The 72,089-nt window shown below is 35.9% G+C and overlaps 1 protein-coding gene across 1 annotated transcript; it reads right to left on the bottom strand.

Moving 5' to 3' along the window:
* Positions 1-28,296: 28,296 nt before the first annotated feature.
* LOC121429985 (NXPE family member 3-like) lies at positions 28,297-56,678 on the bottom strand. Its single transcript, XM_041627258.1, has 3 exons — positions 56,663-56,678; positions 33,429-33,518; positions 28,297-29,104 (listed from the first exon to the last, which is right to left on the bottom strand). The coding sequence occupies exons 1-3, from the start codon at positions 56,676-56,678 to the stop codon at positions 28,305-28,307; spliced, it is 906 nt and encodes a 301-aa protein (XP_041483192.1). The 3' UTR covers positions 28,297-28,304.
* Positions 56,679-72,089: the final 15,411 nt, after the last annotated feature.

Here is a 72,089-nt window from a genome sequence, read left to right as displayed (position 1 = left end):
TTCACTTGATTCACTTTGTGATTCTTAAATCATCTTATGCAGTGTTTCTCAGCAAAAACAATAATTAAACATTTACATAAGGAAAAAAGTTCTTTGAGCGCAAAGCAATCCATAAATTATATTCAATTTATCGCGAATGTTAAAATATCAAGAATTCACCAAGATAAGTTTATTTCAATGTACCAGATTTAGATCTATGGTAATATTGTGGCAATTAATCTTGATTTTAAAGACTTTCTCATGAAATAATTGTTTGCTGCAACTATTGTCTTACCTTAAATTATGAAATTCAGATTGCAAGAGATGATGCGTCAAGAATGAAAGGAAAATAATCTTCAACTTTTATCTCACTTTTCCCCTCCACACTCAATCAATTCAACGACATGAAAATTAAACAACATACTTCATCAGTCGTGATTTTTTTTTCAGTTAAAGGGGTGCATTGAAACAGTCTAGATATTGATTTTGTTGCTTATGTTGTATTCGGCAGACATTTAAAAAATGACACACTGCTGAATATAAACCTTGACTATCAAAATTGTGTCCTCTTAGAAATGAGACTTCATCACCTATTAACATCAATGCTTAATACAAAATGCCACGGGGGCAGTCAAATGTATTGTCAAAAGTGGCTGCAAATATAGCTTTGATTCATTAGCTTCTGCATAGATGATTCAAAATGAGATGAAAATAGGAATGTTTGTGGCATTTAAAGTTTCGCTTATTTTTCACAAAACAGTAATATGCACAGCTCAGTGACATGCAAATGGGTCAGTCGATGATGTCCATCACTAGCTATATCTTTGTTTTCTCTTGTTTGAATAAGCCAGTTCGTAGTTCCTTTCTGCGCATGATCAAAAGATTCTACGCATGATCAGAGGGAGGTCATTTGTACCAAAGTGACATAGTGGTTTAAAATCTAATGAGATAAGCACCAACTTTGATGTCTTGATTATTCATATATTTTTTTGAATTGAGGTTTTCATTTGAATCCACAAAACACAACAATGCTTGGTCGAATTCCTAATAATCTAACCATAAAAGGCTTAGCAGAAGCTAACAGTGGTGCTAATGTTAATGAAAAAATCACTAACAGTGCCAAGACAACAAAAAGTGATGATGTTAAGGCGCTGTCACACCTTGGCGTTTTAAGCCCCAGTCACATATAGACACGGATCCTCACGGATCAACACGGTAATACCGGCATGATCCGGGGAGGTCCGGGATAGTTTTGCCCCGGATGACTGTACACACGGCATCAACACGGCAGCTTCACATGGATCTACACGGACCATGCCGGCAGAGCACGTCGTCAACACGGACCGACACGTCAGCAACACGGACCTACACGTCAGCTACACGGACCAACACGTCAGCAACACGGACCAATACGTCAGCTACAAGGACCAACACGTCAGCTACACGAACCAACACGTCGGCAACACGGACCAACACGTCAGCTACAAGGACCAACACGGCAGCTATACTGACCAGCACGGCAAATAAAAATCTGTTCGTAACAATGAGCTGATATTTATGTAACTAATTATTTATTTATCTATTTATTCATTTTTTTCTCATCCTTGTCGCAACATTATCATGTTGTGTTTAAAAAAATATATAAAAACTTCCTTAACCAGTAAAAACGCTGTTTTTTATACAACACTGTTTTAACAGCGGTTAAGTACTTTAAATCTTGAACGACAAATGTAATTTCGATTTGATTTGATATCACTTTGAAATCACAGTAAAGGAAAGAAATTTACAAAGTCAATAGAAAACATGATAACAATTAAGATAGGCCCAGGTCATGACGCATAACTGTCGATGCAGGGCAGTAGTATAAAACTTAATGTACAATTTCGATGTAACAGGTACATAACGTATACATATAAAATATTTTTTTAATGAAATGTGAAATAATAATAACAGACAAAGTTGGGGTAAATATTAGAAAAAAAGAGAAAAAAATATATTCATACATGCACAAAGTTTACAAATATTAGGTTGGGGCCAATCTCCAAAGCGTATGAAAATATCCTGAATCATTTAATCATCCATTTAATCATAAATAAATTAAGCATGTTTGTGTCAACTGTTTAACAACTAGTGAAAAGTTCATGAAGTAAATAGCGTTGTAAAGAATTGATGATAAAAAAAACGGACTGCCAAGGATACTCCAGGTAGTCACACGGACCTACACGGCAGCTACACGGACCTACACGGCAGCCACACGGACCTACACGGCAGCTACACGGACCATCACGGATGGCTTTGCCAAGCCGGCAGTCCACGGATGACGCCGGATGTTTTTGACAGTCAAAAACTGCCGTGTTGGCCTCCCAGACGTTCAAGGACCAACACGGACCACCCCGGACCTCTAAGGATGTCCAAGGCGACAACACGGATCTCTCCCCGGACCACCCCGGATCAGATCCGGGATGGTCCGGGGTCTATATGTGACTGGGGCTTTAGACAGCGTATGCCCGACGTATGAGGAATTTGGCGAATACGCTGGCGTACGTCGAATACGTTACAGGTAAGTTTTGCATACGTTAAGAGTACGCTAAAACACGCTGGTATACGTCGTCATACGGCGAGGTCGTCGAAAAATTTTGTGCAAGCACAAAATTTTTCAACGTATGCCAGCGTATGGCTCATACGTCCCGCATACGCGGGCCATAAGTTGTAGGCAAGTTACGCGATCGTTGATACACGTTGACACACAGGGTGACCAGACGTCCCGTATTTCCCGGGATTGTCCCGTATTTTGCTTCTTTGTCCCGGCGTCCCGACAAACCCTTCCCGGGATGCCTATTTGTCCCGTATTTCAGAATATTGAATAAAATGTATTTAAAAGTGACGAATTTTCATCCAAATAACCAACATATGACGAAGCAGAGACAACAATGAAATTGATGAATAAACTTATGCAAGTTCTGCGGTGATTTTCTTGCTAATGGTGGTGTCACACCTTGGCGTTTTAGACAGCGTATGCCTTACGTATCAAAATTTCTCTAAAACTTCGGCATACGCTGAACTTTGATTTTTTTTTCCAACTCTGGGCGTATACTTAGCGTATTCATAACTAGTTGGACGTATACATAACGTATTAGTAACTTATATCGAAAGCTTCGTTAACTTATAAGTAACGTATTCCAACGAATGCTTAGCGTATTGCTGGCGTACACAACTTATGCCCTACGATAGCCTAACTTACGCATAGCGCGCGGCAGCGTATCGCTGACGAACACGTGTCGTAGCCTATAAGAAGACACAGTTTTGTCTTGATGTCCAAGAGGAGCAGCTCATGTGCGAATTCCTTCGAGAAAACGCCATGATCTGGGACATCAAGAAGACATGAGTTCCTCCTGTGAACCCCACCTTTATATACCGATTCCTATAAACGTTGTCAATACGCCATTATACGGTAGCTGTAAGTTATAAACACGTTCAGTAAGTTTTGTGGTCGTCCGGAGCACGTCTTCATACGTCAATATACGTTGGAGTTAAGTTACACATACGTTCAAAGCACGTTACTCATAGGTTAGATGTAAGTTTTAGGGTACGCTGGACATTATCTCGACGTACTTCAACTTATGAGTTACTTACGAGTAACGTGTGCCAACGTGTATCAACGATCGCGTAACTTGCATACAACTTATGGCCCGCGTATGCGGGACGTATGAGCCATACGCTGGCATACGTCGAAAAATTTTGTGCTTGCACAATTTTTTTTTTTTTTCTTAACGTATGCAAAACTTACCCGTAACGTATTCGACGTACGCCAGCGTATTCGCCAAATTCCTCATACGTCGGGCATTACGCTGTCTAAAACGCCAAGGTGTGACAGCGCCATAACCCCAATGCATCACAAACGAACTGGCCTCCTGCCATTGTGTGGCAGGCTACTATAGCTAGGCATGTAGGATCGGAGCAAATTCTCTCCACCAAACATGCGAAAATAATCACAAAATCGGCGGGAAATTTGTATAATGATATTATGGGTTCTCAGATTACTGATTTGGAGATGTGATCGGAAGAACAAGTTCTTGAGTTTATAGATCTAGTTGTTTAAGCCTTCGTTTTGAGTCTTGTTGTGTATGATGCCGCGATGCTTCATCTCATTTTTAAATAAAAAGAAAATCACTTTGAAATTTTATTCATTTCTAAAAAAAAAAAATTTAGTTTTAAAAATATATTTGAAAAAACACCAAATATCATTATGATTTTTTGTTAGATGATTGGATTTTTTTGTTTGCTTGAAGTCTGAACTTTTTTCTTCTTTCTTACTTTTCTATCCTTCTTTCTTCATCCTTCTACCCTTCCTGCTTGCCCGTTTTTGTTCCATCTATCTTTCTTTCCTGATCCTATCTCTCTCTCTCTGTTCATTGTTCTTTCTTTTCTCATTTTTCTTTCCTGTCTTTATCAAATTTCCTTTTTTATTTCCTTCATTCTCTCTTTCTTTAAACTTTTTTCTCCCCCTCCCTTCCTCTCCTTTTTCTTTTATTTCTTTCTCTTCTTCCATTATGTTTTCATTCCTCCTCACTTCATTCTTTCTCCCTCTCTTTCCTCCTTTCTTTCATTCTTTATTTTATTTTCACTTCTAATTCTTTCCCTTATTCTTTCTCTTCCTCCCTCCCTTAATTCCTTCCTTCCCTCCTCACTTACTGTTTTCATTCTTTCTTAATTGTTCGGAGGAAACCGTTTTCTTTCCTTCATTTTTTCTTTTCTCATCATTTTTCTTACTTTCTTTTTTTCTCTCCTTTATTTTGTCTTTCACACATGTATTCTTCTTCCATTTCTTTCTTTTTCTTTCTTTCGGTATTCAATTCAAAGAATGACAAAAACTTTTTTTCGCTTTTTATTCTTTCTTTCATCGTTTTATTCTAACTTTCTTTTATTTATTTTTTAAAATTTTTCCCTTCATTTTCCCCTTGATTTTTTCTTTCTTCTCAATTCACCTTTTTTTGTCTTTTCTTTCTCTCCTTCATTCTTTCGTTCACCCTCCCTTCCAATTCTTTATAATTTTTCACAGGTGTAACACTGTGTAGCCTTTTTTGTTGATCTTTGTTGTCGATTGTCCCGTAATTCATTTTGTGAAATCTGGTCACCCTGTTGACACACTTTACTCGTAAGTTACTCATAAGTCGATGTACGTCGAGATAATGTCCAGCGTACCCTAAAACTTACTTCTAACCTATGAGTAACGTGCTTTGAACGTATGTGTAACTTAACTCCAACGTATAGTGACGTATGAAGACGTATGAAGACGTGCTCCGACGACCACAAAACTTACTGAACGTGTTTATAACTTACAGCTACTGTATAATGGCGTATTGACAACGTTTATAGGAATTGGCATAAAAAGGTGGGGTTCACAGAAGTTTTCTTCGGCATGGCGGTGGAGTTGATACGGTGATGTATCGTGCGGTTATGATTTGGATAGTCGAGCGACAGCCTTTTTATAGGCTACGACACGTGTTCCTCAGCGATACGCTGCCGCGCGCTTTGCGTAAGTTAGGCTATCGTAGGGCTAGGTTGTGTACGCCAGCAATACGCTAAGCATTCGTTGGAATACGTTACTTATACGGCCGTGATCTGGCAAAACTACGTATCTATCAGTATATATAGGCTATTGGCACCAAAAACTAGTTGATTTACTCATTTAATCTTCTAATTTTCCACTTTTTTTAAAACACATAGGCGGATCCAGGGTGGCCCGAGGGGCCTGGCCCCCCCCCCCCCCCTTTTGGCGGAGCAAAAAAAGAAAAAAAAAGGGAAAAAGAAAGCAAAAAAGAAAAGGAAGGGAAAAGAGAGGAGAAAAGAAGAAAGGCAAACATAAGAGGAGGAACATGATTGAATAAAATAACATGAGGGTAAGACTTTGAAAATAATTTTTTGAAAAATCTATTTGTTTAGGGTATAAAATTCTCGCTCGCGCCTCGCGCTCGAAATATCTTTTAGGGGATTTGCATATCTTGCTCAATATGGAGCTTGAAATATCAAACTTTGAAGTCAATATACAACATATTTCAGCTGGGAAATTGACCTTTCATTACTTTGTTTGATTTACAAATTTATTTTTAAATAGTGCTCTGTAAAAATGTCTCTATTATGGTCTAAATATTATAATTTTCTGCTTGTGCTGCGCGCTCGCAAAATTTGATTTGTCAGGTACCTATTATTTTCCTGTATTCCATAAGGTTCTCAAAATATCCCTATTCAGGTCAGATTGTCGAAACGTATCAGCTAGCGCTGCACGCTAGCATTTTGATTAGTGAGTAATGATGTATATCCCAATATTAATTCTAAATCAAACTACTTTGATGACAGTTTATCAAAAATTTCGGCTCGCGATTTCTGCTCGCATTGATTATTGTCATGCATCTTATGCAGAATTTGTGCTCGCTTTATTAATTTTCATGATAAGAAAGGGACTTAGAATACCCAAATTCTAGGTGGAAATCTAAAACACACGTTTATTCAGATACGCAGATTGTTCTCTATTTAAATCATTATCCAGCTTTAGATCACAATATCAAAAAGTGTCTGCTCGTGCTTTGCGCTCGCATTATTAATGTATGAAAATTGATAATAACTTATCCTTTTCATGATTTACAAAACATGAATATAGAGTGTCCAGAATTTTCCGCTCGCGCTTCGCGCTCGCATCAATAAAGTTTAGTTTATATACTTAGAGTCAATCCAAGATTACAAAAAGTGCTTAGAATTTCCATAATTCAGGTAAAAAAGGTCAAAATATTTCAGCTCGCAACTTTTGAATGTTGAAATATGAAACGTCTTCATGGCTAAATACAAGCAGTCCATAACAGGTACAATTTCGAGCAGTTCAAAACGTATACAAAAAATTTCTGCTCGCGCTCTGCGCTCGCATTATTAATGTAAGGAAGATCCCCATTTATCCTTTTCATGATTTACAAAACCAATTGAATAGAGTGTCTTGTTCAGTAGGTCTAAATATCGATATTTTTGCTCAAGCTTTGTGCTCGCATGTTTAATAATATGCATATTCTGTTAAGTTACAACAAGTGCTAAGAATTTCTATTCCTAAGGTAAAAATGTCAAAAAAATTTCGGCTCGCGCTTTGCGCTCGCTTTATTGATTTTCATGATACGAAAGGTACTTAGAATACCCAAATTCTAGGTGGAAATCTTAAACACACGTTTGTTCAGATACGCAGATTGTTCTCTATTTAAATCATTATCCAGTTTCAGATCACAATATCAAAAAGTGTTTGCTCGCGCTTTGCACTCGCATTATTAATGTATGAAAATTGACAATAACTTATCCTTTTCATGAGTTACAAAACATGAATAGAGTGCCAGAATTGTTCCGCTCGCGCTTCGCGCTCGCATCAATAAAGTTCAGTTTATATAGAGCCCTTCCAAGATTACAAAAAGTGCTTAGAATTTCCACTATTCAGGTAAAAAAAAGGTCAAAAATCTTCAGCTCGCGCTTCGCACTCGCAATATTTGAATGTTAAAATATGTAACGTCTTCATGGCTAAATGCAAGCAGTCCATAATAGGTACAATTTCGAGCAGTTCAAAACGTATACAAAAAAATTCTGCTCGCGCTCTGCGCACGCATTATTAATGTAAGGAAGATCCGCACTTACTCAGTAGGTCTAAATATCGACATGTTTTGCTCACACTTATTTTGGAAGAATAGTATATCTGTGTGTGATCTGAATTGTGTTTGAAAAATTATTCTAAGAGCATGTTTTATATATATATAGTTGTATATATAGTTTGTTTATAATTAGTATTGAAACTAAGTTTAGGGGCTTGCCTTCTCTACAAGCTTTTGCTTTTCTCGGCAAGTCCCTCCGTTCATTTCTTGTTTCTTTTCATTGATAAAATTACTGCAACAAATTGTAGTTTTGTTTAATTCATATTCAACATTTGTTACGAAATGTCATTTTCATTTCATTTCATTTATTTATTTAATCACGGCATACCCACTTCAGCCTACTGGCTGTTCTTCTGTGAGTCCGTGCAAAGGTAAAAATCATATGAAACAGCATATATAAACAAATTATTTGATGATAAACAAAAGTAGAGAAAATGCATTAAAATAACATAACAATAAAAAACAACAATAACAATGGAGATTCAGTTTCAATATGAATAGCACAAAAATAAGGCAAATGACTTATAAAATCAAAGAAGTACGATAAACGAAATTTTGCAATGAAAATAAATCACATAGAGGTGAAGTAATAACGAAATTATACATATGAAAAAAAAATAATAATAACCGGGGTTACGAACCTACGGAAACCTCCCCCCCCCCCCCCCCGAGATCCAGGATACTTAAAAAGAAAAGGGATGTGCAGGTGATCTGAAATGTGCAATTATGCTTTTCTTAAATATATTTATGTTATCTATATTTTTTATATTTTCTGGAAGTGAGTTCCACAGTTTTGATCCGCTAAAGGTAAGGCTCCTTAATTTATAATTTGTATGACTTTTGGGAATTGAAAAATTGTGAGAAGAATTCCATATGGTGGATTATATCTTTCAAACATACACAACAAAGAATTTGGGGCATCATTATAATAAATTGTGTGCATCATTGTTAATTCTCTCTTGCTTCTTCTGACTGCAAGATTATCTAGTTTTAAAATGGATAACAGTTGATCTGAAGAAAATCTTGGTTCTTTCCTAAGTACTGTTCTAAGAGCTTTGTTTTGTAATATCTGTAATTTCCGTAAGTTCGTAACTCCTGTGTTAGAGTAAATTATGTCGCAGTAATCAAAGTGGCATTGAATCATCGATTTAAAGAATATTTCTGCTTGATGTTGTGTAACTATTGGACGAATTCGCTTCAGTAAGAATAATTTATACATAACCTTTCTTCTTACTTCGTTAACATGCAAATTCCAACTTAAATTTTCGTCAATTATCATGCCAAGGTATTTACATGATGAAGTCCTACGGATAGGTTTGCCTTCTACTAATAAATGTGCATTTTGATCACTTTTACTAAGCTTGTTCCTGGTACCTATCAAAAGAAATTCACTCATTTTGCCGCATACATTCGTAATTCCGAAGCTTCGTAATTCCGAAGGTTCGGTTATTCCGAAGGTTCGTATTTCCGAAGGTTCGTAATTCCGAAGGTTCGTAATTCCGAAGGTTCGTCAATCCGAAAACGAAATAAGGTTCGTAATTCCGAAGGTTCGTCAATCCGAAAACGAAATAAGGTTCGTAATTCCGAAGGTTCGTTAATCCGAAAACAAAATGAGGTTCGTAATTCCGAAGGTTCGTTAATCCGAAAACGAAATAAGGTTCGTTAATCCGAAAACGAAATAAGGTTCGTAATTCCGAAGGTTCGTTAATCCGAAAACGAAATAAGGTTCGTAATTCCGAAGGTTCGTTAATCCGAAAACGAAATAAGGTTCGTTAATCCGAAAATTAAATAAGGTTCGTATTTCCGAAAATGAAAATTATTCAGTTTGGTAACAAAAACGGTGTTGTCATTACAAGATTACACGATATTCTGCAATGATAGTAATAACGATCGATGATACATGCGTGTGTTGTGGCCAAAAGCATGTATTTCATTAAGAATAGGCCCCCTGATCAAGCATAGGCTAATTTCGATTTTATCTGAGCAATTGCTGCCTAAGCAAATGGTTTAAAGATGCAGGGATCAAGTGTGTTGGTCGCGTGCGAGTAACCATAGATAATAGAATTTGTATTGGAGGGGATGTCATTTTTGATAACAGCTTCTGCTGGCAATAAAAATAATACTAATAATGATCCTTGTGAGATGTTGAAAGCGCGAATCGTAAGCTCAAACTAGTAGACATTTCATGTAACAAGACGTGAACTTAATCATTCTGAGCATATTTTGTAATCGTGAGAAAAATGTGTATCTTTCTAAAAAATTAACTCGAGGGCGAGCTGTAATTTGTTCATATACTGACCTGGGGCCCGTTGCATAAAACTTTTTACCTGAGAAAACTCAGGTTGTTTTTACCGGAGTTTTTGCTCTGTGCTACAGGCATAATGGCGGAAATCAGACTAACCTTAGTTTTCAGTTTTTACCAGTTTTCTCAGGTAAAATGTTTTATGCAACAGGCTTCTAAGTAATCTTTTAAGGACTGCATTTAGTGACTCATGAATAGAGTATATATCTCACGAACTAAATAATGAGAGCGCGAACCGCAAGCTTAAAATTTGTGATATTCCACCTGAAAACTGGACATTTTTATACTTTTTTGTAACCAGGAATAGAATGAGTTCCTCAATAAACAATATTTGATACGAGCGAGAAACGTGAGCCAAAATTTTCCGATTTTCCAACCTGAAAACTGGACATTCCAAAGTATTCTTGTAAAAAAGAAATAATAGCTGGGAGAACAGTTTTCAGAACTGAAGTGGCTTCCCAGGGTAAATAATATCTATATCATTATTATCATTCTAGGCCTACATGAAATTTCCAAAAGTTTGAGCACGTGATTCGCTCGCAACATCTCACAAGGATGCCCTTTTAACAGTAATTGACCATAAAGGCGAATTATACATCTTCAGATTTGATTTCTTTCCCCAAACCACTTGCTCGCTACGCTCGCAAAAATGACACATAGATATATAATTTATCAATCAGTTATCACTTAAAATATTTTGCTCAATGCAATTACTACAAAACACACAACCTCTTTACACAGATGATAATCTCATGGTGAAAATATACGTTTGCCCCAAATTGCCCCTATTGGCCCCTTTTTTGGGCTTTGCTCCCCCCCCCCCCCCCCAGGAAAATATGTTCCGCCGCCACTGGTTGAAACACGCATCAAAAATTTCTTAAAATGTCCCCTTTAGATCAGGTCAGAGCTTATATATTCAAAATGTCTGTTTGCGCTTCTTGCTCGCAGTTATTATCTAAATTTAGTTACATAGGCATCTCGTTTTGAAGATCACAAACATATTGCCCATCATATTAAAAAAAATATATAGCTCGCGCTCGCATTATTTAAAAAGGGTTTATCATGTTATTACATATTTACTTTATTTTATAAGTATAAAGCTAATTATTGACTGTGAGGAATACCCTTTCAAAGAAACAATCAAAAATCAACTTTAAGCTGCCGATAGAGGAAAATATGGCTGGAAAAAATTGCCCCCCCCCCCCCCTATTTGACGATAGTTGGATCCGCCGGGAGGGAGGCAGGGGGCACTTCCCCCCAAATGAAATAATAAAAAAAACAGGGAAATTAATATTTTCCAAAATGGGAAAGTTCCTTTTTCAAAAATAAATATGCCGTTTTTCGTGTTTTTCGAAATAAAATACTCTTTTTAAAATATACAAGTTAAGTTTTCAGGCTGGAATATTGCAAATTTTCACTAAATGTTTTCTTTAACAGGTTCCTTTTCTGGTCAGTATGTTTAAGCTCGCGTTTTGCGCTCGTGTTAATTTTTTAGTTAGATGCACATCTGTTTAATGACAGCAGAAATCTGCTCGGATTTTTAAAAACTTATTTTCATTTTTTATTGAAATACCCTAAAGTTTTAGCTTGTGATTCACGCTCGCAACACCTCACAATAATGCCATTTTAAGAATAATTGACCCCAAAAAAGTTTTACAACTTCACCTTTGAATTTGTTTTACCAAGCCGCTCGCTCATTATACTCTCTCCCGAAAAATAAAGCCTAAATATACGTTTTGCCTTAATAAGAAATCACTTCAAAAAAAGGTTTTTCTCTACTTAATCACTATCAAACACACAATGACTTCAAGCAGATGATAATCTTAAGGTGAAAATGTCAATTTTGACGTATGAGTTTCATTTTTTTGGCTTTACCCCCCAAACGAAAATTCGTTCGGCCGCCCTTGCCTTCCCATCCTCATAACAATTGAACGGCAACAGTGTCCCCCGCCCCCTCCTCCTTGCCTCTGCTTTCCCGGTTTTCATTTTTCGGATTAACGAACCTTATTTTGTTTTCGGATTAACGAACCTTTTTTCGTTTTCGGATTAACGAACCTTATTTCGTTTTCGGATTAACGAACCTTATTTCGTTTTCGGATTAACGAACCTTCGGATTAACGAACCTTATTTTGTTTTCGGATTAACGAACCTTATTTCGTTTTCGGATTAACGAACCTTCGGAAAAACGAACCTTATTTCGTTTTCGGATTAACGAACCTTCGGAACAACGAACCTTATTTCGTTTTCGGATTAACGAACCTTCGGAACAACGAACCTTATTTCGTTTTCGGAATAACGAACCTTCGGAACAACGAACCTTATTACGTTTTCGGATTATCGAACCTTCGGAATAACGAACCGTCGGAATTACGCCACAAATGTTCGGATTAACGAACCCTTTTTCGTTTTCGGATTAACGAACATCGAGGTATAGGCAATTTACGTGTTTCGGAATTACGAACCTTCGGAATAAAGAACCTTCGGAATTACGAAGCTTCGGAATTACGAAGTGTAACCCATTTTGCGACATTTAGTTTCAGTTTGTTGCAGTTCAAATATTCATATAAACTCTGAAGATCTTTGTTCAATGTTGATATGATATCCAGTATATTATCGTTATTAAAATACATACAGGTGTCATCAGAATACATTAACACCTTACTTTCCTTAATTGAATTCGGTAGGTCATTCACATATATTGAAAAGAGCATAGGCCCCAATATGGAGCCCTGTGGAATTCCACAGGTGAGTTCTTTTGTATCTGAACTTATACCATTCATTGTAACAAACTGTTTCCTTCCTGTAAGGTAATCTTTAAACCATTTTATAACTCTGGAGGACATGCCTATGAAACTTAATTTCTTTAGTAGAATTCCATAATCTATGCAATCAAATGCTTTTCGTAAATCAAGCATGACAATTCCAGTGATGCAACCGTTATCTATATTATGCAGTATATCTTCAGTAAGGTTTAATAAAGTAGTAGTCGTGGAATATTTTGGTCGGAAATCTGATGGATTATTGCACAGTAAATTGTAAGTATTCAAAAACTCATACATTTGTTTAAAGACAATCTTTTCGATCACTTTTGCAAGAATGGGCATCACTGATATCGGTCTGTAATTATTTTTTTCTTGTTTATCTCCCTTTTTCTTAAAAATTGGGGTTACAAGAGAAATTTTCCATTGATGGGGTACAATTCCTTGAATCAATGACATGTTAATGATTTGACTCAGAGGTTTTGCAATGAATGGTGCTATCGTTCGGATAAACACAGCCGGTATCTCATCTGGACCTGTTGCTTTTTTATCAGAGATGCATTTTAACTCCTTTAAAACAGTGCTTTCAGAGACCTGAGTAAAATTAAATTCGTCGTCATATGTATTAGGCCAATATTTTTCATATGTCATATCCTGAGTTTGTTCATTTATTTCAGCCTGTATCTTTTTACCGACTGAAATGAAATAATCATTCAATTCATTTGTGACTTGCTTATGGTCATGAAATACGTCGTCATTTAAACGAATTCGTGGAATACTATTACATGTCTTCTTCTTGTCTGGTAGAAATTGCTGCATAGATGACCAAATAGCATTTTTGTCAGATTTGTTTGCTATGCAATTATCTATAAATGAGCGCTTTGCTCTTCTGATAGCACCAGTGACTTTATTTCTTAACTGTGTAATTTCGCCAGTCAGTTTCATTTTTAGATCTCTTGGCTGTTTCTTTGGCATTATTTTTCTCATTAATCAGATCTAAAATATGTTGAGTAATCCAATTTTATGTCTTATTTTTCTTTCGCATTCGTTTAATAGGTGCTATAGAATCCAATATTGTATTCAATTTGTTCTCAAATAATCCATATACTACTTCAGGACAATCAAATTCTCCCAATGATTCAAAATCTACACTTCGCATAATCTCAAGAACCGTATCAGGGTTTAATTTTCTTACATTCCTCATGACTCTATATATTTATGCATCTGTTTCACATTACGAAGTTTCCCTTTCACACAGTATACCATATAATGATCACTCAGTGTGACGTTCAATACTCCACTTGCCTGTATTTGATGAGGGCTATTAGTTACAATAAGATCAATCAGTGAACTTGAATTACTCGTTACACGAGTTGGTTCTACTATTACTTGTTTACATCTAAAATTATGAAAAATTTCTAAAAGTTGTTTTGATTGCCATTGGCAGTTTGTTTTATTCATATCACAATTCATATCACCTAAGATTATAAAGTCTCTGCCAGTCCCATCGATCATTTCAAGGTTGTCTTCAAATTTTGAAAATAAGTCAGATTTAGACGATGGTGGTCTATACCAGGTGACAATATTATATGGTTTTTGTTTGTCTTCATGTATTTCTTTAACAATTATTTCGAGTTCTGCTTGCATAAATTCAGGTTTAAGAATATAATCCAATCCTTCGCGAACATACACGACGATACCTCCACCTGATCGGATTCGATCACGACGTTCACATGTGTATCCATTTATTGCAATCTCTTCATCACTGATATATTCGTCCAGATGGGTTTCACTTAGCGTGATCACATCAGAACAACATTTACCAATTGTTATTTTCAATTCATCAAAGTGCTTTGTTAAAGAGGCTATGTTTAGATGAACAATTTTGCGACTTTTTGAGAGGCTAACGATGCAAGTTGGAAATCAATATCACGTGTCTGAATAGTTTCATTTTCCTTATTTTCTTGAGTAAGTTTGTCGTTTTCGTCGCAAAGGATATAATCATTATTCTCTGAAAAGAAAGGTAATTCCCGCAGAATACAAATCTCACAAATCCAATCACAAGGTAGGTAAAAGACTTCCTCGCTCGAGGGCCAACATTTCAGGTGACACCATAAACCACATTCAGCACACAAGAGGGCGTTTTGATTTTTCTTAACCGGTTTGGAGCATTTTAGGCACGGATAGAGTGTAGGCATAAATGAAGTGTTTCCATTATGTAATCCCTTACCTCAATCACTCATACGTCTCCTCCTTCCTCTAGTTTCTCTAGATCATTTTCACTGAAGATGCGGATTTTCTTCATCTGTTTTGTCAAAGCAGTTATTTTTCCATCTTGGGAGTATGTCCTCAGGACATTCCTGTTTTGCTGGGCACGGTACATGAGACTCTGTTTGACTGCGGTCAGCGACTCCATGATGTAAAGGGGTTTCCCTCTGAGTTTTGTTTTGGCATTGAATATTTGCTGTCTAACATTGTACCTTGAAAATTTCACTACGATGCCCCTTGGTTTAGCCTCTCCTGCTTGTTGTTGCTGGTTATCTCTTCTAGCTATTCTATGGCTTCTATCAATGTCTGTAGGTTTCAACTCGATTCCTAGTTCATCTTTCACTGTCTTAATGATCAAATCATCGGTATTCTCATTTGTCTTTTCCCTGATTCCGTAGAAACGTAGACTATTCCTTCTACTATATTGTTCCTGGTTGTCCATCTCCCTAGTGAAATACTCACACCTCTTCTTTACTTCTTTCAGTTGCTTTGAAAGTGTATCTATATCCTTCTTATATTTCTTGATGTCCAGTGAGATCGAGGAATATACTCGCTGTGTCAAGTCTTCTATTACTGCTTCTTTCAGTGCGGTTACTAAAGCCGCCATCACGGCTTTAGATAGCAGTGCTTCCTTTATTCGTGTTTCTATAGCACGTTCAAGGTGTTGGTCAAGTTCTATTGTTCCCTTTTCAGACAACTGACCAGCCGATTCAGCTTAGGTCAACATTCTGGCTGCCCCTTGCTTTGGCTACGAGTTCGAATAGATGTCTGTACTTCACCTACTTTCATGCCGAGATGAGGAAGGTGGCAGGTTTTGAGTCCAAAATCAGCTAAAATATCATCACAAAGTATCCCTTACGGTGGTCAATACCTTCCAGATGATAAGATGATGTCTTACTTGATGTTTTTGATGGTTTTATAGGCAGATAATAGTCGAAAATCAAGAGCTGCTTTTGATGAAGGTTTTTAATTGATTTGTCGGTATTATCTATTATATTGAATATGTATTGTTACTTTGATTGTATTTTGAAAAAAAAAATTGTTGAACGGAAATAAATAAATCTAATGATGCTACATCATGAATGGAATGAAATCTTATGATGGTCGCAGATTTAATTATATACCTATTCTGTTAAGTTACAAAAAGTGCTAAGAATTTCCATTCCTTAGGTAAAAATGTCAAAAAATTTCGGCTCGCACTTTGCGCTCGCATTATTTGATTTTTAAAAATATGTAACGTCTTCATGGCTAATTGCAGGCAAGTATTTAACAGTACCTTTTCCATCACTTCATTTCTGCTCACTCTTTACGTTCGTATAAACTTGCATACGCATTTTTTTTTCAGGAAAACAAACATTTCCCAGAATGTTCAAAATTTTATGAAAAAGTCCATAAGATTTCCCAAAAAATTTAGCTCGCGCTTTGCGCTCGCATTATATAAATAAGGGTAATGGTATTACACATTCATGTTTCATAAGAATAAAGCTAAAAAATGACCATTAGGACTACCCCTTCAAAGAAACAAAAATTCCCGGGCAAAAATCATATTCGAGCGGCCGATTGGGGAAAATATGGCTGAAAAAATTCCGGCCCCCCCCCCCCATTGGCGAAGGCTGGATCCGCCCCTGAAAACATACGCACTTTTGCCTGATAAAATCGATGACACACTCCGAGCTTTTTATCAGGCAAAACTACGTATGTCACAAGGTACGCGGCCGCGTGGCAAATGTTTATCAGGCCTACGTATGTCCTCCGCATGGCAAAGTTAGACATGTTAGAGATACGTAGTTTTGCCTGATAAAACTTTGCCATGCGGAGGACATACGTAGGCCTGATAAACATTTGCCACGCGGCCGCGTACCTTGTGACATACGTAGTTTTGCCTGATAAGTTAGAACATACGTAGTTTTGCCTGATAAAAAGCTCGGAGTGTGTCATCGATTTTATCAGGCAAAAGTGCGTATGTTTTAAAAAGCGACCGGTAAAATGCAGAATTTGGGAGATACGTAGTTTTGCCCGATAAATCACCTTCTTCTTTTGCGGCTATTGTTCTGGCAAAACTACGTAAATAGACTTACATAGTTTTGCCTTTTAATTCTCGTCAAAGCTTAAAAAACTACTTTTGTAAGTCGACTTACGTAGTTCTGCCTTTTAATTTTAGTGATTTTTTAGAGAATTTTACAAAAAACTGGGTTTCGAAACTCCCAAAATAATTGGAGTTAGAATTTGAAATTTTGACAGATGAAAGAGCGTATTCAATATTATAAGAAACACTAAAAAAATGAAAAACGCCAAAAAATGACTTACGTAGTTTTGCCAGATCACGGCCGTATAAGTTAACGAAGCGTTCGATATAAGTAACTGATACGTTATGTATACGTCCAACTCGTTATGAATACGCCAAGTATACGCCCAGAGTTGAAAAAAAATCAAAGTTCAGCGTATGCTGACGTTTTAGAGAAATTTTGATACGTCGGGCATACGCTGTCTAAAACGCCAAGGTGTGACACCACCATAAGTGAAAAATGTCTCTCTTTAAAACTTGTCTCCCTTCCTTATACACTGTAAAAACTGTGGTGTTAAAACTGACACAAATTGGTGTTAATAGAGGACCACACCCTGAGGTGTTAAAATAACACCCTAGAGATTGAACATAAAACATAAGAGTGTAAATGTACCAACCAAAGGTGTTGCAATAACACCTATAGGTGTAAAACTAACACCACCAATTTAACACCGGTGTAAAATAACTAGTGTGGTCCTCTTTGTACACCGGTTAACACCACAGTTCTTGCTGTGTACCAAGTAATTCATAATATACCTCGACCGAATTAAAGGGGTATTTTGCGCCCAACAATATATGAATAAATTGAGTAATATAAAATTATATTAGCAAATTGCTCAAAATCTGTTAAAAATAACATAATTCTTGAATATTGACAATTGAACACAGTATTTTGCAACTGATATTACTGAGCAGCAAATATGACCATGAATGTGCAACAAATGGAACGATAATGCCATATCATCTAGCTCTTTCCCCTTTTTCTGATTTTATATTCTGTGTGGACAAAATTTAAATAAACATACATGTAATTCTGTATGACACAACAGACACTCTTTGCATATTCCTGGAGACATGAATATAAATTTCACCGAAATAGGGCCTGATGCAAAATGTTAAGAAACTATATTTTTTTCTACTCATTTCCAATTTTTATCAATTTTTCAGTGTTTTGTTTGTCTCACTTTACTGTTCGAACCGTATTATTTTCTTCAGCCTGGAGTACCCCTTTGAAAATAGGTATATAGCGGGGGATGTTGATTAGTGCCAAGATATATGATCTTTTCCAAAGTTTTTTTTCTTCCAAGATATATCATTTATTTAGGTGTTTGAAGATATTTTTATGAATAAACCTTATATTAGAAAGAAAAATAGCTGGTGACATTTATCGAAAGATAACCATCATTAGTAAATATTCTATCATTATAAGTGAAGTCTGTGAAGAGCATTTTCAAACAAAACAAACTGATGAAAAGTGGGATTCATTTTTTATATACAGAATCTCCATCTAAACCTCATGCGCATACATTCGTAATTCCGAAGGTTCGGTTATTCCGAAGGTTCGTATTTCCGAAGGTTCGTAATTCCGAAGGTTCGTTAATCCGAAAACGAAAAACGGTTCGTAATTCCGAAGGTTCGTCAATCCGAAAACGAAATAAGGTTCGTAATTCTGATGGTTCGTTAGTCCGAAAACGAAATGAGGTTCGTAATTCCGAAGGTTCGTCAGTCCGAAAACGAAATAAGGTTCGTTAATACGAAAATTAAATAAGGTTCGTATTTCCGAAAATGAAAATAATTCATTTTGGTAACAAAAACGATGATGTCATTACAAGATTACACGATATTATGCAATGATAGTAATAACGATCGATGATACATGCGTGTGTTGTGGCCAACATGTATTTCATTAAGAATAGGCGCCCTGATCAAGCATAGGCTAATTTCGATTTTATCTGTGCAATTGCTGCCTAAGCAAATGGTTTAAAGATGCAGGGGATCACGTGCGTTGAACACGTGCGAGTAACCTCTAGATAATAGGATTTGTATTGGAGGGGTTGTCATTTTTAATAACAGCTTCTGTTGGTAATAAAAATAAAAATAATACTAATAATGATCATTGTGAGATGTTGAAAGCGCGAATCGCAAGCTCAAACTAGTAGACATTTCTTGTAACAAGACGTGTAGTGAGCATTCGGAGCATTTTTTGTAATCGTGAGAAAGATGTGTATCTTTCTCAAGATTTAATGCGAGGGCGAGCTGTAATTTGTTTATATACTGACCTGGGGCCCGTTGCATAAAACTTTTACCTGAGAAAACTCAGGTTGTTTTTATAGGAGTTTTTGCCCTGTGCTAAAGTTAATGGCGGAAATCAGACTAACCTTAGTTTTCAGTTTTTACCAGATTTTTCTCAGGTAAAAAAAATTATGCAACAGGCTTCAAAAAGTAATCTTTTAAGGACTGCATTTAGTGACTCATGAATAGAATATCTCACGAACTAAATAATGAGAGCGCGAACCGCAAGCTTAAAATTTGTGATATTCCAACCTGAAAACTGGACATTTAATACTTTTTTTGTAATCAGTGTTACGATACTGCAACAAATAACAATCAGAAATTGAGATATAAAGTTTAATTTCCTCTTTTTTTATTACAGGAAATAATTATACATAAATAAAACAAATAATGATCTTACATAAATCTCTTGAAGTGTCCGATGTAAAATCCCGAAGTGATGATACTATATCCAAGTAATAATCCAAATGATAAAATCCCAGTTGACTGGCGAAAATTCACAATGATGGCGATGATGAAACTGATGTTGAAGTCCGATGAATAATAAGAGTCACTGTAACGAGTTGAAATGTCCGTGAAGACGATGTTGATGATGATTAACAGTCAATTTCAGCAATCCATGGGTTGAAGCGTGTTCATTGAACAGGTTGATGATGTTGATGATCTCGATGAGAACTGATAATTTCTCTCTCAAAATAACTGCAAACAGTTCATTGATGGTGGGCAAATAATTCCACACAATATAGATATTCCAGGTGGAAATAAACTGCTTTGATCTGATCTGGTGAAGTGATCTCATATGATGTGATGTGATCTCCTGCTCTCATATGATGTGATGATGATCTTGAAGAATCTGCCAGCTTTATATACTCATTACAGCTATCCTTCTAGAATTCACTATAATGGAAAGTTCTAGCATTGTCTTCCAAAAGAATATTCTTCCTCTTTCAGGAGCCTTCTTCATTTCTAAAACATTCTTGAATGACCTCATTGAAATCAACATGTGTAAACAAAATACCTAAGCCTATTCATTTCCACTTCCAATACAATTCTATTGTTTGGCTTTTCCCTATTCAACAATAAAAACTCCTTGGCCTTTAAATAGGCAAGGCCTGCATAATAAAAGACATTCTGGAACGTTCTTTACAAATCTTGGCTATCCTTAAAGGGAAATAACTAATAGATGAATGTAATTGCTTTTAAAATTCTTCTTACAATTATTCTTATATATAACACCAGGAATAGAATGAGTTCCTCAATAAACAATACTTGATGCGAGCAAGAAACGTGAGCCAAATTTTTCCGATTTTCCAACCTGAAAACTGGACATGCTAAGTATTATTGTAAAAAAATAATAATAATAGCTGGGAGAACAGTTTTCAGAACTGGAGTGGCATCCCTGGGTATAATATCTATATCAATATTATCATTATTATCATTCTCGGCCTACATGAAATTTCCAAATATTTGAACACGTGATTCGCTCGCAACATCTCACAAGGATGCCCTTTTAACAGTAATGTTAAAGGCGAATTTTACATCTTCAGATTTGATTTTTTTCCCCCAAACCGCTTGCTCGCTATGCTCGCAGAAATGAAACGTAAATATAAAACTTATCAATCAGTGATCACTTAAAAAAATTTGCTCAATTTAATAACTACAAAACACACAACCTCTTAACACAGATGATAATCTCATGGTGAAAATATCCGTTTGCACAAAATTGCCCCTATTGGCCCCCTTTTTTTTGCTTTGCCCCCCCCCCCCCAAAAAAAAGGAAAATACATTCCGCCGCCACTGGTTGAAACACGCATCGTCTTCATGGCTAACCGCGAAAAGTTCTTAAAATGTCCCCTTTAGATCAGGTCGTAGCTTATATATTTAAAATTTCTGTTCGCGCTTCTTGCTCGCAGTTATTATCTAAATTTAGTTACATAGGCATCTCGTTTTGAAGATCACAAACATATTGCCCATCATATCAAAAAAATATATAGCTCGCGCTCGCATTATTTAAAAAGGGTTTACTATGTTATTACATATATACTTTATTTTATAAGTATAAAGCTAATTATTGACTGTTAGGACTACCCTTTCAAAGAAACAAACAAAAATCAACTTTAAGCTGCCGATCGAGGAAAATATGGCTGAAAAAAATTACCCCCCCCCCCCTATTTGACGAAAGTTGGATTCGCCGGGAGGGAGGCAGGGGGCACTTGCACCCCAAAAATGAAATAAAAAAACAGGGAAATTAATATTTTCAAAAATGGGAAAGTTCCCTTTTCAAAAATAAATATGCCGTTTTTCATGTTTTTTCGAAATAAAATATTCTTTTTAAAGTATACAAGTTAAGTTAAGTTTTCAGGCTGGAATATTGCAAATTTTCAGCTTGCGCTTCGCACTCTCATTCGATTGGTGAAATATGCATCCTAAAGAGTTCACTAAATGCTTTCTTTAACAGGTTCCTTTTCTGGTCAGTATGTTTAAGCTCGCGTTTTGCGCTCGTGTTAATTCTTTCGTTAGATGCACATCTTTTTAATGACAGAAGAAATCTGCTCAGATTTTTAAAAACTTATTTCATTTTTTTATTGAAATACCCTAAAGTTTCAGCTTGTAATTCACGCTCGCAACACCTCTCAATAATGCAATTTTAAGAATAATTGACCCAAAAAAACGTTTTACAACTTCACCTTTGAATTTGTTTTACCAAGCCGCTCGCTCATTATACTCTCTCCCGAAAATTAAAGCCTAAATATAAATTTTGCCATAATAAGAAGTCACTTTAAAAAGTTTTTCTCTACTTAATCACTATCAAACACACAATGACTTCAAGCAGATGATAATCTTAAGGTGAAAATATCACCAAAGTGCCCATTTTGACGTATGAGTTTCATTTTTTGGCTTTACCCCCCAACGAAAATTCTCATTTCGGCCGCCCTTTCCTTCCCATCCTCATAATATTTGAACGGCAACAGTGTCCCCCGCCCCCTCCCCTTGCCTCTGCCTCTGCTTTCCCGGTTTTCGTTTTTCGGATTAACGAACCTTATTTTGTTTTCGGATTAACGAACCTTATTTCGTTTTCGGATTAACGAACCTTCGGAACAACGAACCTTATTTCGTTTTCGGATTAACGAACCTTCGGAACAACGAACCTTATTTTGGTTTCGGATTATCGAACCTTTGGAACAACGAACCTTATTTCGTTTTCGGATTAACGAACCTTCGGAACAACGAACCTTATTTCGTTTTCGGATTATCGAACCTTCAGAATAACGAACCGTCGGAATTACGCCACAAATGTTCGGATTAACGAACCCTTTTTCGTTTTCGGATTAACGAACATCGATGTATAGGCAATTTACGTGTTTCGGAATTACGAACCTTCGGAATAAAGAACCTTCGGAATTACGAAGTGTAACCATATCATGATAGGCATTTTAAAAAATCTTTTTTAAGCTTATTTGATATTTCTTTATAATTAAATTAGTAATACTACCTGCTGCCATTTCATGTTTGAAATTAATAATAATTCAATTGTGTAGGCCTATATGATAATGAATTGCATCTCTTTACCCTTTCCTAGACAAGATTTTAAACTTGTAGGATGTGCAAATAATCATAACTAAAAATCTAGATCACTTCCAAGACTACGCACAAATTATAGATTTTGCCTAACTCTAATTATTTATTTATTAATCTATTTATTTATTCAAATATATTTATTCAGGATGACAAAATCAGTTAAAAACTGTTTTACATCATGGTCCTGACATTAAAAACATAAATACATGTAAATCAATAATATATTATAGATGAGATAAAAATCAAAGTAATATCTAAAAGATTGTGTTTAAAGTGATACAATGCAATACAAGAACATTTACAATATGTTATACAAAGAAATAAAGTAAATGTAATTAAATTTAAGTATTCAACAACCAAAAAAGTACACGATTCATGGACGAATGTATGAATTAATGGTTAAAGAACTCTATAAAAATCGGTAAAACTCAGGATAATAAAACATATTCATAAGTTGAACACTGATATGTAATAGGAATAAAAAAAAACGTGGTATAATTTACATTTATGAAGTATTTATGAAGCAAATTGAATTATAAGATATTAAAAATATGATACATAATAAATTGTAACGAATTACGACAAAGATATAGGTATAAAAAAAGAAATCAATGTTTGGATCGAAGTGTATTTGAACAAAATGGTAGGTTAAATGTACATAAAACTGCATATCGGGTTTTGGGCTACAATTCCATTCCTTAAATAATTAAAGCTCTCAGGTAATGTAGTACATATGAATTGCACATCAGGGTTTTGGAATTAATTTCTTGTATTTAAATTTAAAATTATCGAATGATGTTGCAGTTTGGAGACTGGGTGGAAGCTCGTTCCATATTTTAGCACCAGCATATTTAAATGATTGTTTGAATAATTCTAGCTTAGGTTTAGGTATTATTACATTTAAAGAATCTGCGTTTCTTGTGTTAAAACCATGGCGGTCACAATTCATTTCAATTTCATTACATAATCTTCCAGGAGCTGTGCCATTAATGCATTTGTACATTAGTGTTACAAGAAAGTAGTTGCGTCTTTGTTCAATTTTTGGCCACGACAAGTCAGTCATTAACTTAGTTCCATTGTATTTATCATAATCAAAGTTTTTCGTTACAATTCGTGCTGCTCTTTTTTGTATTCTCAACAATTTCTTTTTGTAAACTTCTGGGCAATTACCCCATACAGAACATGCGTAATCATAGCATGATTGAATTGTGGATTTATACAATATATTCAATAAGTTAGAGTTAACAAATTTACTAAGTTTGGCAAAAATAGATGTGCGACAGATTTACATAGAACATTAGTGTGAGCATTCCATTTCAACTTATCATCAATCATGAGTCCAAGATATTCACGTTATTGACTTGCTCAATCTTGTGCCCTTCAATATAAATGTTAAGTTCATTTAAGGATTTTGATTTTAATAGCATCACCTTAGTTTTATCTTTATTAATTCGAAGTCTGTTATTAACATACCATTTATTGATTTCAACCATGTTTGCCTGTAATTTTGCATGTGCATCGGTATTATCTTTTCCACTAACATAAACAACCACATCATCAGCGAATATATTGCATGAACCATTTGTAACATATTCCGAAATATCATTAATAAAGATAAGGAAAAGGGTGGGGCCAAGGGCACTACCCTGAGGAATACCTATAGTGAGGTTCCTCATCTGTGATCGTTTACCTTGATGTTGTACAGTTTGCCCGGGGGCCACTTCCATTCACGAGTGGATACCAAGCGCGACCATGGGGTTTCGAAAAGAACCCTAAATCTAAACACGTAATTTTGATATTCTGAAAATGCACCCCTTAACAAGTATTGGCGTGTGAAACCCTACCCTTAACAAGTATTGGAAACAACTCTTGGCAAATATTCCTTGAAATGAACCCCTAAACAAGTACAGGAATGTTTTATTGTTACGGGTCCTTTGGTCGTCGGCTTTACCTTATTTGGTTTAGTACCACCCTACCTTCTACACCTCGCGCAAATCGGACTCTAAACACGGAGTGTTGGCGCAAAAAGGACATCCTTTATAAAACATTTTAATTTTGTTTTATCATTCCCGCAAATTTGACCCTAAACACGTAATTTTTCTAGCGAAATAGATAACCCTTTTGTCATTATTTTTGTGTTTTTGACACCCTTATCACGTTACGTATGTAACGTGTCCTATGTCCTGAAAAAGACATCCTTTTACGTGTTTTTTGGTCGCGCATGGTATCCACTGGTCAATGTAAGTGGCCCCTCCGGGACAGTTTGCTTTCTATTAGCAATATAACTCTGAAACCATTGAAGCTGATTGCTACGTATTCCATACTTTTCTAATTTATAAATCAGTAAATCATAATCGATGCAATCAAAGCATTTGGAAATATCTAAGAAGAAAGCAGCTACCTTTTCACTCTCATTTATGGCTTCATTAAAATCATCAAGTATACGATGTAGACTAGTAGAGGTAGAGTGATCAGGTAAAAAGGCTGACAGGTCGACATTGATCATGTCATTTTCATTTAAGTATTTCAATAGTTGGGATTGAACCTCTTTTTCGGCGATCTTAGCAACATGGCTCACAACACAAATAGGTCTGTACTTATTTTTATCTTTCTTTGATCCCTTGCCTTTATAAACCGGGGTTGTTCGTGCTATTTTCCAGTCGTCGGGTATTTCGCCAGAAGATAAACTTTTATTGTAGATTAGGGTTAGAGAATCACATTTGTATAGTGCTGCGATATTTAATAATTTTGTATCTAGGCCTAAAACATCCACCTTACTGTTTTTGTCAAGGTCAGTAAGATGTTTTAAAATTTTGTTTATCTCAACATTTCTAAATTCAAAAGAATAAACACATTTAGGATGTTTCCATTCAACATTTTATTCAGGAAAAGTGTTTGCTATCATTTTACAAATGTTTGCAAAATGATTGTTCATTTCATCACAGTCAACCTCACATGTGTTATTCTCATATTTATTGTTGCCTGTGACAGCTTGTAACTCATTCCATAGTTTTTATAGGATCATTATTGTGTTCATGAGATATATTATTGTAGTACTCTTTTTTCTTTTCCCTTATCACACAAGTAATTTTGTTTCTTATTCTCCGATATTCATTTAGAGTTTCTTGACATCTAGAAGTATCAAATTTACGTTTTAAATAATCTCTCCTATAAATAAGATTAAAGATGTCTGGGGTTACCCAGGGATTATATCTCTTTTTCATTCTTGCTTCTTTCATTGGAGCAAATTCATTACTTATTTCTAGAAAAGCATCCTTCCATTTTATCCATGCTGTCTGAACACACAAGTCCTTTAATACATTATTACCGATAACATCGAAACACTTGGTATTTTTCAACCTTTCGATAAAATCATATTCATTAAAATGTTTATAATCTCTAAACGCCTGACGGTATGATCCTTTGTTTGTTTCTTGAAATTAATCCATGTATATATCAAGTAATGGTCACGTAGTGAAATGTTTGCTACATCACACATACTATGCTTATTTGGAATCGAACTCGGAATATGATCAATGCATTTTGATGACGTAAGAGTAACCCTTGTTGGTTTATCAACCAGTTGGGTGAGGAGAAATAAGTTTTCAATATTAGCGATAAGTTTATTGGGTTGTAAATCATTATTTCTATAATCAATATTTGTATCACCAAGGAGAATCAGTTCTTCATTCACGTTTCCTATTTTTCTATTGTATCTAGTATTTTTTCTGAGTATACGTCGTCGGCATCAGGAGGCCTAGATAGACAACCGACAATTAATTTATTATCCTTGTCAGGAGAAAATTCGATCCAAGTTGCTTCTAATGAGTTATCAATAAGATCACTCCTTAGAGTATACTCAATGTTACGGTTTATATACATGCAAACACCACCTCCTCTTCTCCCATCTGGTCTATCATGTCTTGTAAGATCGTAACCTGGTACTGAGACAAGACTATTCGATATGGATCCTTTCAACCAAGTCTCACTTATGAACAATATGTCAAATTCAAGTGTTTGAAGCATAAAACGAATTTCTTTAATTTTATATAATATACTTCTCACATTTAAATGACCAATCTTTAGTCCTTGATGTTTTTTTTAAGTTTGCAAACAAATATCATATTCATTGTTTGATTCAGTGTTAAGAGATGGAAGTTGATCCGAATACATGGAAGAGAAGACCCGTTTGTACATCGGCTGAGTCATCATTGCCGAGATCTTAATACCTACTTTCCTGTGTAGGTTGAGAACTATAGTGGCAGAATTTTGATTTATGTCCGTATTGGTGACAGGAGTAACACTGTAATTTCTCATAATATCGGCAGTTTATTCTTTTGTGATTTCGTTCGCCACAGTTAATAATCCCCTAACAACAGCTTTCTCTGCCTCTTGTGTGGTAATTCTACCCATGTTGTTAAGAGCTGATTTGTTAATGGATAATACTATACAAATTGTGATGTCAAGCATTGATCTCAGATGTAAATAATGCATTATAGCCATCGCGGCGAAATTACCAGTTGTAACAGGGCCGTTTGTTAGCGCAGTGTTAGTGAAATGTTACGCTAACAGCGTTTCTGTGCGGTCGATACTGGGCTATTCAATTTCTTCATGTGGAGCGTTGTGGCCCAGTAGATAAATACTGACTTTGAAACAGAAGGTGGTGGGTTCGAATCTCAACTATGGCGATTTTCCGTCAGCAAGAAATTTATCCACATTGTGCTACACTCGACCCAGGTGAGGTGAATGGGTAAACGGCGGGATTAATTCCTTGAATGCACGAGCGCTGAAAGGCAGCTCGAGCTAAAGCCGGGTTAATAATAATAACGACCCGCCTCGGAATAGAATATTTCTAGATAGATGGCGCTATACAAATGCCTATAATTGTTATTATCATGCTGTGTAAGGCAAGCTTGCGTAATATCTTGTTTTGAAATCTGCCTATCATAATTAAAGAAATGAAAGGTCATTTGACCAAAAATTGTCCATGAAGTAACTCCGAACTGGTCTGTTATACAATGTTTCATTTTTTTTACAAATTTGGCAATACGGACCAACTTGACTTAACCATGTAGTATTAAACAATGCTTATTCCACGTGTTCAGGGAGAAATTAATCAATGTTTCACTTGACAATGAGGAGAAATCAGAACATTTCACGTTTCATATAATAAAATACAAAATACAAAAATAGAGAGTGGATGACGTCATCAGTCTCCTCAATTGCATACCAACCAGGATATGCATTGAACTGTTTTGTAAAATTAAGCGAAAATTTAAAATGTCAACTTTCTTATTTTGCATCCGACTTTCTTTTCAGTGTTATGCTTGTTGGATTTTTCTATTTCTATTAGAATCAACTATTTGTTGAGGTGGACTTGTCCTTTAAGGACAAATATATGAGAGCAGTATACGCATTCCACTTTTAATAATTCCTTCACCTGGGTGAACAGCGTCTTTATTTGAGCATCCAACCACCATCGACCACTGATCTATGAACCCTATTTTCTTATCGTAGCCTTTGAATATTTCTCTGAGTTTCAAATCCAATTCTCTTGCGTACCAATCACTCGCTGTCAAGGACGACGTGCCCGAGTGCTTGCGGGTATTCGCACTTTTAATGACGACAAGCGTTCCCGGGCTCCGGCGGTGTAATCTTTCCACCGCGGCTTTTATCCTTTTCACTCTATGCTCATAGAAAGACATGTCTACTGTGGTTAGATGCGCCCATATTGTAAACATGTAGATTGTATCAGAAGTTGCTTCTAGCGTATCGAGAGCTTCTTCAATATACTGCACTTCGGAGGCATCGGTCCAGTTATTCCGGATCGGGTATCCGTGATGGCGATAATGAACTGTAAAATTATTGACTTTGTCTTCAGCCAGTGAAGGGCCAACTTTCCAATTTGATTGTTTGGTTGGTGGATTAGGTTTAAGAGTACTCTTCAGAACTTTCAAGAGATATTCATAATACTGTCTGGCAGTCGAGTCACCATGGAAGTAAAGGTTTTTATTGGAGAGACACTTCAAGGTTTCAGGGATGGCAAAGTTACCAAGACGACAGAAGTTTGAATACCACTGGGCTTTCAGGAAAAAGCCCGCAGCCAAAGGAGCAGAAAGATTATGAGACCCAATACTGCATGGAGGAAGTTCATCGTTATAACAGTGACCCGGAGTCGTTAGATCTGAAAGGCACAATTTAAAAATATTAATTCCCCATCAATTCACTTGATTATTCGAAAGAATGCAGTACCAAGTAGTTAGCTTAAAGTATTATCATTTAAGGAAAATCAACATATAAATAAACCGTTATTTGACTATTGTGTATGCCTCGAGTATGTAGACTCCTCGATGCAACTTAATTGCTCCGATTTCACATTTGTTTGATCAATTTCCTATGCCGTCAGTAATATTTTCAATTTTCCGAAATATTAGTGGTAAAGACGAATCCAGAGACTTATTTCCGTTTCGAGCCAGTAATTGGTCATTTTTATGGGATCAAGACAACTACCCCCCCCCCCGGACAATAACCATGCGTACAGCTACCCTCCTGACAACTACCCCCCGGATAATTACCCCCCCCCCTGACAATTACCCCCCGGACAACTACCCCCCCCCGACAATTATCCCCCGGACAACTACCCCCGAGGACAATTACCCCCCGAACAATTACCGCCGAGGACAATTACCACCGGGAACAATTACCTCCCCCCCCCAGGACAATAACCCCCGAGACAAAAGGAGTGCACAGAATCATACGTCGGTCGGGCGTACGTTTGACGTAAGAAGTACTCGAGTATCTTGGAATCAAACGAACGCCGTAAGAAAGCTGTAAAAGTGAGCTAAATCCATAGGCGGATCCAGGAGGGGGCGAGGGGCCCGCCTCCTCTTATTGGAGAGCAAAAAAATGGGGGGAAAAAGAAAAAGAAGGGAAAAGAAAAGAAAAGAAAAGAGGAAAAAGAAGAGGTAAAATAAGAGAAGTGAGACGACTGGAAAAAAAAGGTCAGGGAAAGACTTGGAAAATGATTTAAAAATATATTTCATGTCACTATATTAAATTTTTCGCATAGCCTGTGCGATGAGATACATATCTTGCATAATAGGCTGATATGTAGCTTAAAATATCAAGTTTTGAAGTCGATATACAAAGCATATTTCAGCTGGGACATTATTTATTATTTTGTTTGATTTACAAACTGATTTTTAAGTGCTCTGTTTAATGTCCATTTTATAGTGTGAATATAACTTGCAGCTTGCGCTACGCGCTCGCATTATTTGATTTGCCAAATTATATAACAATTTACTACCCCCCCCCCCACTTTTTATGACAATTTACCAAAACCTTCGTCTCACGATTTGCGCTCGCATTTTTGTTAAAAATATATAAACTCACAAATCTTATTCATGATTACAAAAGTGCTTAAAATATCCAGTTTTAAGGCCTCAGTGTCAACACATTTTACTCACCCATTAGGCTTCTTACATTAATAGATAATATTTCCATAAATTCTTAATGACTAAATTGTCCCTTTTCAGGAAAGAATATCGACAACATCACAGTTTCATATGTTTCATATCGCGCTTAGGAAGAGGAATAAGAAAGTTGTCATCATTTTCATATGATGACGAAATGTCCTTAGACCTAGAATGTCCAGGTCCTAGGTCAAAATAATAAATAAGATATCAGCTCGCGCTTCACACTCGCATCATTTATTAAGTGCTTTCCACATCCACTTCACAATTTCCCTACACGATACAATTGTGCTCAAATTCACAATTTTCATACAGGAATATCAAATATTTTGCATTATTGATTTTCGTGATAAAAATATCAGAATGCCCAGATTTTGTCTAACTCTAAAACATGCGCACAACATTGAGAAACGCAGCTTCATCTTTATTCAAAACGTGCTAAAATTGTCCAGATCAGATGGCGCTTTGCGCTCGCATAATTAATGTAGGAAGAAACCAATTTACCCATTCTTTTTCATGATTTACAAAACATGATTAGAGTGTCCCATTTTCAGGTCTTAAATCTCAATTATTTTTTCCGCTTGCGCTTCGCGCTCGCATCAATTGTTTGGTTTTGTACCTATACCATTAATGATTACAAAAAGTGCTAAGAATGTCATTTTTGTTAGGTCAGAATGTCAAAAGAAATTCAGCTCGCGCTCGCATTATTTAATAGTTCAAATATGTAACGTTTTAATGGCTAACTGCAAAACCTCCTTAACAAGTCCCTTTTCGATCAAGCCAGAAACCATATTAAAAATTTCTGCTCGCGCTTTGCGCTTGCAGTAATTATCTAGGTACATACGCATCTTGTTCAGGTTCACAAACATTGCCTAGAATAGTCAATTTTCATGTTAAAATATATACATGCAATTCCAAAAAATATTCAGCTTGTGCTTCGCGCTCAAATTGCTTTTTCGATGAGATTCATATCTTGCTCAATATAGGCTAATATGGAGCTTAAAATATCAAGTTTTGAAGTCAATATACAAAACATATTTCATCGAGGATATCAAGCTTTCATTATTTTTAAATTTACAAATTGATTTTTCAAGTGTTCTGTAAAATGTCCGTTTTAGGTCTAAATATAAATATTTTCAGCTCACGCTGCTCGGTCGCATTATTTGATCTGCATAGGCCTACTTCTTTATAAATTCTTACAAACCGTCCTTAAAATGCACCTTAAACGAATTGTTTACTACGATGATTGCCAATTTGTTTTTGTTTATTATGTCATATTGTTTACAATTTAGCAATTTTGGTACTCAATTTCCTTCTTTAATGTTGCTTTCACCCAAGAATAATAAACAAAAAACACCATGTAATTTACCATTAAGGGCCTAAATGGTAAAATTACAAGGTGTTCTTGTGTGTATTATCTTTGCATAAAGTTTTTTAGCTTACTGGAAAGTGCACCAATTGTTTCATAATTTTTAGCTTCTTGTTAGTTGAATTATTTTAAAACAACAGGATTATAGGTCCTACTTGACAGTGTTAGTGTTGATAGTTGCGTTATCGACTTTCAATATATTTCTACCTATAAAGGTGTCTTTTTTACGTTTTATCTATTTGCCTGATTTCTTTCTTGAAATTGAACCCAAAATAAATATTTAAAAAATCAGATCAGTTGGAATCAGAGATATTCAGCATATGTGATTATTATGACTAATCGTGTTAAATTGATCTATGAAAACTTAGTATGAGGGCCAGTTTACACATTTTCTGATGAATCTATGCATAGCCAAACGGGAGGTTTCGGGTGCAAGACCCCCCCCCCCCCCATTTTTCATGATGCAGAAGGCGCCGCTAAACAAAAAAAAAGGAAGAAAGAAGAAAGTGAGAGAACAGGAAAAAGAGCAATATAAAAGAGAAAGAAAAAAATATCAACGTAAGATAAAGTAGAAAATATTTCGAAAAACCTGTGCCACCGACCAAAACTTAAAATGGGTCCCGCTTTATTCTAACATTGATGCTGGAGAGGAGGGAGGATTTTCTGGGGGTAATTGTCCTCAGGGGTAAGTGTCCGGGGGATAATTGTCCTCGAGGGTAATTGTCCGGGGGTAGTTGTCCGGGGATAATTGTCCTCGGGGGGTAATTGTCCGGGGGTAGTTGTCCAGGGGGTAGTTGTCCGGGGGGTAATTGTCCGGGGTTAATTGTCCGGGAGGTAATTGTCCGGGGGGTAATCGGGGGGGTAATTGTCCGGGGGTGATTGTCCGGGGGTAGTTGTCCGGGGGGGTAGTTGTCCCGGGGGTAGTTGTCCGGGGGTAATTGTCCGGGGGTGATTGTCCTCGGGGGGGGGTAATTGTCCTCGGGGGGTAATTGTCCTCGGGGGGTAATTGTCCGGGGGGTAGTTGTCCGGGAGGTAATTGTCCTCGGGGGTAATTGTCGGGGGTAGTTGTCCGGGGGGTTATTCCATAAATGATTTATTTTTTTTTCATTTTTAGAGGGGCGGGGGTTGATTTAATTTGTTGTTATTCTCCATAACCTTCCTTCTCTTCTGTTGCTTATTCTATGATTTACTTTATTTGTTTATTTAGCAAATAAACACTGAAAGCGCCATGTGCCGGAAGCTTACAACCTCGGCATCGTGTAACTCTGCGTCATTTGTGACCATTCATTACCCTTCAGTCTATACGAAAATGGTCAAAGCGAATGGTAATAAATAATATCTGCCTCTCTATCTCCCTTTGTATATGGAACAATCCGAGGCGTTCAAACATTTTCTGGCAAGCAAAAAAAAAGGTTTAGGGGGCAAGGAGCCCATCGTGTAATGAACTAATCTTTCAATGTATTTAAACGAAAATAATATTATTGATATAGAATTATTCATAGTCCTGATAATAGTGTCAGGACTGAATGTGTGTTAGTGTGTGAGGACGTGTGTAAGGGTGTGTGTAAGGCTGTGTGGGTGCATGAATATTTGCATTCTAGATACAACTAGATACTCGATTCTAATTCGACTTGTCACCATGCCCAGACTTCCCTTTTTACACTTACTTTTGTCTCTCTCAGTCACTGTTACAAAGTTAACTCCCTGTGCTGCTAAGGGCATCTTCTGTCTGTAAAATAAGTAAACAAGTATATGGCCTATCAAGATAAAACATCAATTTCGCCTTGATAGTTTCAATGGGTTTACATGAAAGGTTCACATGTATCCTTGACAGTTGATAGGATGAATGCACGTTACGTGATATTCAGAGGAATTAGCTGACTCACGCCAGCACAGGACATCCGTGCAATAGACGCCTATATCACAATGATCAGTAAACATATAAAAAAATTTCATCGGACCCAAAAGTCAGAAAGTACAAAAGGAAACTGGTGTCTATTCTGAAATCATTGCAGGGTGAGGAGAAGTTTTCACAGAGACAGTATGAATATCCTTATCCCACGGAGGAAAATATTCCCCGCTTGTATTGCAATCAAATAGACTCTCCCTTAACATAAATAAAACAAAGTTAATGTACTTTAAACATATTAATTCAAAACAAGTATTTCGCGATATCATTTATATCAATAATATGCCCATTAAAGGACAAGTCCACCCCAACAAAAACTTGATTTGAATAAAAAGAGAAAAATTCAACAAGCATTACACTGAAAATTTCATCAAAATGGGATGTAAATAAGAAAGTTATGACATTTCAAAGTTTCGCTTATGTTTAAAAAAATAGTTATATCAACGAGCAAGTTAGATCCAAATGAGAGAGTCGATGATGTCACTCACTCACTATTTCTTTTGTTTTTTATTGTTTGAAATATGAAATATTTTGATTTTCTCGTCATTGTCATGTGAAATGAAGTTTCTTTCCTCCTTGAACACGTGGAATTCCATTATTCTAACATTTTGTGCTTCAGGCAAGGAGGTCCTAATCATCATATTCATAAAAATTGAAATATTGTATAATTCAACAATAAAAAACAAAAGAAATAGTGAGTGAGTGACATCATCGACTCTCCCATTTGGATGTAACTGGCTCGTTCATATACATGTAACTATTTTTTTTTTAAATAAGCAAAACTATGGAATGTCATAACTTTCTTATTTTACATCCGCTTTTGATGAAATTTTCAGCATTGTGCTTGTCTGATTTTTCTCTATTGATTCAAATCAACATTTTTCTGAGGTGGACTTGACCTTTAACGAAAAACAGGAAACAAAATTTTTAGGTGTATTGATCGATTCTAACGTAACATGGAGTAGTCATATTCGTAATATAAGCATGATGATTGCAAGTGCCATAGGCATCTTGTACAAATTGAAATATTCATATCTCAAAGATCATTACTAATGCTTTACAACTCCTTTATTTTGTCACACATGTCTTACTGTAACATAGCATGGGGAAATAGTAACAAAATAAAAATAGACTCAATATTACGTCCTTTAAAGAAAGCTCTTCGTATTTGTTATCACTCTCATTATCTCGCCCATACTGATCCAATATTTCATTATTTCAAGACATTGAAAATTTACGATATTCCCACTTATTAAACTGCCATTTTCATGTATAAATTTTCCAACAACACTATTCCAGCATCCTTCCGTAATATTTTTGTTTACAACAGAGACATACATTCATACCCTACACGACATTCATCTGACTTTCACCTAACAAATCCAAAATAGTTATTGCTCACAAAAAAATACGTCATCACGGTCCTGAAGTTTGGAACACTTTGCCGAATAACATCAAACAAGCTACATCTCTTTTTTCCTTGAAAGCTTTATTAAAGAAGTTTCTTGTATCAAAGTACGTGTAAAAATCTCACCTACACGTGCACCCACATCTGCACCACTTCACATGACCCCTTTACCCTCTCCCCCTTCTTTTTTTTAACATTTCAAATAATTATGTGACATCATTATTATACACCCGTGATTTTTTCTCTATAATGGTTTTCATGTAGCTGCCTTCGTCTGGCTGCTATTTTCTCAAGCATTTTGCTCATGATAGCTGGCCACTGCATTTTATTTTATATATTATTGCTTACATGTACATGTATATCTATGTAAATTATTCTTCTATTATGTAATCGTCACAATTTGTAATTATTTCATTTATTTTTGTATTTCTTTATATTCATTGTGATTACTGAGTTTGATATATTGAATTTTCAATAAATGCAGAAACACCTTCCAAAAAAAAATCCCAAGACGCATAAGAAATACTCTTCTTCCTATTGTTGATTACATTGGTTCAATTTTGTACAACACTTCTAAAGCTCTCAGGGACATTTTTTGCCCCAAAGGGGTAAGTCTGACCATCATGTCAAAAATTCTAAGGAGTTCGCAGAGGATAGCACCAATTTGACTTTGAACAAGGACGAACTGGTAGTTTCCTCCGATGTACTGAGTCTTTTCAAAACAATCCTATCCATCACTCTTTGGATGGAATTGTAAGAGACTGTCTTTCTAATGAAAGCACACTGAAATAAAGAACTAAGCTGACTGTTGACATTATTGTCGAGCTGCTAGGATTTGTTCTCACTATAATTTTTTTCAAATATGATGGAGGCATATATCGCCAGAAGTTTGGAGCAGCTATGGGCAGTCCGATCTGTCCAATAGTGGCCAACCTCTTTATGGAGAACTTGGAAAACGGCATTCTTTCTACTGCACCATCTGCCATTAAACATTGATGTGTCCGAGTCTTAGACCGAGTCCTGCCTTTCGAGTCCGAGTCACACATGTCCGTGTCCGAGTTCCCCACATGTGCAAATAAAAATGTATTACATAATCAATCAGAAGCAAGTTTCGCATTAAAAATATCAGTACTTTAAAAATATACATTTATATAGAAACTACAAAACAATTATGAGACAAAGTATGTTGTTGATTTTGTAGTTTATTGAGAAAGTCCTTGTTTTTTCCTGATAACTGCTTTTCATATATTTCACATGGGATCAACTGATAAAGATTTAGAGAACTTACACAAATACTAGGTGCTTCAATGACGGACTTACAAAATGCACATGAAAGATTCTTTGACGGCTTATGCCGAAAGGGTGGGTGCTGTCGCGTTAGGGGGTGTTGACACTAACGCGAAGATTCGTCCAAAGCCCCCCCCCCCCCTCAGTTTGGCCGGAAGGGTATGTTGGGAGCGTTAGGGCGCGTCAGTGTCGACAACGCCCCCCTAAATGGCACAACCCGGGGGGCTTTTCCCGAACCTTCGCGTTCAGTACACTCAGCGGCTATTTGTGAAGGCGTACGGCCTAGTACAGTACGGCCGGATGGGACGATCCGCTCATCGCTGCAGAAGCATATCTGAACAGTGGCGACAGAAATGATCCGAGTTTAAAGAAGCTTAACTTACCTAGTATCAAAATGAATCTTTGAAATGACTTAAGAATATTTTCAAGCAAGTACTTGCATCACTCTGAAAAATGCATGATTTTGCGGAAAACTGAGGAACTCAATTTCGTCGTATCACCATTTCGACATTATCGTCACCAGAGACAATGTAGCGCGGCGTGCGTTCGGGCATTGCGCAATACCAGGGGATATATACTAAGAGAAGAAAAGACCACGACATGGCTGCAATGCACGAATAGCTCCATTGGTTGAGAGCGGCGCATCGAAACCGGTGGTTGCAGGTTCGAACTCTCTCACTTCGATCGATGATTTTGTTTTTTTTTTATTTATTATTACAATTCATTATTATTATGATTATTGTCATTATTTTATATTATGTTGATGAACATTATGATGATGATAATCATCTGTGATATTTTATTATTATAATGATCATTATTATCATCGTTCTTATCTTTATTATTATTATTATTATTATTATTATTGTTATTATCACTATCATTATTATTACTATTATCATTATTATTATTAATATTATTATTATTATCATTATTATTCTTATCATTATTGTTATTGTTATTATCATCATCATTAAGTATTATTTTTATCATTATTATTATAATTATTATTATCATTATTTTTTGTTATTATTATGATCCATAGGACTAGTAACATGTTAGTATTTGGATTAATTATTATAATTATTGTAATTAAAATAATTATTATCATTCTTAATTTTATTATTATGATCCATAGGAGAAGGAGCATGCTATTATTTAGATTATTATTATTATTGTAATTAAAATAATCCCTTCGTTTTTTATCTTCTTCTTCTTCTTCCTCCTCCTTCTCCTCTTCTTCTTCCTCGAAATTCTTCATCTTTTTGTTTTTCTTCTTCTTCTCTTCTTCTTCTTCTTCTTCTTCTGCTTCTTCTTCTTCTTCCTCTTCTTCCTCTGCATCCCTCTTCCTCTCCTTCATATTATTATTATTATTAGTATCATTTTTATTATTATTATTATTATTGTTATTATCATTATTATAATTATTATCATTATTATTATTATTATCATTAAGTATTATTTTCATCATTATTATTATAATCATCATTATCATTATTATTTTTTATTATTATAATTATGATCCATACAGTGTTGTAGTGCCTTGATGCTCGGCCTTGGCCTTAAGGCGCCTTAAGGCCTATTTTTTCAAAGCCTTGGCCTTGAACATTCAAGCCTTGGCCTTGAGAGGGCCTTGGCCTTGGCCTTGAGGATTTTGAGCCTTGAAATTTCAAGGCATTTTCAAGGCATTTTCAAGGCTTTTTCAAGGCATTTTTTATTTTGTACTTTCATTTGTTTTATGTAAGTAATTATAAATGTTTCAATTGTTCTGTATATCTAATGACACTAAATACTACACCAGTCAGCAGAAGCAGCAGCAGCAGCAGTACTTAGCAGTGCCATCAATTGTAATTATCATCACATAAATATGTAACAAAGAGAAGTGATGAAAATTAATATTATGTATTGGTAATATGATGCAATCATGACTAATAAGGATAATGACAATATCAATAATAATGATGATAATTATGATTAGGATTATAGTCAATGGCGTAATTACAGGGGGGCATGTGGCTCCCCCCCCCCCCCATCGGCTGACTAAAAAAAGAGAGAGAAAGAGGGAGAAAGGAAAAGAAACGTAGAAGGAAAGAAGACATTATTGTTCATTATAATGTTATAATTATGTTATGCAACATTACATAAGAAATATTTTTTTCATATAAATGAAAAATAATTTACTCAGGGATTATGTCTTCACTGTTCCTGGTGCCCCCGTTGTCTGTTTACCGAGATATATAATCCTGTTATACTAAAACCTCCCGTTTTCAAGTCAATATACACCAAACTACCAAATACATTTCCTCGCACTTCGAGTTATTGTTTTACATGTACAATAGTATGCTTCTTTTTCATGAATACTTTAAGTGATTGTCCCATTTTAAGGTCTTAATATAAAACATTTCCTGTCCGTGCTTACGTTCGCAGTAGTGGATTGGTGAAATATGTCTGCTCTTCATCAATTCCTAGAATGAGTCCTCAAAATGTCCCTTTTTCTGTTTTCTGATCTGAATATCAAAAATTTTCAGCTCGCGCTTCGCGCTTGCATCATTTGGTTAGTGAACTACATAAGGTCTTCTTCAGTTCCTACAAACAAGCCTTAAAATGCCCCTCTTCAGGTCTGAATTTCCCAAATTTTCAGCTCGCGCTTCGCGCTCGCAAGATTTGATTAGTGAGATGGGTATGTTGATCATGATTACAAGCGCTTATTGGCACTGTATTAGATGACTATGGTGAGATGTGTATAATCTTAACAGACTCCTAAAATATAGTCCATAAAATATTCCTGTTTGGGGTCAATATTTACAAAAAAATCAGTTCGCGCTCGCATTATTTAGCGAGACAGGTACGTATCATGACTACAAAAGATATCTTGTAATGTCCCTTTTCAGTTTTGAATATCAAAAATTTTAAGCTCGCGCTTCGCGCTCTCATTATTTGACTAGTGAAATACATATCCGTTTATTGGCACTGTCCTTAAAATATCTCTATTAGGTCAGTATACCTTGTAAGTGGGCGCGCTTCGCGCGCTCACTAGGCGATTCCAATTTGCTGGTGCCCTTCAATGCCGTGACCCACGGTACGCTACTGATTAGGCCTATGGTGATTTTATGACAGGAATAATTCTGACAGATCTGACTTCAATTTTGACAACAATTTTCATACTTTAAAAATAGCTTACTCTAAAGAATGATAACAAGGTTGATTTCTATTCCATTAGGTTTTCCTTGTATTATTTTCTTTGACCATTAAGAATGTTTTAAGTCTTAATGATATTCTGAAAAGATTCGGTTAACTTGAACACAAACTTCAATTTTGTCATTTCCAAATGGGCTATGGCATCAATGGCATGATGAGCCAAAAATTTTGAGGGGCCAAGCATGGCATACAGAGCAAAATTTTAGGTTCCAAAATCAACAAATTTTGGATTGTGCTCGCATAAATTATTGTTAAGTAAGGTTCGCATTCAATTTACAAAAAAAAATGCTTAGAATGTCCAGTTTTCAGGTCGGAATATTACAAATTTATAAGCTCGCGCTTTGCGCTCGCATTATTTGATTGGTGAGTTATGTATCCTATCTATGAGTCACTAAATGCAGTCCAGAACAGCTTCCTTTTCTGGTCAGTAAAAATTTCAGCTCGTGTTTTGTGCTCGTGTTAATTTGTTTAGTAAGATGCACACCTTTTTCATGATTACAAAAACAGCTCGAAATATTTAAATTTCATTTCTTATTACATCTTATTACAACATCTCGCAAGGATGCCCTTTTCACAGTGATTAGCACCATAATTGACCCAAAATGGAGTTTTACAACTTCAAAATTGATTTTTTTTCAAAACCGCTTGCTCGCTATGCTTTCTATAGCGGAAAATTAAAGCCTAAATCAAAATATCTGTCTTATCAGTTAGAAATCACTTTAAAAAGCTTTGCTGAACCTAATTTCCACAAAAAAACACACAACTTCTTCACACAGATGAAGGAAAGGAATAAAAAGAAAATATTATATTTCTGGATATGTCATAATCTGTCAAATATATAGTGGTGTATAAAAAACGTAATTTTCGGCTCAATCGTTTCCGCCGCGCACAGTTCCTTAGACATTTTGCTCCATACACCATGTCTGGCCCCATTATTTTAATTGTTGAAGGGCGGGGTCCTACGCCAGTTGTAATGAATTTGGTTTGGATCAGATGATTTCGCCAGTAAAACGTAATTCTAATTGATTTATACAGTGTTGGACCCCAAACTAATGGCACTGTACAAGATTGTAAATATTAGCTCACAGGCTAGTTAGAACATATCTGAAAACGTTTTGAAAATCTTCTTTTTGTTATGAATAATGCGTATTAGTTCCAAGTATAGTTTTATAGAGCATCACATAGTTAAACACAAAAATCAATTTATCTTCTCATTTTTTTTATATCTACTTGAGATAAAATGGACACTGGACATTAGTGTATTCCTATTTTGAATGTTCGATATCTAATTTTCTCGTGTGAATGTTGCTGTAATGTTAAAGCTTTCACCAGCAACATTTTGATACATGAATGGCGTATTTATGACATATACAACCGGAGAAGTTAAATTTCACCTTCCCCCCTAAAAATTATTGATTTTTTTCATATTTTGCTATTTCACATTGCTCTTTGAATTCAACGGTAGTAAGAAAAAAAGGTGATACCACAATTTGAGACTACTACTTGTATACCAGTGATCTAGAGGGTCCATATTTTCAGTCGTGCGGGTTTTACGAACTCATTTTTCAAAGGTCCTTGCTCCCTTACTAATACGGTTAGTGACTTTAATAATCTTCTCCAATCTACATTTACAAAAAAATCAGCTAGAAAACACTTATCTTGTATACATTTCAATCGTCACAGTTCATCCCACAACTTCGATAATTTAACTACCTTTTGTCATCTCTAGACTTTCAGCCAACTGAAGCATGGTTTGAGCGGTATAACATTACAAAGCCTTTGTAATCGTCAAAATTACTATTTTGTTAGCAATGCACGTACGATTCGAAGAGGGTGTGGTGTTGGGCTGTATGTAAAAAGAAATTTACTGTATAGACAACGCCAAGACCTAGAGGTTAATGAAAGCACTTGTATAGAATTATCTTTCTGCAATAAATCAATTGTATGAGGTGAAGTTTGCCACCAGGCAAGTCCATTCCAGACTTTTTGACATATTTAGATTAAATATTGTAGATTCTGAACATATATGCAATTAGTCTTATCTATTTAGTGATTTTAATTTGGACTCGCTTAAAGTGGGTACTGTGCATTACATTAATATGTATTTTGGTTTGCTGTTGTCATTTTCCATATCACCTTTACTATCTTATCCAACTCGTGTCACAAGTACTTCTATTTCTTTTATTGACAATATTTTCACAAATGCTATTTGTCATATATCATCAGGTATTCTTGTATTACATTGGTGACCATTTCACTATTTATTGTATTTGTGACCATACATATTCTCAAGGAGAAAATCAATGTATTCAAACACAAAATATATCTGATATAAATAAATTCATTGAACGCATAATTACATTCAATTGGCCGTTATCCAAACAGATGTTAAAATGATTTAGTAAATAAATTTTCTATATTATATGAAAAGGAATTTCCAATTAACAAGAACATTTTTTTAAGAAAAGATAAATCATGGATTACGCAAGAAATTCGTAATCTGATTAAGATAAAATCCCGTTTATATAAACTTTATTTTAACAAGCCTTCAAATTATCAGATAAAGGTATACCAAAAATGCGTAAAATTCTAACAAAAAATTAAATCTCGTAAAATTGAATATTACATTGACAAAGATCAGTTTGACTGTGCCAAAGGCAATATGAAGAAAACATGGAATGTGATCAATACAGTTATGGAGAGAGAACATAAATAACTATTTTTGCAAATATTAGATCCAAGGTAAATAGTAGTTTTACAAGTTCACTTAATAGTCAAGATGTTACTACCCATATTAAAGGTAATGACATGTCAATGTATTGTAATACAATAACCATAGGTGAAATTATTGATTTTTTCTTTCAAGTCGAATGTGGGCCATGATGGTATTGATATGAGAATAATAAAAAAGCATTCACTTTTTCTGTCAACCTTTATGTGCAATAATGAATGCTTGCCTCGAGTCAGGGATTTTTCCGACGCAACTGAATGTATGAATGTATGTGTTAGATTACTGAATTTTATCAATGAGTGCAATATGATTAGTCCGAACATGGACTTCGGGTGGGTACTCCACATCTTCAGCATTACTTGATTTTATTCAAAGTGTTAATAGTGTTATCGAAAAGAAAGGTGTTTCAATTGGCTTATTTTTTAGATTTACAGAAAGCGTTTGACACACTTGACCATAGAATACTCATAAAAAACTTATTCAAATAAGAAATAAGGGGACAAAGTTCGGATCTTTTAAACAACAGTTCTTAACTTTAGTCAACATTACAAGGAATTAAATTGTTGAGCACCCCAAGGCTCTATTCTAGGGCCCCTTTTATTTACTTTGTATAGAAATGATATGTGCAATATGTATCTTCGAAATTAAAATATATTTTATTTGCCGATTATACAAATATTTCTATGTCACATGAAAATTTTTATGATCTGCAAATGTAATTTAATAATGAATTAAAAGGTGACTTCTTGGTTGACTATTAATAAATTATCTGTAAATATTTCTTAAACACATAAAAAAAAAGCATTGACAATCTGCAGGTGCAATTAGCAAATTTTAGTGTAGCAACGGTATCGCAAGTCAAATGTCTTGGTATCATGATTGATAGTTAATAGTTACGGATTCCTCATAATAATTTCATTTGTAATGGAATTTCCAAAATCACAGGCATTTTGTACAGATTACGCAATTTTCCAATCGCTATTTTACAAAATATTTATTACGCACTTTTTGCATCTTTTTTAAGTAATGGTATTTTTGCCTGGGGCAGTGCTTCTTACTCACAACTGGATATAATTTTTGAGCAAAAACGTGCAATAAAAACTGTTAACCAGTCATCTTTTTATGCTCCCGCAGAACCAATTTTAAGTCTCAGATAGTTTTTAAAATTGTATGACTTTTTGATTGTGAAACTGCAATCTTTATGTATAACTTATATATATATATATATATATATATATATATATATATATATATATATATATATATATATATATATATATATATATATATATATATATATTACCTCAGCCAATATGTAATTATTTTGTTTTAAATTGTAATGTACATAACTATACAACCATGGGCAATCATGATTTTCATATACCTAAAGTAAGAACAAAATTATTTCAAAATTCTATTTTTTAGAGGGACCATTAATTTGGAATACTTTATCAAAGAAAATTAAGGATAGTCATGATAGTAGCCCTCTAAACGTTTTTAGGAGGAATCGTAAATACCAAATTTTCACTACTTATTCATTTTTTACTTAATTATTATTTTGGTTGTTTGTTGTATGGGTTAATTAGGTAATTCTTTTCCCTTTTCTTCTTTAATTGTTGTTCTAATAATATGTTATCTTATTTGGATCGACCGTACTTACATTGTAAGGTTAATCATTGTTTGGCTGCTACTCTTTTAGTATAATACTTCATTTATGTCTGATTTATTTCATGTTTGTATTATTTTTATTGTTGTTTTTATACTGGGAAAAATGAATTGAATTGAATTATCGCGTTTACAAGGACTTCGGAAGGGTATGATAAAAACACATCACAGTGACTGTGACCTTTGACCTCAAAATCAAAAGGCTTCCTGCTATTTGCTAGTATCATACTCACCAAATTATTTGAGCCTAGCTTAAGTTAAACTTAGGTTATCACGTTTACAAGGACTTCACAAGGGTAAAATGAAAGCATGTTAATGCGACCTTGACCTTTTGACCTCAAAATCAATAGGCTTCCTGCATGTGATCCATGCAAGTATCATACACACCATAATACATGAGCCTTGGTTAGGTCAAACTGAATTTATCGCGATTACAAGGAAAAGTTAACGGACGGACACCGAGCGTGATACAAAAATATTCTAGGACGGGCGTATAAAAGATATTTTCAGTCATCCCCCCCACCATGGACAACGCTCGACATCCACGCATAGCACCCCGCATAGCACCAAGAATCGGGCTGTTATATGGCAGAGGGCCTCTACAATATGTAATCAGATTATAAGCCTATTTCGCCGACATAAGCCAGGGCTACAAATCTTGGCAAATTTTTTATTTTTTAATGCTGATATCAACCTCTGCCTTTCTTGCCTCTGTCATTTTTACCCCCGCCATTTTTACCTTGGACGTTTACACACAGAGCTACCCATTCACATACATGCCTATCGACATTCCAATGAGTATGTGTATATACTATTACATGATGCAAATATAAGGTGAACTTACATCTTCAATAATTTGCCGTTTTTCTTATTCACTGCAGATTTCAGAAGCTGCGATGCATACTTTTTGTTGGCACAAGTCCATGCGAAGTTTGAACAATTTAATTGGGTCTTCTTTGGCGCTAAGCAGAACCATGGTGCGTCAATATTAGCTCTCGTAAAGTCACACACGGATACCTGTTCGAAGAGGAAAATGGAAAAAATAATGCACGATAGGTATATTCACTGCTTTTACGAACCATGCTTACTTGGCAAGACAAAAATCGACAAACAAAAATATAACAATAATAATGAATAAAACTAGATTTTAATTCGTCATGAGGACGAATTAGGTGGTCTGTCATGAAATTTTTATTATGTGTCGGCTAATGTATGAAATGAATCAGTAGACAATCTTGATCATAGACATCATGGGAGTAAATTTTGACCATTGCTAAATACTCACTCTTTAATGTGGTGATGATAAACGTGATGGTTATAAATATGTTGGTGATAATTCAATACGGTAAATACGAAATGAAGTGTTGAGCACGTAAAATGCCTTAAAAACTCCTTGAAAAATATGAGATGGGGCGATTTACCGAAATTGGCTGAAAGGAGCCTTTATTTTCAGAGCACCTAATTTTTAATCGACAGTTTCATATTTTTTATGTAAAATACTTTTTAAAATTCTCTATTCTGTCAGCAATTTTTCTTTTAAGATTTCAAGCAAGAATTTTCACATTGTCAGTGGGTATCAGTTTCACAGAATGCTTGAAAATTCATAGGTGATACTTTTTGAAAACTAAAATGTCATGAATATTTTTAGTCAAACTTCTGCTAAATTTGAATTATTTTAATGAGAAATTTCACAATGCTACAGTTTCACAGCATTCACTTCAAAACTCATTAAGGATGTATTTGATTAAAGAATTAAGTAGATTTTTTTGGGGGGGGAATGTTTGCAATTTTTTTTGCAAAATCCTAAACATTTCACATTATATTTTCCGTCAAGAATTTTCAATATCCATTTATCAATTGTGTATGACTTTAACATTTCCTTGAAAATTCTTTCTTGATGATTTTACTGAAAAAAGTCAGGTGAAAGATTCAAATCCGGGCAATTTTCCCGATTTCAGGAAAATGTGTATTTAAGTAAATTGCATAACCAAATAAAAAAAATCCGGAAAATTCCACGAAATGTCCGGAATGAAATTTTCAACACAATAGCGTTTCAATATTGTAGCGTTTACTAAGAAAATACATAAAAGATGTTTTACAATGTTAAAATTACCTCTTAAAAAGTTCCGGAAAAACTACGAAAAATGTCCTACATGAAAAACCGCAAAACCAGTTGGCTTGAAATTTACAGGAAGACCGTAAAATTGATTAATAAAACATTTTATCAAAAAAAATCTCAAAAATTAGGCCTAGAAAAAATTGGCAAAAATTTAAACAGGTCACAACACATTGATGCTGTGGTCAAGTGAAAATTATTCACACGTTATTTGTAGAGAATTTTTTTGACTACATCATATCAAAATTTGAGAAAAAAAATGACCACTAATAACAAAGATACGGTTAAATATGCAAAAATACGTTGATGTATGTTGCGTAAATGTGTAATTTTTATTTCTAACGTAATTTTGAGGTAATTACGCAGTCTCCAGATGAGATATTTACTTTATCCAGGAATGAGGAAAAATTGGGGGTCAACGGACTCCTTGAAGAGCTACAGTGAATTTTATATAGGCATATTTTTGCCCAATTATGACTTATTTTACGAGTTTGCACGCGCGTGTAATGCAAATTTGAGTGGACGCGCATTTGCGCATTATTATTATTATTATTATTATTATTATTATTATTACTTATTATTTGTACTCCGCTTTTCCCATTAGGCCCAAAGCGCTTACAATGAATTGGTAAGATGTATTATGCAAAAATTACAAAGTGTGAAAGAGATGAGTTTTTAAAGACTTTTTGAAGATTGCTAATGATGGAGACTGTCTAATTATTAGTGGCAGATCATTCCAGGATTTTGAAGCCAACACCGTAAAAGTTCTGTCACCAGGTAATGTACGAGTTAATGGATATGTGAGGCGAAGGTGATCACTGGCCGATCTAAGAGCTCTAGTTGGTGTATAAAGATTCAAGCAGTTACCTAAATACTGTGGAGCCTGTTTATTCAATGTTTTGTAGACAATCAAGAGTAATTTGAACGTAATTCTCTGTTTAAAAGGAAGCCAGTGAAGAGAATTAAAGAGTGGTTGGGAAGGATGATCACGGGAAACCTGTAAAATTAACCGTGCTGCCCAATTTTGTAGTCGTTGAACACGGACTAATTGATTAGAGGGAATTGTAGAAAGGAGCCCATTGCAATAATCGATACGAGACAGAACCAATGAACGAACAGCATTGTGACAGGCAGACTGGTCAATAAGCCTTCTGATTCTAGAAATGTTCCTTAAATAAAAAGTGACTGTGCTACAGATATGAGAGATATGGTACGACATTGACATGCGGGAATCAAATATGACACCAAGGTATCGTATTTTTCTGATTGTCTAATGAGTGTACCATCAACATCAAGTTGAACATTTGGAAGATTGCGCAAGTTATAAGTAGAGGCCGCAACAAAAAATTCAGTTTTATTGTCGTTTAGTTTTAGTTTATTCACTATCATCCACTGTCTTATATCTGATATACAATTCTGGAGTTTAACCAGTGCATTATTGAGAGCTCCAGGAGTCTTCGGATCAAAAGAAACATATAATTGTATGTCATCAGCGTAAAAATGATAATTGATACAGTGATTTCGGATGATATCACCAACTGGAAGAGTATATATTGAGTAGCCTATGGGTCCGACTACTGACCCCTGAGGGAGTCCAAATTCTAGAGTTATGGGATTTGACAATGTGCCATTAATATCAACTTGCGAAGTTATTATTGGTCGTAGGAGGCTGAATGAGGTATCAAATTAATCAGAAGATAATGGACAGTGGACAGACATAAAATAAATGACGACTCGAAGATGCATACCGATGGTAGGAGCAAAAACGCGCACGCATACCTGTGCGCGCGTAATTTTTTGACATGGTCAAAATGGCCTGAAACGTACCCAAATTTGACCACGATTGATTTGGGGAATTTTAAAATTTTGACGCGCGCGTACGTGCGCGTCGTGACCTTTGCATGACCTCTGTTGACATGTCCTGATGACCTGTCATCTGAACTTGATACGATGCAAATATGAATGATTTATGATGATTAGTTGCGATGATAGGATCAATAATTTAATTTTACAAAATGGCGCCTAGATGACGTCATCACGATTTGATGACCTTGAAAAGTTTTGTTTCGCGATTCCAGAATAATATCCGTACATGACATGAAAATCAAGAAATTTGACCGGCCCGATTTTGAGATAATGTGGGAATAAAATTTGGCAATAAAAATAAAGTAAAATCTGACGAATATAATAGGTGATCTGTCATCTTCATGACAGACCACCTAATAAGTTTTTAAGCATACCAGCATGATCATGATGATACCAACCTCAGAATAAATCTTGGGGTGACTCAGCAGGATGTCCCATGACTACTCTTATGTCAAAGTTCATGAACTAGATCTACAAACTTTTAAAGTTCTGATGGTAATCCAGCAAATACCTCCAACATGGCCAAAATTCATTGACCCTAAACGACCTTTAACCTTAGTCATGTGGCCTGAAACCCAGACAGGATGTTCAGTTATACACCGTTGCCCTTATCTTCAAGTTTCATGAACTAGATCCATAAATTTTCACAAAGTTTGGATAAGGTTTCGATGTTGTTTCTCCAAACATTGCCTGACTTCATTGACCCTAAATTACCTTTGACCTTAATCACGTGTCCCAAAACCCAAGCAAGATGTTTGCTATTGATTATCCGATTATCCTTCTGTCCAAGTTTCATGAATTGGGTCTATATATTTTACCAAGTTGTTATGACATTTCTAAAACTTAACCTTAGTGATGACGACGTTACATAGAGTCTCGCTATCCTATACAAGCAATAAAAAATTAAAAACCCGCTTTAAAGACGATAGCCCGTATTCTGAAGTAAGGTTTGACTTAGACTCCGGTCTAATTCTGTGCTAAAATTATGGGGAGCCAAAAACTTTTGGTTGCATTTGTTTTACGAAGTAAGAATGCCCTTCTGTAAAATTGTACTTGATTTGTATTACTTTATATTAGTTTGTATTATGATTTCAATGGAAATGAAATAATAGAATTGAATCAAATTGAATTGAATTATTAGATAGGCAGATTAGTGAGATAGGTTTTTTCATCATTAATTGCACAAAGCAATCTCTTTTAGTGTTACCTTTTCAAGCCAGTACATCTCTTATTTTTAGCTCGCAAATTGCATTCGAATTGATTGCTTAGTTAGATATTTACAAATAGTGCTGAAAAAATTCCGTTTTAAGTCAACATCTCTCTCTCTAAAAAAATGGAACGCCTCTAGCAGTCTCATGTGCATTACGCGATTTGATATAGCAGCCGTGCTGACTTTGATAACAACTATTCCATAATTATTCACAAAAGAAATCAACTATACAATAATAATTACTTTTGTACATTGACCCCCAAAAATTCTTTGAATTCGACCATGTGACTCAAGAATTTTGCAAAACAATCATTCAGACTTGATCACTTTTTTTGCCAAAATTGATTTTTTTGGCTTCAATTAGACTCATGTTCTGAGTTTGTAAAGATAGCTATGTGTTGTGAAAATTCAAACCTAGATAAAACGTACATATGTTTTGAACATTTCAAAAGCAAGCGTTGGAAACGTCAGATGCAAAGAAAGTGTCTTTTATTAAAGAATGCATTGCTTTATGCACTCATCTGTTATTGAAATTCTTTGAATTACTTTATATAAAATTTACAGTTTGTCTTGGTAACGGTAGGGTATATTACGAGGTTAGTTTCAGTAATTCAGGGAGAACTACCTAGGCTAGAATAGACCACAGATGTTAGTATAAGCAGTCGAAGTTAAAACTAAGGAACTACGTCGGTGACTAGATAATCCCGACCTTTCGTTTGAGGACGCGCACGCTTATTTAGGACGGTAGATCATTTTGGAAGAGACTTTTGGGCCCGTCGTCATGGTCGTAAAACTCCGTCCTGTAATGCAAATTGTGTGACATGAGATTTTTTTTCGTTTCGCATCTGGAACGGAAACATTCAATTCAATGTGCAAATTCTAGTTGCTTCTATGGTTACAGCGATATATCGATTTAGGACGAATTTCCAAATCCAAATTTGGTTCCTCCCAGAGCTCGAGAGGCCGCCCGGGGACCCACTTCCATTGAATGGTGGATACCAGGTGCGACCACACGTAAAAATGGAAATAGTGGGTAATATAAGTACGTTACGTATAGGCCTATATGTAGCGTTATGAGGGTGTGAAAAACGATGATTAAAATACTGAAAAGGGATATATTTCCACTACTTGTAGGGTGTCACAACCCAAATACTTGTTCAGAGATGCGTTTTCATAATCTAGAAAAGACCTTCCCTTGTTTAGGGTGCTTTTTGAAACCCCATGGTCGCGCCTGGTATCCACTCATCAATGGAAGTGTACCCCCCGGCAAACCCCCCCCCCCCCCTTCTGCGGAAAAGTAAAACATACTGCCCATTACATTGTGTGCTAGAGGCATACCGTTTGTGTAGAAGGTGCAGGCAAAAGAAAAAACTCCTCAAATTTAGACGGTTTGTGGCCTGTTGCATGCTGTGTTCATGTCAACGCATGCGAAATGATTCGGCTTGAGAGGTGATCTGACCCATGGAATCAATTGCCAGTGACCCACAAATAATGCACATTAAATGCAATGTCGATTCAATGGACTGTAATGATCTATATCTAAGCCTTAATTCGGTAAGTTTTTCCTTACTCAATATGTACTCGATTTGTTTGAAAAAAAAACACTTTCTTATCCATGTCATAATCTACATTTGGCATGTCTCCAGCCAGCTGGAGTCATAGCCATGACACAGGTACAGTCCCGCCGCGAGCTCAGGCAGGCAAATGGTATGGCATGCTGGTATCGTATGAAAGAGCTTTGCACACGAAAAGCAAGATCTATAGGGCCTGTAACACAAAGATCGAGTCTATGATTAATCGTTAACTTTTGAGTTACCCGACTCTAATCTCGCGTTGTAGAGGTTTGCGAAAGATGCCTACTGACCCCAGCTGCCGCCGGTTCTCCACCAACATGATTCGTCAAAACTCATGTCTTCATTGGGGGCTCGATCTCGTCAACTAGTTCGATTGAAGCCACATCTCTTTGATCTGGGGGCTACTCATCAAGGGGCAACACTGTCTGCGGAGGCCGAGTGGAGGAGATATTGCAAGCTGCGAAGGCCAGGAACTGGCCCGACCACCAGGTCCGAGTGGGGCACGTCAGGCCAGAAGAGTGGATGGGGGCTCGAGTCAACAAGTATTGTTAAGTAAAGTAATATTTCGTTATCAATATGTATATTTTCATGTACAGTTATTGTAAAACAAATCAGAAGGAAACAACATAATGATTTAAGATATTTGATTAAATCTTTTAATAACTGTATTGATCTGTTTTACCTATTCGTTATTTAGTGTCAAGCAGCAGTGATAACTATCCTTTTTCTTATGTTATTACATGGAATCAAAATTGTTTCATTTTTTCATTACAGTGTGAATAATATGTACCTTATAAATAGAACAAGTTGCAGAAAATATATAACGGACTAAATCAGTTGTCAATTCAATTGCTTTGGTTCTTGAAGGGAAAATATTGAATAAACCCAATTTTATATTATAAAGTACGTCAGACGTCAAGTACGTCAAGTGGGAATATGAAATCATCAATTTGCTCATTGAATATTCATGAAGACATGCCTAAAACTGCTTCACCGGAATAATGTTAATCCTTAAAATGCAATAACTTTGATATTTTGTTTTTTGTTCTGCTGTTCTCTGTTTTGTCACCTTGTCTGTCTTCGTGTATAGGCAATTCTAAAATAATTATTTAGAGGGGTCCACACGATACAAGCACTGCTTTTTGGTGGATCCCTCCGTTTTCACAGAATTTGATTTTATAATGGTTATGATATTTGCTATATATATAATATTCTGTTTTGTTTTACCTCTTCTTATAGATAAATATCATATACTGTACATGTCTGAATTTATTTTATCTGTATAAGTTCATTGTAACTATTTTGATCACATTACTTTTGTTCTTCTGTTGAAAATGAAAATAATAATAAATTGAAATAAATTGAAATATTTTTGTCTGACTTTCTGTTGTTCGTCTGACTTTTCTTTATCTATTCAAACCATATTACATTCAATCTGGAGTACCCCTACAAACGTGTCTAATTATAAATTTTCAGATAAGAACATAAAACATTTTCTGCTCGCGCTTCGCGCTCACATTATTAATGTAGGAAGATATCCAATTACCCATCATTTTCTTGATTTACAAGCCATGAATAGAATGTCCACAATTTAAATAATGATTGGTGTCAATTTGAATCGCTCTGATGGTTTTCTGACATCCTTATCAACTCACTCTCCAACTACAAGCTCTGCTGCATCCTGACAAGATCCGTCAGTACTTTGACCTATGTTATTGGCCTTTGACAAGGGATTTTCTCAATGACTTTGCTGGCATGGAGCTTCTACCTTCAGATTATCCCATTGATGTTATTTTAACTTATTAGGACACGCAACATAGTCTTAATCTTCTTCTTTGTTGACGCATGCTAGTGGATCCACAATTATTATCTTATTATCATGGGTGATAGCAACCTGAAAGAGGTTGACGATTGTACCACGAAACGATAAAAGCAGATTAACAACGTATTCTCATTATATTTTGTCAATACTACTGAATGTTCAAGAGTTACAAGTCAATCTGCCTCTCTTATTGATCACATGTTAACTAACAATAGTTGTATGATTCTAAGTTCTAAGTCCTCTGGTGTTATACATAACGGTGTTAGTGACCATTCGATGAGCTATATCGTTTGGAAATCCCATCATACACATTCTGGTGTCAAGTATTGTACGTACAGGAAATTGAAAGATGTTGATATCAATAAGTACTAGTCTGATTAAACTCATCAAAACTGGATTGAGGTTGAGTTGGAAAATGATATCGATAAAGCTACTGATGAATTTAAAAAGCTATTCCTAGAAGTTGTAAATACACATATGCCTCTTAAGACAAAGAGGGTTCGAAAAATTCAATCACCATGGATAAATGAAAGTATATTTCAAGCAATGAAGAAAAGAGACATGGCCAAAACAAGGCTATCAAAACAAAAAATGAGAATGTTTGGAAAGATTATCGTGTATTAAAGAATAAAGTAACATCTCTGATCAGAACAACTAACCAAAGATAAAAAAAATCTAATAATTCATGGAAAACAATCATTATCTTCTTTGTTACCCAAGAACATTTTTTCGTCTCCACCTCAATCTAGTCAAAGTCAAACCATGGCCAACCAATTTAATCAATATTTTGCAAATAGGTAATTTGTTGAACCTGGCCTCTTCGACAGAAAATGACTTAGTACATGATGAAAACGTTATTGGTATGGCAGTCGAACATCTTTGTACTGTTAATAGTCAAAATGATATATTGAAAGAAATACTACAACTGAAAAATAAGAAATCCGTGGGTTTAGACGGAATACCCATTCATATCCTAAAAATGTCCATAAATGAAATTATACGTACAGTTAGCTATCTTTTGAATGAATCCATCGTTCAAGGTGTCTTTCCAAAGAAATGGAAAATTGGCAAAGTTATTCCGTTACACAAAAAAGGTCATCGATCAAATCCTAATAACTACAGACTGATTTCTATTCTCTCTTGTTTATTGAAGGCTCTTGAAAGATTAATCCATAAACAGCTCGTACAACGTTTAAATTGTACTAACATTATCACTTTGGACCAATCAGGCTTCCGTCCTAATCATTCTACCTCAACCGCCCTAATCAAAGTCATGGATGATTGGTTAATAGACCTTGATGACGATAAGTACACTGGTGCGGTCTTCGTTGACCTCCAAAAAGCTTTTTATATGGTTAACATTCAATGTCTACTTGAAAAACGTGAAAGAGCTGGGATTAAAGAAACTAATTTGAACTGGTTCCATAGCTACCTTTCAGACAGAAAGAATGTAACATGTATTCATAACTGCAACTCTAAAGAATTACCAATCAGGCAAGGGGTTCCTCAAGGATCGATACTAGGTCCATTGCTTTTTATAATTTTTATTAATGATTTACCTACTATTTTCAAGTCATGCAACATCCATCTTTATGCAGATTACACTGTGATTTACTTTTCACATAAAGATCCCCACGTAGTTCAATCAACGTTAAATAGAGAGTTGCTCATTCCTGATAGATGGATGGACTCGAGTAGACTTAAAATTAATTATGACAACACAATGTGCATGCTTTTTGAAAATAGACATGTGCTAAAAAACACAATGGACTAGATTTAAGAATTGATGGTCATACCATCAAACAAGTATCTTCGCTGAAATACTTGGGTATGTATATTGATTCAGAACTGAAATGGGATGTTCATGTTAACCACTTAAGTGAAAAGGTGGGTCGTATGATTTCGTTCCTCCGTAGATTAAGTAAATTTATCAATAGGAATTATTTGAAAATTGTCTATCAGAGCGTTGTACTAACCAACTTGGATTATGCTGATGTAATATGGCAATCTTCCTATGACAAATGTACAGATCAGCTACAAAAGTAGGAAAATAGAGCTGGTAGATCCAGTGGCGTAGCTAGGATTTTTCTCCCGGGGGGGCACTGGGGGGTCCTTGCTTTTTCAGGGGGGCACCGGCCATTTTCCGGTGTGTGTATGTGTCACAAGGGCGGATCCAACTTTCGCCAATAGGGGACGGGGCCCGAAATTATCTTCACCTATATTTTCCCTGATCAGTCACTTCTTAGTTTTATTCTTATAAAACAACATAAACATGAAATAATCTCAGAAGCCTTATGAAAAATGCGAGCGCGAAGCGCGAGCGATTTTTTTTTACTTTCGTGTATTTTTTCTGAAAATTCAATTTTCTGGGCAATGTTATGTGTAATGTGAAGAAGATTCGTATGTAACTAGATGGTTACTGCGAACGCCAATATATTTCAATAATGCGAGCGCGAAGCGCGAGCAAATTTTTTTGACATTCCGACCTAAAAATTGGTCATTCTAATTTTTGTATTAATAAATGGGATAGGTACGTAACTAAACAATTGGTGCGAGCGCGAAGCGCGAGAGGAAGAAAATTGAGATTTTAGACATAAAAGCGGGACACACTATTCATATTTTGTAAATCAAAAATAGGATATAGTCAATTGGGTATCATTAATATTGCAATCGTTAAGCGTGAGCAGACAATTATTGATATTCTGATGTGAAACTGGATAATTTAAGTACATTTTAGATAAAGAACATGCAGGCTATCGCGCATATTTTAGATTTAGACCTAGAATATGGGCATTCTGGATACATTTGTTTAATGGAACATTATGGAATACACGTAGACAATATAACTTGGCAAATCAAACATTGTGACCACGCAGCGTGAGCTTCAAATGCTGATATGTAGACCATAAAACGGACATTTTACAGAGCACTTGAATTTGTAAATGAAAAAAAAATAATGAAAGCTCGATGTCCGAGCTAAAATATGTTTTGTATATTGACTTAAAAACTTGCTCCATATCAGCCTATTGAGCAAGATATGAATATCATCGAACAGGCAATTCTGGCGCGAAACGCAAGCAAAAATTTTATGTAGTAACATGAAAGATTTTCTTTTTAATTGAAAGTCTTCCCCTCACATTATTTTATTCACTCGTCTTCCTCTTCTCATTTTCCTCTTCTTTTTTTTCTTCTGTCTTTCTTCTTCCTTTCTTTTCTTCTTTCTCCCTCCTTTTTTTTGCTCTGCCAATTTTTTCTGGGGGGCACCTGGGGGGGCACACCAAATCTCAGGGGGGGCACGTGCCCCCCCCAGGCCCCCCCCCCCCCCCGTAGCTACGCCACTGGGTAGAATTATCCTTAATATTAATAATCGGTCACATGTTTCTACTGACTCAATTCATGAAATAATGGAATGGCAAACCTTGAAGTCTAGGCAAAACTTTCATATTCAAACAATGATGTTTAAGATCCTCCATGATTTGGCTCCCAAATATCTAACAAAATACATATTTTACACCTGAAGACCTTACCATTTTCGAAAAAATAATTTCTGCCTCCCCAAACCCAGAACTAATTATTGGAAACGCACATTTTTCTAGAGGGGGAAAAGTTGTTTAACAGTATCCCAGATAATATTCGTAATTGTATGACCTTAAATTCTTTTAGATAAGCGTTGTCACATTTGAGACACTGATTTCTTTTGGGGGGATGTGGTAGTAGGGTAGGAGTAAGCAAACTGATAGTGATTTTTTTTTCTCTCCTTCTTTCTACCTTTTCTTTTCTTTCTTCCTTCATTTCCCTCTTTTGTCATTTCCCTCTATGACTCTCTTTTTTACTTGGTCCCCATGGAAGACCAGCCACACATATTATTGGTGCAGCTGTGAACATGGGTTATCCAACCGTCTCTTGTCTTAAGTTTGATCTTTTAACTTTCTTAACATGTTTCAATCAATCATTTTTTTTCTTTTCTTTTTTAATCAATGTTTAGAATTTACTTCATTATGTATGTATATGTTACTCCTTGTATCTCTTGTATTTATATTGTTATATATTTTTTTATATTTTTATAAAAATAAAACAAACAAAGGGGACAAACATAGCAATGTGGTAAAATTTACATCCTACATCCACCATGTCCACTGCATGTTGGTTTTACTATTTCTGTTTGTCATTAAACTGATTTGTTTATGTATTGTTTTTATAGTTAATAAAATAATGTATATTGTATCTTTTTATGGATGTGAGTAAAGTGAATTGAATTGACAAAGCGAGCTGGAAAAAGGCCTATTGATATTGGATTTTTCCATTAAATTCAGAAAATAACGCATTTCATTGTTTCCCTTAATTTCATTATCATTACTAGCAGCAATTACGAGTGGCAGCACAGGGGGTAGGAGTCATTTTTCTTTATCAAAGTGTGTGGGGGAGGGGGTGACAATCTTTTATGTACAGCTAGACTGCCTATTCACACTGAAAGCCAAGCAGTTTATTGATGAAATATATTTAGACAACTGATTCATAGCAGACTTCTCTTTCAATATAGATAGGAGGTTCAATTAAGTTAAGCATCTTGGGTTGAACTGGAGGAAGAACTTCAATAATCATTACAGAGTGAAATCCAAATAAATATGTAAGTACATTGCACATGTACCTTACAATGTACATTAGACTGCGGTTGTTTGTACTTTTTAAATTAAAGGTTACTCAATCATATATAAGTATGGCAGGATGTCGAAAAGAAGTGACAGTGAGAGAAAAGGGGGGAGATTAAATGAATGAGACTGTCTGTAAAATCATTTTATCAATGCTTGTTTATTACGATCACACTACATTAGTATTTCGTAAATCACACAGAAATAAAGTTTAACATATGAATTGGCGAACATAATACACTGTTGGTCATAAAGGTGGAATAAAATATTTTTGAATAAAAGTCGACAGTTTTGTTTGTATTTGAAAGGCTACGCGTAGACAAAATGGTAATTGAGTGATTACATAATGTTTCCCCATTACACAGGTGACATTATTACATGAGAAATTTGGATTACTTAATAAATTCTTTTGTTGTAGACTATAAAAGCCTATGCATGTGATATTCTATCCCTTTCCCTGATTTGGCACTGTGTATAAGAAGGTTGCATTTTTTCGAGTTCCTTGTACCGTTTGAAATAAAAATCTGTAGAGACGTTCCCTGGACTATGCCTGGTCCAACGGCAACAGCAACACGCGAGAGAGTGGTAGCACTGCGACAGGAGGGCTGCAGACTGATATCGCAGAAGTCCTAGGGATATCACAGAGTGCAGTCTCTAAGATCCTGAAACGTCAACGTGAGGAGGGGAATGTGCGGCCACGGAAATCTCCAGGACGTCCCAGATTGACCACAAGAAGAGATGATCGCCAACTGTTGAATTTCAGCCGGAGAAACCGGAAATTGGCCACGAGCCGTCTTCGTCGATTGTGGAGGAGGTATCATGGGATCAACGTTTCCCGGTCAACCGTTAATCGCAGATTGCTCCAACATGGTTACCGAGCACGACGGTTGACCAAATGTCCACGCCTGTCTGTTCGCCACAGAGTAGCTCGTCTTCTTTGGGCTAGGGAGCACAGAAGGCTTCATCCAGGACATTGGCAACATGTGGTCTTCACGGACGAGAGCCGGTTCATCCTTGACCGAAAGGATGGGAGACAACGAGTTCGTCGATTAGCCGGGGAAAACATTCGCGATGAATGTATCCACGAGACGACTCAAGGCGGAGGCGGCTCAGTGATGATATGGGCCGGCATCCATTATGGAGGGAAAACGCCACTGGTGGTTCCGGACGGAAACGTCAACGCCGCCGCCTACAGGGATATCTTGGAGTTCCACTGTCTTCCATATGCAAGACGAGCGTATGGGCACAATTTCAGACTGCAGGATGACATCGCTAGACCGCACAGGGCAGCTGCAGTAAGGGAATTCATAGAGGCAGAGGGCGTCGTACAGTTGCCATGGCCAGCTTGTTCGCCGGATATGAACCCCATAGAGCATGCATGGGATGCCCTAGGCCGAGCCATCAATGACAAAGAGGTCATTCCTCAAAATCTGCAGAAGTTGGTAGATGCTCTGAGGGAAGAATGGGACGCTATGCCTGTTGACGTCATCAACAAGCTTGTGGACAGCATGCCACGACGTCTGCATGCGCTGGTTCGTGCCAGGGGTGGACATACCCGATACTAGCGACTGAGTAAGAACAATGACTCAAGTTTGATGCAAATTTGTCCATGAAATCACAAAAAAGAAGTCATCTGGAAAACTGAGAGAGATTGAAAATAAATATTCATGATCCTTTAATTTACTGTATATTGTCGTCATTGTTGTTCTATGCTCATGACATCCATCGCTTAGGACATAAACTTGTAAAATATCACTGTCAAACGAGTGTAAAAGGCAGAATAATAAAGTAAAGTGGTTATCATGCACCATAAATGCCATATTCAAATCATGTTGTAATAATTACGCTGTGAAAATTTGGTGAAAAAAATATTCAACCTTTATGACCAACAGTGTACTAAATATAGTTCATTTATATTTGTAAATGAATTGTAGAGACATTAATTTTGTTGAATGTGTGTAGCAAAGAAAGAAAATGCCAGTGTTACCAATGTTCCGAAGAAAATCTAATCAAATTTTCCTTTTAACAAAAGGGTTAATAGCAAATCTATTAAGAAATTTTTAATTTTGGGTTTTGGAACTTAGCACTGAGCCCGGCACTGAGTTGATTTTCAGACTCAACCAAACAACTTCATCAGATGTTGGAATTTAGATTTACTGCGGCATTAATCATTCAATATAAATATTATGTCTTACGTCAAAATACTAACCATGCACTGAACTGTGTGCAACAGAGCACTGGCACAGCTTGGCCTTGGAGCATTGAGTGGCAGGTAGCTGAATCTGTTAAAATACAGGATTAAGTATAAAGGATGTTTTAATGAAACTGGGCAGAAACACTAGATCTAGACCCTTACCCCCCAGTGGGGGGGGAGGGGGGCTTGGCAGTCGCCCCCAAAACAAAAAAGTGGGGGGCAAAACATATTTTCGCCCGCCCCCCCCCCCCAATAAAAAAAGTAGTAGTAATAGTATCATTGTTATTATTATTAAAAGTAGTAGTTGTAATAGTGTATATAGTGTTCAAACTCTTACTTTACCTCACAGGTTTTTATGTTTAATAGAAAGAATTGTATTTTTTTAATCACACACCAATAAAGTTTTACATATGAATTGGCAAACATAATGTTTAAATATAGTTAATTTATTTGTAAATGAATTTTAGAGACATTAATTTTATTGAATGTGTGTTACAGTAGCAAAAAAAGAAAAATGCCAGTGTTGCCAATTTGCAGAAGAAAATCTGATAAAATTTGCCTTTAAATAAAAGGGTTAATGGGAAATCTATTTAAGACAATTTCAATTTTGGGTTTTGGAACTTAGCACTGAGTTGATTATCTGACTCAACCAAACAACTTCATCATATGTTGGAATTTAGATTTACTGCGGCATCAATCATTCAATATAAATATTACATTTTACGTCAAAATACTAACCATGCACTGAACTGTGTACAACAAAGCACTGGCACAGTTGCAGTTTGATTTTGGAGCGTTGAGTAGCAGGTAGCTGAATCTGTTAAAATACAGGATTAAATATAAAGGATTTTTTAATGAAACTGGGTAGGTAGGTCATTGGATTGACCTGATTATCAAGAAAATGTAACCTCAAAGATTCATCATGAAGGTTTTATCTCCCAATTTCACTGATGTTGACATAGATTATAGGCCTACAAATAATATTCTCACTTCATTCTCACCTGATCAGCAAGCAGGTGACAGTGAAGTGAGAATATTGTTTGTATGTCAAAGAAATCGGGAGATAAAACCTTTGTGATGAAGTTTTGCAACATGTACCGTCGCAAGAAATACACATCGCTTGTGAGTTGTGTTACGCGTTTGCGATTACTGCTGCTGCATAGAGTACAAGTGCAAGTGACGCGTGTAGCGGTATCCTCAGCGGGGCATGCATGCTTTGTATTTCGCTGACCCGAGAGAGGTAAAAGGGACTGGGAACTTCGAAGCTGTACTCAGGGCTGCGAAAAGGAATGCCAAAAAGTAACGAATTGTAAAAAAAATTAAATAATGCGACCAAAATACCACAAACAACCCCCCTCATGACAATCTGTGAATAATTTAACCATGATCAGAAAAAATTCCAGCTCCATTGAGTGGAAAACCACGGAGAAAAGCTGCTTCAAACAAACGGAAGGACACACAAGATTAGCCAAATTATAGTTAGGACTAGCAGCAATTACCCGTGGCAGCACAGGGGGTAGGAGTCATTTTTCTTTACCAAAGTGTGTGGGGGTGACATTCTTGTATGTACAGCTAGACTGCCTATTCACACTGAAAGCCAGTTTATTGATGAAATATATTTAGACAACTGATTCATAGCAGACTTCTCTTTCAATATAGATAGGATGTTCAATTAAGTTAAGCATCTTGGGTTGAACTGGAGAAAGAACTTCAATAATCATTACAGAGTGAAATCCAAATCTAACTATAAAATGGAAAAATGTATTAGATAACGGTGTATTCAGTAAGCAGTCAAGAGGCAATTATTGTGATATAGAAATGTTATGATTACATGTATTGGGTCAGAAATAAATATGTAAGTACATTGCACATGTACCTTACAATGTACATTAGACTGCGGTTGTTTGTACTTTTTAAATTAAAGGTTACTCAATCATATATAAGTATGGCAGGATGTCGTCGAAAAGAAGTGAGAGTGAGAGAAAGGGGGGGTGATAAAATGAGTGAGACAGAAACGGTGGTGGGAAAAATGAGTCAGACAGTGAGGAAAATGAGAGACAGAGAATGGGAAAAATGAGAGACAGAGGGGAAAATGAATGACAGAGAGACAGAGGGGAAAATGAAAGAGACCCACACGGGGAAAATGAATGAGAGAGAGATAGACAGACAGTGGGAAAAATGAATGAGAGAGACAGAGAGTGAGGAAAATGAGAGACAGTTGGGAAAATGAATGTGAGAGACAGTGGGAAAATCAGAGAGAGATGAAGAGATAGAGAAATCAAAGAATACAAAAGAGCGAGATAGAGAGAGAGAGAAAAGGTTTTAGATGTGAAGGAGCTAAAATATCTGCACACAATAAGCTCATTTGTGTAGTGTTACCACTTGTATTTCGCTGACCCGAGAGAGGTAAAAGGGACTGGGAACTTCGAAGCTATACTCAGGGCTGCGAAAAGGAATGCCAAAAAGTTACGAATTGTAAAAAAAAAACTTTAAATAATGCGACCAAAATACCACAAACAACCCCCCTCATGACAATCTGTGAACAAAGTAACCATGTTTAGAAAAAGCTCGATTGAGTGGAAAACCACGGAGAAAAGCTGCGTCAAACAAACGGAAGGACACACAAGATTAGCCAAATTATAGTAAGGATTTATTATGAGCTTGCGTCTGCAGGATTGGTACTTATTTAGTGCTTACCGGCCTAGTATTGGATATAACCACACGCGTGTGGCTGTATACACTGCCTATAACATAAAAACTTTCTTGCCACTTATGACCAGCATTTGATAGTGGCCTAGGCTAGGGCTAGGCTATAGATTTCGGCCAAATCGTGTTTTGGGGAACCACTCGTAGATTTGTGTACGCGCACTTGTGCACGAAGTGAATGGAGGTGGAAATGGGGAACCGTGCGTGTGACTGAATAAAGCACTGCTGTATGAAATAATGAAGTGAACGGTGGTTCCCAGTATCACGATAATGCCTAGATTTCTAGATCTTAAGCCTTTTAATTAACAAATTTAGCAATAATAAAATGAATAGGTGTGTCAGAAAGTCGTACTCACCGGTACGGTAACCCTAACCACTGAGGACATCGGCCGATTACGGTATGTTGTTAACGTTTCAGCAGCGCCGCACACACATGCATAATAATGCAGCCCGAGCGCATCTCTGTCGGCATGATGGCATATCATGCACGCTTTGTATTTCGCTGACCCGAGAGAGGTAAAAGGGACTGGGAACTTCGAAGCTATACTCAGGGCTGCGAAAAGGAATGCCAAAAAGTTACGAAATGTAAAAAAACTTTAAATAATGCGACCAAAATACCACAAACAACCCCCCTCATGACAATCTGTGAACAATTTAATCATGTTTAGAAAAAATTCCAGCTCTATTGAGTGGAAAACCACGGAGAAAAGCTGCTTCAAACAAACGGAAGGACACACAAGATTAGCCAAATTATAGTAAGGATACGTTGTCTCCTATAATTTCTTGTGCTTCCTCTTGGATGAGGAACCATGACCTCCCCCCCCCCTGCGCATGTACGCCAGTGATTGAACGGGGGTGTTATAGATGGTAGCTTATTTGCATAAAATTTAGCAAGCTTATAGCACAATGTTGTATCAGTCCATCTTTCTTCCCGCTCATAATTTTCCTCTGCAACCCGGTCGTGTTATTTTTCATTGCCCCCCTTTTCTTTGTTTTTCAATTTAGCTTTTGTTAAATTTTTAACGTTTAGTGACCAAGAAAAAGGGATAAGAAAGAAAATGAAAGGAAAAGGGTGAAATGAGATATTTTATAAATATCATGCCACTGAAAGTTATCACAAAATTCGTTTTTTTTTTTAATGAAACTGCTCAAAAGTTTCAGATACTCGCTTCGTCCGCTTCAAGTTGCCCCATACGCCATGTCTGGCATCCTCGTTTTTTGTTTGTTTTTTTTTGCTCACTTCTCCTCCATTCTCTTTTTGATCCGTTTTGCCTTCCCCCTTCCATCCTCCGGAAAAATTGTGTGCAAGGCCATGTGCGCGCATTAGTGATAAAATCCTAACGAAATACTTTTTAAAAAAATGAAGATTAAATGTACTCAAAACTTGACTGCACCCCCCCCCCCTGAATACCGAACGACACCACGGCCTCAACGCGACGCAGTTTTGGTCGCATAGAGCATCTCCACAAGCACAGAAAGAATAAAGTTGTATTGTGCATTATTTTTCTACTTACATCTTGCCGGGGAGCGTAAAGATTGCAAAGTGTGTTTTCTACCACAGTTTCATTTCCAACTGTCCCGGTGAATCGTCCATAGTAGCCATATCTTGACAAAGACCTATCACGAGCTCGTCTCAGAATATTCACGGCCTCGGCTGGATGGACAAGAATTACACGAACAAACGTTTTCCCGGCCCATCGAAGTGTAAAGGATGCCTTTTTATGGGGAAAAGAAAGAAAACTAGATTAATATTTTTCATTTCTTTTATTACTCGTAAGAAAGTTACGAATTGTAAAAAAAATACAACAAACAACCCTCCTCGCGACGATCTGCGAACAATTCAACCATGTTTAGAAAAAAATCCAGCTCGATTGATTGGAAAACAACGGAGAAAATCGCGCTCAAACAAACGGAAGGACACACATGATTCAGTAAGGAAAGGCGGGGGATTGGAGATGACAAAACAAATGGAGCACGTCACGCCTGCATTACCCGATTTAATAATCGATACCAGCAGTGATGACTTTGAAAAAAAATAAGATGAATAATTCACAGTAAAAATCATTCATTTGATAACAAAATATTTAGTTCGTTGACCCCAACTAATCACTGAGGTACGAATTAAAAACTCTGACTGTGGTCATATGGCCTGAAAGTCATCGAAAAATAATCGGTGGTATTTCATTGCCCTCATGACCAAGTTTCATGCAGGCATACGATCTAGAGTTACGTTATACCCCAACATGGTCAAAGAACATTGACCCTAAATAATAATAATAATCATCATCATAATGGTTAGTTTTTTATATAGCGCATATACACATAGCAAATAGTATATATGCGTTTGAGAAAACAAAGGAGAGGAAGAAAGGTGTTGTTCAATTTTTTTAGGCAAGGTACAATCTATATACATGTAAGTATGTTTTAAGAGCTGTTTTAATTTCTTGACTGAATCAATCTTTTTCAGGGAATTTGAGAGATTTTGTTCCATAAAAAGGGGCTGCATGAGCAAATGAACGTTCGCCATACGATTTTGTTAATATTTGACTATAAATTCATGTTTTGTGAACGTAAATTACGTGTTGGCTTATACACAGTGACTAAATCATTAAAGTATTAAGGACCAAGTCCATAGAAACATTGATATACTAATAACATAATCTTAAATTGGATTCGAAACTGGACTGTAACCAATGTATATTGTGTTAAAATGGCACTTAAAAAAATCATTAAAAAGTGAAATTAGAGAGTCGAATGTTTACTACCATTTGATATTTTATATATCTAACATTTCATATCTGACAGGAAAAAGGGTATCGTAGCCAGCTCATTTTGAAAATAAATTGCCATTTATGAAGATAACTATGATGGGATCAAATTCATCAACTGAAACAGTAAAATAGCCCTAATTTTTTCGCCAGTCAAACAATAGGTCCAAAGTCATTGATCTTCCCAATTTGGTCAAAGAAAGTTCAGTATAGTTACCAATTCTAGAATCAGTGTTAGATTTTCAATCATATTCAAACATGTCAATCAGCAATATCAAATTGAAAAAAAATCGAATGGGTTCGATCCAAAGAATATCTTTAGTTTTTCTGTTGTAACGCTCATGTAGCCATGAAGAGCGGAATTTCGCGGTAATTCATCACTTAGCTTCAATGCTGGCTGAGGTCAGAGTTGGACGGCGAACTCCATGCGCTCCTCTTCAACTGGGCTGAATTAGGAAAAAGTTTTGAAATAAACATTGCTCGCTTAATTTCTACAGCTGCAAATACAATTCTGGATAATTGGTAACGATGTATATTGTGATAACCTGTACAAATGCTGCTTGATGATGTATCATTGAATAGACCAGTTCGTAGTTACTTCATGGATAATTTTGGTCAAATGACCTTTCATTTCTTTCATCATGATAGGCAGATTTCAAAGCAAGATATTACGTAAGCTTGCCTTACATAGCAGGATGAAGAAATTGAATAGACCAGGTGACTAGAAAGCACACAAATGAACACGTAATGAAGGCATTTGTTGCATTCCTACTTTGAATGCATATCTTAGCATGTTGCACAATGTACTTTGCAAACTGTGAAATACCAGTCGTTCGTGGAAGCATTGTTGTTTTTTGTGGATGTAAATGAAAGCGACAATTCAAAAGAATATATGAATAATCAAGACATCAAAGTTGGTGCTTATCTCATTAGATTTTAAAGCACCATGTCACTTTAGTACAAATGACCTTCTTCTGATCATGCGTAGAATCTTTTGATCATGCGCAGAAAAGGAACTACGAACTGGCTTATCACTGTGTATAAGCCAACACGTAATGTGTGATCTTTGGAATCCGCTTGACTACTACACCCCACAGAGAATCTAAAGCTCCAATAGAAATCCCCTGTTATTCTATATTTCACCTGTTCACACTACCTCACAACTCTCCAACCCCCATATATTTTGGGAAAACGGAACACGCCCTTTTTCTCTCCATAACACTATAGGGAAACCGCTCGCATCAAGGATGGCTAGTAATTCATTTCATTTCATTTCATTTATTTCCATATCCATGATATCACAAAGTATATAATATAACTCATACATATAAATTACACAATTGATGTTACTGAACGATAAAGCATATAATAATAATGAACAGATTTGGATATGGGGGGAACATGCAAAAAAAGCAAAGCTTGTTACAAGGCAAGTTCCCTAAAATAACAGTATGTAATAATCATAAGTTATCCTTAAACAGGAAATAAATCAATAAGAACGGACATTCTTGCTATAGGTACAGTTTAAAAAAAAAGGAAAAGGGAAACAATATATATATTACTACTTATATAGCAATAGAATATTAATAATAGAATAATAATAATATAATAGAATAATAATAGTGCACCTGATACTAAGAACAGAAGGAGGAAGAGAGGGAAAGACAGACAGACAGACGAGATATACATGAGAGAGGGACAAGTAGAACAGACATGACATAACATAAAGACAAAAACACAACAATGCAATTACATATTATCACATATAGGGCTAGTAAGATAACACAAGAAATAAGAGGTCAGCTACAGATTATCTATTGACAGTAGCAACAGCATTTGAGATGACAGTGTTGTCATGTAAGCTTGCGCATTTGTGAGTAGTTTAATATCTTTGAAGTAAGAACTTTTTCAATTTACATTTAAATGAGAGAACACTGAGAGATTTTTTAATTTCGTTCGGTAGCGAGTTCCACAGTTTGGGTCCTGTATAAACAAATGTCTTTTGAGCAAAAAGAGTACGCTTTAATGGCAAGTGAATGCAGCTAGCCTGTCGGGTAGGATATGAATGGATCGAGTTATTCGAAACAAACATAGGAGAAAATATGGACGGAAGGTTTTTCGTATGTAAATTATACATGAAGAGGCCTAGTTGTAACTGATATAACTCATATATCTTTAAGAGTTTGTTTCCTCGAAATAAGTCACTTGTGTGAGATCGGGGTTCAGCATTAAATATTATTCTAAGTATCTTTTTTTGAAGTAAATATAATCTGTTAAGTAACGAAGAGCAGGCATTGCCCCAAGCAAGTATCCCGTAGTTGATGTAAGGTGAAATTAGTGTGAAATAGAGCATTAGTAAATTGGTTTGTGGAAGGACATGTTTAAGTTGCATAATAACACCTATGTTACGGGCAGTTGTTTTACATACATTATCAATGTGTATATTCCAGGAAAGTTTGTTATCTATTGTGACTCCAAGAAATTTGGTCGATGTAACCTCTTCAATAACAATACCATCAAATATAACAGGTTTGGGAAAATTATTCAGGGTATTACTAAAGAGCATACTTTTTGTCTTTTGCAGATTTAAGGATAGCTTATTGGCTTTTATCCACTCTGAAACATGAGAAAGTTCTTCATTTACTTTGTCGATCAATTCAGTTGGATCAGGATGGGAATAAAAAATATTAGAGTCGTCGGCGAAGAGGATGAATTCCAAGAAATTAGAAGAGTTTCGAATGTCATTGATATATATGAGGAAAAGAAGTGGACCTAATAAGCTCCCTTGCGGAACACCGCAAGAGACAACTTTACTACAAGAAGATACACCATTGACAAAAACAAATTGTTGACGATTAGTTAAATAACTACTAAGCCACTCTAAAGGTCTTCCTCGAATTCCATAGTGTGACAATTTACGTAATAATATATTATGGTTTATAGTATCGAAGGCCTTGGAAAGATCTAAAAAAATGCCTACAGTATGGTGAGAAGCGTCAATTGCCCTTGCAATTTTATCAGTAAATGCTAAGAGAGCATGAGATGTGCTATGTTTCTCACGGAACCCAAATTGTTCTTTATTCAGAATATTATGTTTATTTAAAAAAGTAATTATACGAGTATATACGATTTTTTCAAGGATCTTTGATAGTGAAGTTAATAATGAAATTGGCCTATAATTAGTTACTAAGTCATTGTCACCTTTTTTGAAGACTGGTATGACTTTAGCAACTTTCATGTCTTTGGGTACTTGACCATTAGAAAGGGACAAATTGAAAATATAAACTAAGGGGTCAACGATTTGGTGTATGACATTTTTCAAAAGGTAATTATTTATCCCATCACACCCGGGACTTTTATGGGAATTCAGTTTACTTACTATAGTGATAATTTCATGAGCACTAGTAGGCTTGAAAAAAAAGCAGTTGGGGTTAGGATTTGTTAGGAAATCATGAAACTGTTTAGATGAGTTAGGAATCGTTCGGGCAAGATTTTCACCAATACAAGAAAAATAAGAATTGAAAGATTCCGCCATAGCGTGGGGATCGTCAATAGTTTTACCATCAATATTTAATTGAGATATTTGAGTGGTCTTTTTAAATCTATTAAGTGCTTTATTTATTACTTTCCAGGTATTTTTCATATCGTTTTTATATAAAGCTAACTGATGTGCGTAGAACTGCTTCTTCGCCACACGTAATAAAGTTGTTAAAGTATTCTTATATTTGACATATTTCTGCTTTAGGTCAGGTTTAGAATCAGATTGATCGCATATATATCTGTAGTATAAATTATTTTTCCTGTTAATCGATCGCAATAAAGATTTATTAATCCACGGAGATATCGGAGTTTTTTTACGATTAAATTTCCTTGGTTTGACCCGAGGGATGGTATTATCGACACAGGAGGTAAAAGTGGTCATGAAAGAACCATAAGAACCATAACCGAAAGAACCATAACCATCAACTGATAAAGGTGATAGAGGCAAGGGACAGGCCGCCCCACCCCTCCAGCATCCAGGACCCGTTCCAAGACAAAGGGGCCGCCACAGAATATAATACGCAGGCAATATTTGCGTATTTGTATCAAATAATGCAGTATATCATTTATGTCGTCAAGTTTTCCAGGATTATAACTATATAAATCACCGACTATTAATTATTCAATAAATAAATTAATTAATTAATAAATAAATAAATAATTCGGTTATTTTAATCGGGCGGGTACAAACCTTGTATTTGCCTTCTCCTAGATAAACAATTTTTCCATCTGTGGAAGCACCGGCTTTAAGGTCAGCGTTGTAGATCCTGGCCCGGAAGTAATCTCCCCCGTTTACTTTTGATATAGCTTTATCGTCTTTGGCCTCGATGATGATGTCCAATCGATCGCATATTTGGTAGATCATGTGCGCATCAACGATAGAAAAGCTGGACTTCTGATAACTTGTCACCCCAGACGTTTCCTTCTAAATAAAGAATCATAATTTTTTAAAAGAAACATGGGGCAATATCGGGTTCAACTTTACACAAATATATGTATAAATGCGTGAAGTTATACATGTACAACAGTTTCGGAAACTCTTTTATTTAAATATTGTGTGAAAGAAATGGATGAAGAGAACAAAGGTAGGCGTAGCTTAAATCAAGGTTCCCCAGAGCTATCTACCCTTTTGGAAAAAATGGTGATGCCGAAAAAATGTCTCTGCCGGGAATCGAACCCGGGCGTATGTATAATATATATAATATTTTACATAATTTTACATTAAAACATTATTTTGAAAATAAATAGATCTTAAGAACGGATTTGAATATAAAAAAGGATGATACAGTTCTAATATTTAAAGGTAGAGAACAGGGGCAGATAAGGAAGGGGCTCATTGACCATTTGTATTCGTATTGATAGACAGTAATAACAGTATTCAAAGAGTTTTACACCAAAAAATTCTAGGGATAACTACCGACGACGACGACCGTCGTGGAAAGAACATAGAGGTAATACAAGCAAAATAATTTCACAGGAAAATGGAATGAATTATAAATAAGGTTTAATTTCACTTCCCGACTGAAACAGACATGGTAAAGGATTTACAAACATTTCACATGAAATCTTGCAAACAGACTTTAAATGTGAACAATAAAACTGCAAATTGTATGAGTCTTGCCAAGCTGGGGAGACATAAAATAGAAATGTATATAGAATGTCGAATGATTAACTCCCGGTGCAACTTTGTTCATAGTGGTCATGAAAAACTTTCTGAAAGATTAATTATCATGATAAAATTGTTATAAGAGCACAATTTGTACCATTCTCTGTGGTTAAAGAAAGTAAAGATGATATTGCATAAACCCGGAATGAGTAATTTATGGAACAATTATGAGAACACTAGTTGCAAGTCGATTAAAGGTGCGGTACACCGACGTATATTTATTCACAGAAGTTATTGTCTCAGATATTTGAAAACTCAAACTCCACAACTTCGAATCGAATATTCAAACAAAATTTCCACTTTGGGAAATACTTGATTGAACTTCCCAAACATGAACGAATTATTCCTAGTAGATTTAGATGGGGTAACCATAGACGACACCAATAATTGTCTCCGGTAGTTATTCGAATGTTCCAAGGAACATGGGAGTGTGTACTCTTTGTAACATTGCAGTTATTTGAGATGAATTTTGTTGCTTATTTAAATGCCCCTCAAGAAAGTACTCCTCAAGAGATATTTTATTAAGGGATCTAGCTTACTAAAAATCAATCAACTCAATAAGGGATAAGCCCGCAAGTCATAAGGACAATAAGTCATAATACTAACTGGTCATAAGGACCGCTATAGTCATAACGTGTAAAATCCTATACCCGAAAGTTCGCTAGTCATAATAGGGAAAAGGGGTCGCTAGTCATAAGGTCATAAGGACCATGAGTCATAAGGTCCGATTTTCATTGAGCAAGATAAGGGTCGCTATTCATAAAGGACCATAAGGGTAATTGATCATAAGGATCGCTAGTCATAATTAACAATGAGGGTCGGTATTCATAATACTAGATAAGGGTCGCTAGGCATAAAAAGAATGAGGCTACATTAATCATAAGGGTCGCCAGTCATAATAGCAGAAGGAGTTCGCCAGTCATATTGATACATGAGGGTCGCCAGTCATTATAGTAGAAAGGGTTCGCCAGTCATAATAATGGTTAAGGGTCGCCAGTCATAATAGTAGAAGGGGTTCGCCAGTCATAATAGTGGATGAGGGTCGCAATTCATAATAGTAGATGGGTTTCGCCAGTCATAATAATGGATGAGGGTCGCCAGTAATAATAGTAGAAGGGGTTCACCAGTCATAATAGTGGTTGAGGGTCGCTATTCATAATAGTAGGTGAGGTTCGCCAGTCATAATAATGGATGAGGGTCGCCAGTCATAATAGTAGAAGAGGTTCGAAAGTCATAATGATAGATGAGGGTCGCCAGTCATAATAGTAGAAGGGGTCCGCCAGTCAAAATAATGAATGAGGGTCGCCAGTCATAATAGTAGAAGGAGTTCGCCAGTCATAAAAGTAAATGAGGGTCGCCAGTCATAATAGTAGAAGGGGTTCGCCAGTCATAATAGTGGATGAGGGTCGCTATTCATAACAGTAGAGGGGGTTCGCCAGTCATAATAATGGACGAGGGTCGCCAGTCATAATAGTAGAAAGGGTCCGCCAGTCATAATAATGGTTGAGGGTCGCCAGTCATAATAGTAGAAGAGGTTCGCCAGTCATAATGATAGATGAGGGTCGCCAGTCATAATAGTAGAAGGGGTTCGCCAGTCAAAATAATGAATGAGGGTCGCCAGTCATAATAGTAGAAGGGGTTCGCCAGTCATAAAAGTGGATGAGGGTCGCCAGTCATAATAATGGATGAGGGTCGCCAGTCATAATAGTAGAAGGGGTTCGCCAGTCATAATAGTGGATGAGGGTCGCTATTCATAATAGTAGATGGGGTTCGCCAGTCATAATAATGGATGAGGGTCGCCAGTCATAATAGTAGAAGAGGTTCACCAGTCATAATGGCGTAATTTCCTTCAGCAAGAAATTTATCCACATTGTGCTGCACTCGACCCAGGTGAGGTGAATGGGTACCCGGTAGGATTAATTCCTTGAATGCATGAGCGCTGAAAGGCAGCTCGAGCTAAAGCCGGGTAATAATAATAACAACGCGCCTCGGAATAGAATATTTCTAGATAGATGGCGC

Source organism: Lytechinus variegatus, chromosome 1 (genome assembly GCF_018143015.1).
Source record: "Lytechinus variegatus isolate NC3 chromosome 1, Lvar_3.0, whole genome shotgun sequence".
In the NCBI taxonomy this organism is placed as follows: Eukaryota; Metazoa; Echinodermata; class Echinoidea; order Temnopleuroida; family Toxopneustidae; genus Lytechinus; species Lytechinus variegatus.
The sequence above is the reverse complement of the archived record's forward strand: the minus strand, read 5'-3'. Positions and strand labels throughout refer to the sequence as shown.

Excerpts from the sequence above, each read along its gene's own strand:
- LOC121429985 (XM_041627258.1), bottom strand. Across the intron at positions 29,105-33,428 it reads AGTGACTGAGAGAGACAAAA|ATCTAACGACTCCGGGTCAC; the intron begins GTAAGTGTAAAA and ends TGTGCCTTTCAG.